Genomic DNA, 70,394 nt, shown 5'->3' on the forward strand with positions numbered 1-70,394 from the left:
CCATCTTTATTATTTAAAAATCAGAACAGATACACATATTTGTTGTGAGCACTAATTAAAATATCCTTAAAGTTTCCTTACCTTGGAGTGGAATTATTCGCATATGTATACACATGATGTTGACTTTAGAAGAAAAGTTACAAGTTAAAACACGTTTGATTAATAAAAGAAAAAGAAATAAATTATACATAAATTTAGCTTTGTTGCTGAAAATCACCTCTCCAAACATAGAGTTCAGGTTGGGGCAAATAAAAAATTGCATAAAACAAAAAGGCTAAGAAATGGTACAAAAAACTCAGAGAACCACTACTTCACGTTTCCCAATAAAGCATCTCTTTTATATTTATAAAAGTTAAGCCTGCATATCTCTGCCCCCAATTGTAGCAGAAACACCTGAAAAAGAATGCCAGTCTGGTCTTGCTCTGACAATGGTTTTCTGACTGACCTTGAGCCTGTCACAACCCGTCTGGCCTCAATTTCATCAACTGTAAAATAGGAATAAAACTATTTGATATCTTTAACTCACATACTATTGTGAGAAATAAATACAATCATAGACAAATGTTTTCAGAATGTGAAAATGCTATAGGAACACACTTTTTCTCCAGTGGCTGGCATAAAAATGTTGGTATGCTATACCACCAAGTCATTAGATATGAGTTAATTTCTGGATTACTGTTTCAGTAAGAATAAGCTCTACACAACTTCAGCAAGTGATGTTGGTATGTCATCCACAAAGTTCTATCACCCTATTCCATAGCATACCCCTGTTGAACTTCCCACATCCCTGTCTTGCCTTAGCTTCCTGTATCCAACCTCAGCGCAATAGCTCAGTTTGACCATTAGATGGTACCAGTTACAAGGCAAACTTAGGTCCCTTCAGAAACTGAGCATTTCTAAAAAGCAAATATTTTTTCAGGTTTGTTTGTAACTTAAACAACAAAAAAATCATTATTATAAAGGCCATATGCTCACTGTGAAAATATATCAGGTGGTGTATGAAATAATAAGTAAATTATCTGCCGGGCGCGGTGGCTCACGCTTGTGATCCCAGCACTTTGGGAGGCCTAGGCGGGCAGGCAGATCACGAGGTCAGGAGTTGGAGACAAGCCTGGCCAACACAGTGAAACCCTGTCTGTACTAAAAATACAAAAATTAGGCCGGGCGCGGTGGCTCACGCCTGTAATCCCCGCACTTTGGGAGGCCGAGGCGGGCGGATCACGAGGTCAGGAGATCGAGATCATCCTGGCTAACACGACGAAACCCCGTCTACTTAAAAAAAAAAAATACAAAAATTAGCCAGGTGTGGTGGTGCATGCCTGAAATCCCAGCTACTCAGGAGGCTGAGGCAGGAGAATCGCTTGAACCTGGGAGGCGGAGGTTGCAGTGAGCTGAGATCACACCACTGCACTCTAAGAGTGAAACCATGTCTCGAAAAAAAAAAAAAGTCAAAAATACTAATAAAAATACTAATCTCGTAGTTAACAGATTGCTGTGACCTAGAGCAAGTAAAGGTGTAATTATCAGCCTATAGGGGTTAGAGTGGCAAGAAGATGCCTGAGGGCGAGCCTACAGCCTAAAAGATAATAGAATACAAAGGCTGAAGACCTACAGGCAGGGATTCTTTGTCATTCATTCTTTCAGCAAACTTATTCTGTTATGTATCCCTCACTATTCAATGCCCAGGAGGGCACAGGGAAAATACGAGGAAGTCCTGCCCTCACTGGCTAACATTCTAAGCACAGGTGCTGCACAAGAGGTGTTATGTTTTTTGGGGGAGCCAGACACAGGCCTAAGCACTTTATGTACCTTGTCTCATTTAATCCTCACATCAGCACCACGAGGTGACAGAATTATCATTTTACAGTTAAATAAATTGACATTTCTTCATGGCCGGGCGCAGTGGCTCACGCCTGTAATCCCAGCACTTTGGGAGGCTGAGGCGGGTGGATCACCTGAAGTCGGAGTTCGAGACCAGCCTGACCAACATGGAGAAACCCCATCTCTACTAAAAATACAAAATTAGCCGGGCATGGTGGCGCATAGCCTGTAATCCCAGCTACTCAGAAGGCTGAGGCAGGAGAATCACTTGAATCCAGGAGGTGGAGGTTGCGGTGAGCCGAGATCGCGCCACTGCACTCCAGCCTGGGCAACAAGAGCAAAACTCCGTCTCAAAAAAAAAAAAAAAAAGGGAGATTTCTTTAAGCTCTTTGCCTAGGGTCACAGGTCTTTCCACAGGACCGTAGACTAGAGTCAGATGTGTTCCTCAATCAATTAGGAAAGGGTGGTGCTGGAATTTGCATCTGAGTATTCCAAGCTTCTATATTCTCATATTCTGGAATGAGGATATTATGAGTCCTGAAACAACTCTAGAAATTCTAGGCTACATAATTATCCCTCCATAACGTGTTCTCTGCCAGAATAATAATGAAAAAAAAGTACTGTGGTGGCCAGACCCCAAGATGATTGGCGAAGTGAAAGTTGCCCAGTTCCAAAATGGCCACCACCGCACTTTCCTGGCGTCGGAGCGACTACGTAGTGACAGAAGGACCATCAGCAGGTGGGTGCTCACAGGGACTGTGCCAGTTGCCAAACTGGCCACCTGGGCCTTTCTTCTCCTGAGCAACAGCCAAGCAACATCATAGGCTTCAGGCCTACCTAGCCCAGGCTGGGTTAAAGCAGATAAACGAAGCGGACAGCGGAGGAAAAGCACATAACCAAGGGCAGTGGGTCTGAAGCGAAAGGCAAGAAAAGCTCCGCCCTTAGGAACGGGGTGTCACTGCGCCGCTCGCAGGCACCGCTCTTTGACCTATTTATAATCCGCGCCTTATTCTCCGCCCCCAAAGGCTGCTGGCAACCAATTCTCGGTGGTGAAGCCGTGACGTCAGCTGTTGCGGGTCAGATTGGGAGAGCTTCCTGGTCCTTACCTAGCAAGATTCTGCCGCTAGGTGGCGAAAAGCGAAGGGGCCAAAGAAATGGAAAGAAGGCGAGGAAAAGCGGGAGAAGATGGGGAAGGAAAATGTATATTCTTGTATCATCCTACAGCTAGGCAAAAATATTAGGATAATGTGGCCTAACCTCCAGTTCTATGTTGCCTGGAAAATCCAGGAATGGGAAGCTCACTCCCGTAGTTCCCACTCATTCCCACCACAGTTGGACAGCTCTGAAGGAGGGAAAATTCTTTCTTTTGAGCTGAAATCTGCCTTCAGAGTCTTGCACCCAACTGTTCTACCCCACGGGGACCTACAGAACAGCCCAAAGCCTCTTACGCAGGACAACCCATAGCATTTTGGTTAAAATCAGCGCAAACCCATTCCCATTTGGTGAGGGGGGAGGGGGAGGGGCAAGCCTCAGTGCCTGACTCACTTGACTCATAAGAAGCTGAATGTTTTTCCTTTTGAAAGATAAAAATATTGGTGAATCTCAGACTAACAATAGGGAATACACAAAAATGGAAAAAATGTTGATAGATAAAATTTAAACCTTTGGTAGAACATAATTAGTTTTTTGTTCTCTACATTTTTCCATATCGTTTCTAATTTTTCTACACTGTATGTGTTACTTAAAGAAATAAACCAGTAGGCCAGGCGCGGTGGCTCACGCCTGTAATCCCAGCACTTTGGGAGGCCGAGGCGGGCGGATCACGAGGTCAGGAGATCGAGACCATCCTGGCTAATACGGTGAAACCCCGTCTCTACTAAAAAAATACAAAAAATTAGCCAGGCATGGTGACGCACCCCTGTAATCCCAGCTACTCAGGAGGCTGAGGCAGGAGAATGGCGTGAACCCGGGAGGCGGAGCTTGCAGTGAGCCGAGATCGTGTCACTGCACTCCAGCCTGGGCGACAGAGCAAGACTCTATCTCAAAAAAAAAAAAAAGAAAAGAAAAGAAATAAACCAGTATGGCCGGGCGCGGTGGCTCACGCCTGCAATCCCAGCACTTTGGGAGGACGAGGCGGGTGGATCACGAGGTCAGGAAATCGAGCCCATCCTGACCAATATGGTGAAACCCCGTCTCTACTAAAATACAAAAAATTAGCCGGGCGTGGTGTCGGGTGCCTGTAGTCCCAGCTACAAAGGTGGGTGAGGCAGGAGAATCCCTTGAACCCGGGAGGTGGAGGTTGCAGTAAGCCAAGATCGTGCCATTGCACTCCAGCCTGGGCAACAAGAGCGAAACTCCGTCTCAAAAAAAAAAAAAAGAAAGAAAAGAAAAAGAAATAAAGCAGTATGAAAGAGCAGCCCCTGGCTGCATTCACCACAGCACCCATGCTCACACATGCTACAAGCGCTCACCTGCTGGGAGCTGCCTCACATTGATTCGGATCAGTGTTCTCATTTCTCCGACCTACCTAGGAAGCATCTGGCTAAATTGATGTAAATTAGACATTTTATAGTCTATCGGTCATTGAGCCTCAGTGGAATATCTAGACCAATTTAAACACACAAATATTATGGGAAATAGGGCCACAAAAGAAGAAAAGAAAACGAATTCCTCTTTATATTTATGCCACTAGAGGGAGTTCCAGAAGAAAATCACTGCATGTAAGGGCTAATGACTGTATTTACTGAGTGGTTACTGTGTACCATTCACAGTTCACAGGGACTCATTCATGTCATTCTCATGATAACCCTGATGAAGTGGATGATATTATTCCCTCACTCACTAAGGAGAAAGCCAGGGTACAGTGAAGTATACAACTTTGTGCAGGGCAATTTATCAATATTTATTGAAATTACCAAAAAACATGCTCTCTGAACAAACTATTCTACCAGTGTAGAAAGCAGAGTAAACTTCATGGGTGAGTGACCAGGGCAGTCACACAAGGGCCCCATGCTTAGAAGGGATACTGTGTTTGGGTTCTAAAGCTCTGTGGTTCCTGTCTTGAAATTCTTAATAATTTTATCTTTCAATTTGTGTCTTATAATGAAGTCCGATGAGAAAGCAGAACATGGGCTAGAGACTTTTGGAGCCTCGGCCCAAGCGAGGTCCTGCTCCCCATGCCTCCCAGCCTCCCCAGGACTGGTTTTCAGCTGCCGGCTCCACCTCCTTCTGTGCAGGCTCGCTCCCAGCAGGGGCCTGGGAACAGTGGAAAGGAGGGGAGCGGTCAGGCATACACACCTCCCTTGCCAAATGGAAGGCATGGCCCTAGGCACTTGTGAAGATCTGCACTTCCCCCTAGGTACTCCTGTGCCTGGAGTGTGACATTAAATTAAAAAAAAAAAAAAAAAAAAAGGCCGGGCGCGGTGGCTCACGCCTGTAAGCCCAGCATTTTGGGAGGCCAAGGCAGGCGGATCACGAGGTCAGGCGATCGAGACCATCCTGGCTAACACGGTGAAACCCCGTCTCCACTAAAAATACAAAAAAATTATCTGGGCATGGTGGCGAGCGCCTGTAGTCCCAGCTACTTGGGAGGCTGAGACAGGAGAATGGCTTGAACCCGGGAGGCGGAGGTTGCAGTGAACCGAGATTGCGCCACTGCACTCCAGCCTGGGCGACAGAGTGAGACTCCGTCTCAAAAAAAGAAAAGAAAAGAAAAGAAAAGAAACCCACATAATAGGTCGACAGTGGAACCACAGAAAAAAGGAAAAGGTTGGGTTTTTTTCTGCTTTTTATTTTCTATTTTATTATTTTTTAATAGATTTATTTAACTAGAGATGGGGTCTCACTATGTTGTAAAGGCTGGACTCGAGACCCTGGGCCCGAGCCATCCTCCAACCTGGTCCTCCCAAAGTGATGGGATTACAGGCGTGAGCCACTGCACCTGGTCTTTTCCTGCTATTAAACAAGGAGCTCCATAGTTTCATTTTGCCCCTCAAAATATGTAGCTGGCCTTAGTAGACTGATATTCATTGCCAAATTATATGTAAGAGCAAAAAGGTTGAAAATGATGGCCTGACATTGATCAATTTGTGCCTTTAGGTAACATATAACTGTAATATAACTGCAATACAACTAGAATATAACTCATAAAGGCAAGAATCTTGTCTGCCTTGCTGAAAGTTTTATAATCAGGGCCTAATATAAAGTATGACACATAGCACTTGCTTTTAAATATGTATTGATTTAAATTAATTGAGTACATTTTTGCTTCATCCTAGTAAAAATAGATATTTAAAAAACTGAAACAGTCTAAATGTCTTGGGATGCTACTTAAATAACTATATTATATTCATCCAATAAAATATTGTAAGCTGTTTAAAAATAACAAGGATGTTCTTTAGGTACTGATAAGGAAAGAGCTTCAAGATAAATTGTTACCATTTATGTAAAACAGGTGGGAGAAGGGAGAGGGCGGGATGTGTGAGCGCTACTTGCAGTACTCACAGGCAGTGACTTTCGTGGAGCGCCCTCTAGTGGTATATATACAAACGGAAGGATTTAGAGAAAATACAGATCGGCTTTAGCTGGCTGAGATTTATTTTCAAAGCATGTTACTTTATAAGAATCAATTTTTATTTAAAAAATTTTTTTGAGATAGGGTCTCACTCTGTCGCACAGGTTGGAGTGCAGCAGCACGATCAGTGCTCACTGCAGCCTCTCTCTCTTGGGCTCAACAGGTGCATGTCACCATGTCCAGCTAACAATCAATTTTCAAAAGTACAAAAAAGCCATATTATGTATTAACGTGGAATTATGAATTAAGTAGACAACAAGAATCAAAACAGGGTGTCTATTATCACTTCTGATAACATAAATAATGTAAAGATACATATTTTACAGATTATCTGTAAAAGCTTGTACAGTACTGTTGCTGGGTATTTATGTAGGAAAGCTACCATTTATTGAATGCTTACTATTTCACATATGGACAGCATAGAGCATGTTAAAAAATTACCACACACATTTACTGTATTCAATGTGTCACTCTGAATATATTACTGTGTACATGGTCTGTCATTGGACATGGTGAGAGATGCAGATTAAGCTGAAATTACTGAGGACAGCAACACTGGAAGAAAATTGAGCTGGGTGTAGTGGCTCAGCCTGTAATTCCAACATTTCAGAAGGCTGAGGCAGGAGGATCACTTGAGTCCAGGAGTTTGAGACCAAGGGAAAGAAAAGAAAAGAAGCTTTCATTTAGCCAGGCATGCTGGCACATACCTGTAGTTTCAGCTACTCAGGAGGTTGAGGCATAAGGTTCACTTAAACTTGAGAGGTCAAGGCTGCAGTGAGCCCTGATCACGCCACTGCTCTCCAGCCTGTGACAGAGAGAGACCCTGTCTCAAAAAAGAGAAAGAAACAAAAAAAGAGGCAACTCAAGAACTCAGGAATACTTGCAGGATCTCATAACATATGCTATACAAAATCAATTAAAATAATATTTAAATGCTGAAAGAAATGAGCAGCTCCCAGGGTGATACAGGGTGGTTTCACTTCTTGGACACATCTACACTGAGCTCTATTCCTGGCAATACCTGATGTTCCCATACCCCAGATTTCTTTATTTTATTTTGAGACGGAGTTTTGCTCTTCTTGCCCAGGCTGGAGTGCAATGGCGGGATCTTGGCTCACCGCAATCTCCGCCTCCTGGGTTCAAGGGATTACCCTGCCTCAGCCTCCCGAGTAGCTGGGATTACAGGCGCATGCCACCATGCCCAGCTAATTTTTGTATTTTTAGTAGAGGCAGGGTTTCTCCATGTTGGTCAGGCTGGTCTTGAACTCCCAACCTCAGGTAATCTGCCCGCTTCGGCCTCCCAAAGTGCTGGGATTACAGGCGTGAGCGGGCCCAGCCCCTATACCCCAGATTTCTGCAAGTGGCAACACCACTGGCTTCATTTTGCTGGTGGCCCCTCTGGCCTTCCCTTGTATATATCACCTTTGCCCAAAGACCATGTCAGCCAAGGGACTGCTCTCACAGCTCCAGGAATCCTCCCCTTTCAGGAAATTTGAGGCAGTTGAGGGCATGAAAGTAAATAAGCTGAGCTCATCAGAGGCCTTGTATTGTGGTGGTTAAAAGAGCCAGTTCTAGGACTAGAAAGCCTGGCTTGAAATCCCAGCTCTGCCACTCCCTAGTGGTGTGACTTTAGCAAGTTCCTTTACCTCTTTTGTACCTCCCTTTTCTCACCTGTAAGATATGGGTGATAATAGTTTAATATTTGTTTTGTTGTTGTGAGGATTAAAGGTGTTAATGTAAGTAAACCACTTAGAACCACAGCACATAGAATATCTCAGTAAGGTGGTTAGTTTTTTTTATTGTTGTTTTCAGAGATGCTGTGATTTCTCCAAAGTGGCTGTGATGGCTCGGCAGGCTCCTGACCCTCTCTGCTCCCACATGCCTCCACCCTCATCCTGATCTCCCATCCAGCTTTTGACAGCTTGCTTGGTGCTGGACAATTGCACACATCTTACCACCCCCAAACCCTGCCCAGAAGCATCTTGTGCATAACTCTCCTACCTGAATATGCAACAGGGAGAAAGAGCGTCCCAGGACATTTTAGGTTTTTGAAGGAGAAAATCCCCACTTGGTAAAAAGCCAGAGATCCACAGCGGCCACTTTTTCCAAGGGATTGACCCCTGCAATCTTGACTTTCAACCACACAGCACCAGAGTAGCCAAACATTGCTTGTGTCCAAACGCTGGCTGCCTTGCAGGGTGAAAGAATAAGCAGTTCCCAAACTCAGCTGACCTCAATGTCCTTCTAGCTCCTTACGCCCATCTCGGACAAAAGCAGAAATGTATGTCTCAGTTGTGTTTCTACCCCTTGCTGCCCAATATAAATTTTTGTGTTGCCCAATATAACTTTTTGTGACGATGGAAATGTTCTGTATTTGTGTTGTCTGATGAGATAACCACTAACTGTAGTGCTATTGAGCATTTGAAACATGGCTAGTGTAATCAATGAACCAAATTTTTAATTTTATTTAATTGTAATTAATTTTAAGTGGCCACATGCAGGGAGCGACTGCTGCATTGGACAGCACGGCTCTAAATTGAGCCTTTTTTCCTTATTCGATGAGGCATACTTGCCTTAAGATTGGGAAGTCTATTTTTGGAACCTGCTACCAATGCTGGTCTCACACTTGCAATTCTCAGCTGAGCCCAGAGGTGAGAGAAAGGTCATTTTCCATTCCAGATCTCACTCTCCCCTGTGACACTGAGGAAACTGGCAAGTGATGTGAAGGCTGGAGAGCGTGTCCTGTATGCTGGCTCTGTCCCTTCTGCCTGTGTTGACTGACATAGTTAGTTGCTGCCCTTGCTGGTCTCCCTTCCTCCAACCTTGCCTCTCTGAGCACACCTGACATTCATCTCATGACTTCCCTAAAAACATTCTTTGGGAACAAGAAACTAACAAATCCCAAGTGACCTATCACATATACAAACATACAGAACAGAGTTTGGATTCGCGGTAGAAGAAAGGGAGGTTAGACATCAAGAAGAAGAGTCTGGTGATGACAGTTGTGAGATAATAGAAACAGGAAAAAGAAATCTAAGTTTTCTTTCTTTTTTTAAGAACCAATAATAATTTCTCTCTTTTGACTAGTCAGTAGGGCTGGGGTGGATTGGAGGAACCTTACATATTCCATGAACAAGCCTCTTCCTAAGGTCCTGTAAGTGACCCTTCCCCACTGATTAGCCCCTAGAAGACCCTTCAAAGGTTGGATCTCCAGGAGGGAGTGGGGGAGGAAAGCCCTGTACCAGGCAGCCTCTGCTCCATTGCTCTGGGGGGGTGGGGAAGGCAAACCCTGGTCATCCCCTCAGTCTGTAGCCCTTTTGTGTGAGTGCCTGGCAAGGGTGACGTGGGGCTGTTTCTGCGGGCACAGCTGCAGCACTTACCGGAGTGGAGGCAGGGCCCAGGCAGCACTGCCCTCCAAGATCTTCCCTCGGGCTTTTCAGCAGTAAGGGGACATGCACCCCAAGGGCCTCCACTTGGCCTGACCTTGCTGCGGGGGCTCTCTGTCCCCAGGAACAGTAGAGATGGCAAGCTTATCGAGACCCTCTCTGCCCAGCTGCCTCTGCTCCTTCCTCCTCCTCCTCCTCCTCCAAGTGTCTTCCAGCTATGCAGGTAAGACATGTTTTTTTTCCTGCCCTGGGGAGACCCTGAAAACAGAAAGGCTAGTTTCCTGGGGCTTAGCTCCTTCAATCATCCTCAAGTTGCTATATTATCTTTCTAAAACATAGACCTGCTGACATGCCTCCCTTCCTCAGAAACCTTCCGTGGGTGGTTCTTACAGCCTTCAAGATGGAGTCCAGACTCTTTTTTTTTTTTGAGACAGAGTTTCCCTCTGTTGCTCAGGCTGGAGTGCAGTGGCATGATCTCGGCTCACTGCAACCTCAGCCTCCCTGGTTCAAGCGATTCTCCTGACTTGGCCTCCCAAGTAGCGGAGACTACAGGTGCCTGCCACCACGCCCAGCTAAATTTTTTCTTTTTTTTCTTTTTTTTTTTTTTTTTGTATTTTAGTACAGACGGGGTTTCACACGTTGGCCAGGATGGTCTCGATCTCTTGACCTGCTGATCCGCCCGCCTCGGCTTCCCAAAGTACTGGGATTACAGGCGTGAGCCACTGCGCTAGGCCTAATTTTTTTATTTTTAGTAGAGATGGGGTTTCACCATGTTGGCCAGGCTGGTCTGGAACCCGTGACCTCAAGTGGTCTGCCCTCCTCAGCCTCCCAAAGTGCTGAGATTACAGGCATGAGCCATTGCGTCTGACCCAGACTCCTTAATGTGACTAACTCAAGGCTTTCCTTGAACTACTTCTTACTTGTCTTTCCAGCTTTGTCTTTTCACCTCTCAAATTGAGATAAAATAATAACAACCTCTTGGAGTTCTCATCAGGATTACATGAAATGAGATATGTAACATGCTTAGCAGTGCCTGTCCATAGTAAATCTCAATAAATGTTTGTGGAATTATAATATCTTGTCATGTTTGAGACTTTGCTCTGCCTAATCAGGCACCAGTAGGTTTTTATAAAGGAACCCGGCTGTCACGTGCAGAGGAGAAATAAACAGAAAGATTCCCATCCTCAGGGAGCCACCTGACTGACAGAGGCACAGTGCATCCACTCTCCAGGTCTAGGGGAGAAAGCAGCCTTATTTCTTAGTAGCTCAGAATCTGACTTGAGAAACACATCCACATAGAAAAAAACAAGGAACTTTTTCAGGTCAGGGTCCGGGAGCCACAGTGAGGTGGAAGATACAGGGGAAGGAAGAGTGAAATAGAGCCATCCCCAGGGTGGAAGATCTCAGAAGAGAATTTGGGAAACAAGGTATGAACAAGGACTGAATAGTGAGAAGTAATGGAGAGACAGTTAAAGTAGATGGAGTGACAAAAGCAAAACCTCTAAGGGTAGAATAGGCAGCAATTTGGCCAAGTCCTAACAGGGAGGCCCATGGGAGGATTCAACCTCAAGATGCTGCGCCACATTCCAAGAGGGAACCTAAAGGCTGGGCTGAAGAGTCAGAGATGGCTACAGCTGGCAAAAAGATGGGCAGATGCTGAGAGGAGATGATTGCTAAAATGTTCTGTCCAGGACATTCACAGTATCTCTATAACCAGAGTCTTTTTTGTCGTTGTTGTTCTCAAGAAGGAAACTTGAGGCCGGGTGTGGTGGCCCCATAATCCCAGCGCTTTGGGGCCAAGGCAGGCGGATCACCTGAGGTCAGGAGTTCGAGACCAGCCTGGCCAACAGTGTGAAACCTCATCTTTACTAAAAATACAAAAATTAGCTGGGTGCGGCGGTAGGTGCCTGTAATCCCAGCTACTCAGGAGGCTGAGGCAGGAGAATCACTTGAACCTGGGAGGCGGAGGATGCAGGGAGGCGGAGGTTGCAGTGAGCCAAGATTGCACCATTGCACTCCAGCCTGGGCGACAGAGAGTAAGACTGTCTCAAAAAATAAATAAATAAATAAATAAATAAAAAGGAAGAAGAAGAAGAAGAATTGCAATCCTCCCTGGCTCTAGAATGTCATTTAAAAGTCGAGTGTCTTCTTCCTTCCCTGTTTTGAAGCAGCCCTTCTCATGACAGGCTTGCTTGCCAAGGTTCCCTCTGACCTTAAATCTCTTCCTTTTGGTGTCTTGGACAGGGCAGTTCAGAGTGATAGGACCAAGACACCCTATCCGGGCTCTGGTCGGGGATGAAGTGGAATTGCCATGTCGCATATCTCCTGGGAAGAACGCTACAGGCATGGAGGTGGGGTGGTACCGCCCCCCCTTCTCTAGGGTGGTTCATCTCTACAGAAATGGCAAGGACCAAGATGGAGACCAGGCACCTGAATATCGGGGCCGGACAGAGCTGCTGAAAGATGCTATTGGTGAGGGAAAGGTGACTCTCAGGATCCGGAATGTAAGGTTCTCAGATGAAGGAGGTTTCACCTGCTTCTTCCGAGATCATTCTTACCAAGAGGAGGCAGCAATGGAATTGAAAGTAGAAGGTGAGTAGTGCCATATAATATTAGGTATTAACTGTTGGGTGGCCAAGAACAATTATTCTCTCAACTGAGATGAGATCCCTCAACCCAAACATCTCAGTCCTGGGAATGATTTCCATAAAAATGTACACATCAATAAACAGAAACTCATGCTTAGGGATGTCTGTTGCATCATTATTCAGAGTAGCAAGGAAATTGGGATCAAAATCAATGCCTTTGAGTAGGTAAGTGAATGAATGAACAATGGTAGCCATACTGTGAATATTATGCAGGCATTAAAAAGATTATTTTAGCACTAGGCCAGATGGTTTAGAGGCCTTCTATAAGGTATTATTGAGTGATAAGAGCAAGCTGCTGTAGGATACAAAAACAAAAACAAAACCCTAGGGCATGGTGGTTTGCCTCGCAGCTACTCAGGAGGCTGAGATGGGAGGCTGGCTTGAGCCCAGGGGGTTGCAGTTACAGTGAGCTATGATTGCAACACTGCACTCCAACCCGGGTGACAGAGCAAAGACCTTCACCCCCACTCCCTACCCATCTCTAAAAAAAACAAAAACAAAAACAAAAAAACCCTTGGGCCCAGCGCCGTGGCTCACGCCTGTAATCCCAGCACTTTGGGAGGCCGAGGTGGGCAGATCACAAGGTCAGGAGATCGAGACCATCCTGGCTAAAACGGTGAAACCCTGTCTCTACTAAAAATACAAAAAAAAAAAAAAAATTAGCCAGGCGTGGTAGCAGGCGCCTGTAGTCCCAGCTACTCGGGAGGCTGAGGCAGGAGAATGGCGTGAACCCGGAAGCGGAGGTTGCAGTGAGCCGAAATCCTGCCACTGCACTCCAGCATGGGGGACACAGCGAGACTCCATCTCAAAAAAAACAAAAAACAAAAAAACCCTGTATTTGTGAGCACACACACACACACACACACACACACACACCTGTGCTTGGTCCTAGTGGATAAGCAAGTAAATCAAATGTCTAAATATAATTATAGAAAGGAGATGTCACCTTTTGGCTGTACCTCCACTATTTCATTCTGTAGAATTGCAGAATTTCTTTTTTTTTCTTTCTTTTCTTTTTTTTTTTTTTTTTGACACAGAGTCTCGCTCTGTCACCCAGGCTGGAGTGCAATGGCGCCCTCTGCCTCCTGGGTTCAGGTGATTCTCCTGCCTCAGCCTCCCGAGTAGCTGGGATTACAGGTGCCCACCACCACACCCAGCTAATTTTTGTATTTTTAGTACAGACAGGGTTTCACCAGGTTGGCAAGGCTGGTCTCAAACTCCTGACCTCAGGTGATCCACTCGCCTCAGCCTCCCAAAGTGCTGGGATTACAGGCATGAGCCATGGTTCCCGGCCTCAGAATTTCATTTTCAACATGTTTTGCATGATGGGTGATTTTGGAGAATATTTTTTGCTCTATCGCTGGATGATTAAGATGTGGACAAGGTGAAGCAGATGGAGGGGGAGCTTTGAAAATTACTTGCTATTTAACTGAGGAACTAAACTGCTTTGAGAGCCTGGGGGTCAGATCCTCTGCCTTTTCCTCCTCCCCACCTGCAGTGCAAACATCAGACAATTGATCACTATTGTATCTTGGAGGTGGGAGTGACCATTGCAGTGCTGGGACCAGAAGATGGCATTGTATGTGGAACAACAAAGCACTATTTCTAGAGACTGCCTGCAGGGATATGGAAATAGCTTTATGTGTCTCAGAATGTTCTTCATACAGCTGTTTTTATTGGGGAAATTCTACTTGCCGAAAAGTTTGATAGTGAGACCCTCTCCAGTTTGCAGATTTTTCTCCTTCCTGCTCAACAACTTCCTAGCTCAGTAACTGCCTCTCCCAACAAACTCCCTCAGTTTCACCACACCAAAAAAGGAAGACAAGCCGGGTGCAGTGGCTCACACCTATAATCCCAAAACTTTGGGAGGCCGAGGCGGGTGGATCACCTGAGGTTGGGAGTTTGAGACCAGCCTGACCAACATGGAGAAACCCTGTCTCTACTAAAAATACAAAATTAGCCTGGCGTGGTGGCGCATTCCTGTAATCCCAGCTGGGAGGCTGAGGCAGGAGAATCGCTTGAACCCCAGAGGCGGAGGTTGCAGTGAGCCAAGATCGTGCCATTGCACTCCAGCCTGGGCAAGAAAAGTGGAACTCCATCTCAAAAAAAAAAAAAAAAAAAAAACAAGGAAGACAAAAAGAAAAGCAGCTAAAGACTTTGCCTCAGGGGAGAAAGTTCTCTTTTGGGTTGCTATCCACATTCCAACCTCCTGTTCCCACCTCTTCGTCTGCATGCCTAAGAAACTGTTTTACAAGTAAATAAGGGACGCTTTGTCTAGGCTTCGGAGCCAGGAAGTTGAGACTAATTTAGGAATGAGATGAAGTAATGGTATTATTGCAAGTCTCAGGTGTAACTACCTCTGCTCTTTCTCTGAAGAGTTTCTAATTTCTCTTTTTTACTTATTTTTTTCTTGTCATTTTTGTGATTTTATTACTAGTTGTCTCTAATCCTTTCTTTAAATTCTTCATTATGAAACATAAAAACAAATGCCAGGCGCGGCAGCTCACGCCTGTAATCCCAGCACTTTGGGAGGCCGAAGCGGGCAGATCACCTGAGGTCAGGAGTTCGAGACCAGCCTGATCAACATGGAGAAACCCCGTCTCTACTAAAAAATACAAAATTAGCTAGGCGTGGTGGCACATGCCAGTAATCCCAGCTACTTGAGAGACTGAGGCAGGAGAATCGCTTGAACCGGGAGGCAGAGGTTGCGGTGAGCCAAGATCGCGCCATTGCACTCCAGCCTGGGCAACAAGAGCAAAACTCCGTCTCAAAAAAAAAAACCACATACAAACCAGAGATAATATTATAATGAGCCTCCAAGTGCCTACCACCTTGCTGCAGCACTTGTCAACCCAGGGGCCACCCACTTCACCGGCTCCCCACTCATTACCACCCTCCCCTACTCAATTACTGAGGTAAATCCTAGGCAGCATGATCATTTCTTTTTTTTCTTTTTATTTATTTTGAGAGAGGATCTGTCTCTGTCACCCAGGAGTGTAGTGGCATATCTCTGCTCACTGCAGCCTCTGCCTCCCGGGCAGAAGCCATCCTCCCACCTCAGCCTACATAATAGCTGGGACCACAGGCACACACCACCACACACTGCTAATGTTTTGTATTTTTTGTAGAGACTGGGTTTTACCATGTTGATCAGGCTGGTCTCAAACTCCTAGGCTCAAGCAATCCTCCCACCTCGGCCTCCCAAAGTGCTAGAATTACAGGCGTGAGCCACTGCACCCAGCGAAGAACACTTTTTAAAAAATAAATAGGCCGGGCGCGGTGGCTCACACCTGTAATCCCAGTACTTTGGGAGCCCAAGGAGGGCGAATCATGAGGTCAAGAGATCGAGACCATCCTAGCTAACATGGTGAAACCCCATTTCTACTAAAAATACAAAAACAAAATTAGCCTGGCATGGTGGCAGGCGCCTGTAGTCCCAGCTACTTGGGAGCTGAGGCAGGAGAATGGAGTGAACCCGGGAGGCGGAGCTTGCAGTGAGCTGAGATCATGCCACTGCACTCCAGCCTGGGGCAACAGAGTGAGACTCTGTCTCAAAAAAAAAAAAAAAAAAAAAAAGCCCCCCCTCCCCACACACAATAATATAAATAAATAAATAACCACAATACTATTATCACATCTTACAAACTCAACAAAAATGTCTTAATATCATCAAATACCCAGTTTGTGTTCAAATTTTCCTGATTGTTTCATAAATATACTCTTACAGTTGGTTTCTTTTAGCGAGATTCAAATGAGACCCACCTGTTGACCTTAGGGTTTCCCAGGGTCTGAATTTTGTTGACGACATTCCCATGTTGCTATGTAATACGGTCCTCCATGCCCTGTGTTTTTCTGTAAACTGATAGATGTGGAGGTGCAATGACATTTGTGTTTGATTTACTTTGGCAAATATAGTTCATCAGTGATACTCTATACTTCTTGTTGCTTTACATCCGGAGGCTGATAATGTCTGCTTTTCTCTCTTTTCTAATTATTTGTGAAAGGAAACATGTTGGGGGTTGGGAGAAAAAAACCCTTAAGTACATACTCACTAAATCACATTGCTACAGGTAACTTCCATTAAGAACTTGAAAGTAAAGGTAGCTGCATTTTCCCCTAGGGAACACAATGATAGACAGGAGCCTTAGTCTACAGCTTGAAGGATTGTAATTATACCTAAGCAACCCTCCTGGACCAGTTTAATGTTATTAGCTGTGATGTATCCCTACCTTTGATGTCATTATCCTTACTTAGCTCCCTTAAAGCAGAGATCAAGATGAAAAGGGCTTCAGTTGCAGCATGGCACATGGAGATTAGAGTGGGGATTTTGGATGCTGAGGAGCAGACCTAGAATGGGAAACAGATGGGAGCTACAGAAATGAAGGTCCCCCTCCCTCATTGCTCAACCTACTCCACATCTCCAGGTCTGCACATCTGTTCAGTTACTGAATCCTGTGTAAGCTACCTTCTTTTTCTTTTTTCTTTTCTTTTCTTTCTTTTTTTTTTTTTTTTGAGACGGAGTTTTGCTCTTGTTACCCAGGCTGGAGTGCAATGGTGCAATCTCGGCTCACTGCACCCTCCAACTCCCAGGTTCATGCAATTCTCCTCCCTCAGCCTTCCGAGTAGCTGGGATTACAGGCGTGCACCACCATGTCTGGCTAATTTTTGTATTATCAGTAGAGACAGGGTTTCACCATGTTGGCCAAGCCGGTCTCGAACTCCTGACCTCAAGTGATCCACCCACCTTGGCCTCCCAAAATGCTGGGATTACAGGTGTGAGCCACCGTGCCCGCTGTAAACTACCTTCTTAAAAGCTCTAGAAGAGGGCTCTTAACCTTTTGTTGTGTGTCATGCACCTTCCGCAAGCTGATGAAGTTGATAGACCCCATCTCAGAATTTTTTTTTTTTTTTTTTGAGACAGTGTCTCACTCTGTCACCCAGGATTGGTTGCAGTGGCACGATCATGGCTCATTGCAGCCTCCACCTCCCAGGCTCAAGTGATCCTCCTGACTCAGCCTCTTGAATAGCTGAGACCACAGGCTTGTGTCACCATGCCCAGCTAATTTTTAATTTTTTTTCATAGAGGCAGGGTCTCACATTATGTTGCCCAGTCTGGCCTTGAGAACTCCTGGGCTCAAGCAATCTTCCTGCCTTGGCCTCCCAAAGTGGTGGGATTACAGGGGAGAGCCACCACACCTAACCAGAAGAATGTTTTAAATACACCAAATAAAACATTAATACCAAAATACAGTTATCAAAATATTAAATTAACAAGAGTTAGGGTGGCCCTATTAATTAGTGTAATTTCAAAATAGTAATGAACATAAATGATAGTTTGAGATTTCTGTGACTTTTCTAATGTGACATGAAAATATTTGTGATTTTTCTTTTTTTTTTTTTTTTTTGAGATGGAGTTTCGCTCTTGTTGCCCAGGCTGGAGTGCAATGGCAAGATCTCGGCTCACCACAACCTCCGCCTCCTGGGTTCAAGCGATTCTCCTGCCTCAGTCTCTCAAGTAGCTGGGATTACTGGCATGTGCCACCACGCCTAGCTAATTTTGTATCTTTTAGTAGAGACGGGGTTTCTCCATGTTGATCAGGCTGGTCTCGAACTCCCAACCTCAGGCGATCTGCCCGCCTCGGCCTCCCAAAGTGCTGGGATTACAGGTGTGAGCCACCGCACCTGGCCAATATTTGTGATTTTTATTGATGACAAAGTCAAAGGTTCTCTTCATATTATTGTGGTGTATCGCCTACAAGCATAATTAAAATAAACACTAAATTTCAGTTTAAAGTTTACTGAAAATAAATATGTATTTTTTATTCACTATTTAAGCTTTGAAGCCCCTGACTTCCTATACCATTACCACTGTCCTAGTTCAGGTTCATGTTGTTTTTTACTTTAATTGTTATCACAGTCTCTTAACATTTCTCCCTATGTTCTCCAGTCCTGTAGGTGCTAAATCTGATGTGGTCACTTCTCAGCTTGGAATCCTTCAGTGCACCCCCACAGACTTGAGGATCAGATCTAAGTCCCTTAGCTGCTCCTTAAAACTCCCCCAGCCTGACCCAATACACAGTCTTGACTTTAAACCACTCGTCATTCTAAATCACTAGCATTTCCTGGAAAAAAAAAAACATTTTTCCTTCAGGGCTAAGCTCAGGGACCAATTCTGTGTCACCTTCTTTGAATCCTGATGATATTCACTTCTTTATTTGACCTGATTTATTGGGCCCCAGGCACCATGCTGAGTGTTGGGGATTCAGCTCTGGACAATGTCAAATGTCAGTCCTGCCTTTCAGATCCTTTCTACTGGGTGAGCCCTGGAGTGCTGGTTCTCCTCGCGGTGCTGCCTGTGCTGCTCCTGCAGATCGCTGTTGGCCTCGTCTTCCTCTGCCTGCAGTACAGACTGAGAGGTACAGGGCAGAGGGTGGGTGGATCAGGATCCTTTCTTTAAATGAGCTGGCTTCTTGGAGCTACACCACTTAACATGTATTTGTGAGTGACTTCTGGGTTCAGAAGTTCTCACTATTGAGTGATAAAGAAAAAAAATAACTCCATGATGAAGGAGTTTTACATCTTACAGAATGCTTTCATATGAATAATCGGACCTAGCATTTCCCTATGAGCTAACTATGGCATATAGTAACCCCATTTTACAGAGGATACAACTGAGGCCAGGAGTAGTTCAGTGACTTACTCAAACCGATATAACTTATAAGTGGTAGAGCTGGGGCCTCTGTATCATACCTAGCAGCTCCATGCAACTTGGGAGAGTGTGAGCTTCAAAGTCAGACAGGTCTAGGCTATTAGGAGTTTTGAATAAAAATACTGAAGTGAAAGTCTCTACCACACAGTAGGCATTCGAAAATTGTTTCCTCCTTCTCCATTCAACACTGAGGACTCAGGTCCAGCTGCTGATGAAGCTCCTCTTTTTTGCCTAGAGCTTTCATTCTGAGCCTGCTCCTCCTACCAAGTGTCTCCCCAATGCCAGAGCAGGAAGAGTCTTCACTCCTCCCCATGCCCCACCTCCCATTTGTTACTAAGAGGAGAGGAGAAAGTAGCAAGGAGGGTATGGGGAATGTTTTGGGGGAATGGGTGTTGGTGGGATCAACAACAAAGTCCTTTCTCTCACCTTGAATTCATCCCAGATGCCTGCTTGTTTACTTCTTCCACACAAAAAAAGGCCTTCAGCCCTCATGGCTGAGCAGAAAGAATCTGAATGTTAGAGTCAGGCAGCCTGGGTTTGAATTCCATCTCAGGTACTGAACTCTATAGCAAAATTCTTAGATTCTCCGAGCTTCAGTTGCCTTGTCTGTCAAATAGAGAAAACATCCTCCCTCCTAAATTGTAGGGAGGATTAAAGTCATGCAAAGTGCCTACTACAAATCCAGTCACAAAGTAGCTAGCTGCTCACTAAATGTTCAGCTCCTCCCTCCTCATTCAGATGGGAAGTGGCTTTAGATAAACAAAGTGGCAACGCAGTGGGCTGGAGCAGCTCTGTGAACTGAGAATCCAAGAAAAGGGGCGAAGAGCAGCTGGGATGTATTGGATGCTTGTGCTGGCTTGGAGCATTGCTCACATTCTTTATTCGCTATTGTATCTAGACTATAGCTAGAGAAAGAGCCGCAACCCTTGGCTTTAAATCCAGTGCTCTTCCTACTCTCCTAAGGTTGTTTCCAGGCTGCAGAGAAATAGCCTGCACAAGGGGCCCAGGCGCTGGGTGTGGGAGGGTCCCCACCGAGAGCCAGAACATGCAGGAACTAAAATGTTGCCTTTTTCTATTTTAGGAAAACTTCGAGCAGAGATAGGTGAGTTCCAGTCATCGTTTCTCCCAATTCTTGCCTTTTGGTTTTTTGGCATAACGGAAATGGTCCCGTTCTTGGACCGTCTCTCCCTCTCAATACCCTGTTTTCCCCTCAGTTTCCCTTTCTCTACAGTGGGTGTGTCGTGCCTAGAACAAGTTTTAAGTAATTAAATAACAAAGACTCAGGATAAAAGATCCTTTTTGAGTGCCCTACTAAATCCATTTCCATTTGTTTCTCTTTCAGAGAATCTCCACCGGACTTTTGGTAAGTTCCGGCATGTCTAGGCCCTCCCAGGTCAACTTGGTATTTCACTCTAGTTCCAGTCACCTGGGGGAACAAGGACCCCTGGCTCCTGGTTGGGTCCCTTCCTCTCTTCTCTTTTCTTTCTTTAAATAAGAAGTCATTTGCATTTAGGATTGGTAAAATCATAATAAAAATACTCATGTACTGTTTTTATGTGCCAGGCACTATTCTAACTACTTTACAAAAATGTTATCTTATTCTGTTTAACTCCTTATGCACATGATCTCTCTTTTCAGGAATGGCAAAACAGAGGTAAATAGATCGTTTACACGTAAACCTGATGTCTGGTTGGGGAGGTGAAACAAACAGAAACAAGACACAACTGTATCACCTGTACTTATATTTCTGCTTTACAAACTCAGGATGTTTCCATGAGTACAGAACATGACTAATCAGAGAAGACCTCATAGAGGAATAGAAAAGCCACCAAGCCCCACTAGGAATTGACCCCTCAAGGACATGGTTTCTAGCCTTTTTGTTCACTGCAGATTGCCCAATGCCTAAAGATAATGGCAACAGAAGAGCACCCAAATATTTGTTAGATAAATGTTGCAGACACTAGAAGGTGTCATTAGGGCACAGATGGTACCTTCTCTGAGCAAACTTCCTTCACAGCTCCTCCTCCCGAGGCTGTAGGTGACTCTACTCTTGTCACCTGGCACACAGAGTTCTATCATACGATTTATGAAATTAGACCGGTGTGTGGACCACACACACACACATCTTTACACACCCAAAGAGGAGGAATAGTATCTTTGTTTTGGAGGACTTGACTATGAAAGGTCTTAACTCCTTTTTGTACCATGAATCTCTCTGGCACTCCAGTGAAGTCTAAAGGACCCCTTTGCAGAATGTTTTTAAATATACACATAAAATAGAACACATAGGATTGCAAAAACAATCATTGTACTAAAATACAGTTATCAACCGATAATCACATTTGTGATATAGTAACATAAATGTTTCTTTTTTTTTTTTTTGAGGCAGAGTTTTGCTCTTGTCGCCCAGGCTGGAGTGCAATGGCCCTATCTAGGCTCACTGAAACCTCTGCCTCCCGGGTTCAAGCGATTCTCAGCCTCCCGAGTAGCTGGGATTACAGGTGCCCGCCACCACACCCAGCTAATTTTTGTATTTTTAGTAGAGACTAGGTTTCACCAGGTTGGCTAGGCTGGCCTCGAACTCCTGACCTCAGGTGATCCACCTGCCTTGGCCTCCCAAAGTGCTGGGATTACAGGCATGAGCCACCGTGCCCAGCCATAAATATTTCTTTAGCCAAAGTAATACATTAAGTAATGTAGCAGCAAGTCTAATAACCTGTAATTTCTTTCTTTCTTTCTTTCTTTCTTTTTTTTTTGAGATGGAGTGCAATGGCACAATCTCGGCTCACTGCAACCTCTGCCTCCTGGGTTCAAGCGATTCTCCTGCCTCAGCCTCCCAAGTTGCTGGAACTACAGGCGCATGCCACCATGCCCTGCTAATTTTTGTATTTTTAGTAGAGACGGGGTTTCACCATGTTGGCCAGGCTGGTCTTGAACCCCTGACCTCAGGTGATCTGCCTGCCTTGGCCTTCCAAAGTGCTGGGATTACAGGCATGAGCCACCAGGCCCAGCCCAATAACCTTTAATTTCAAAATACTAATAAACATAAACAGTATTTCAAGATTTCTGCAATAACTCTAATGGGAATGAAAACATCTCTGGCTTCCATTGGTAATTAAGTCACAGGTACTGCTCATATTGTGGTTAGTTGTAAAATGTTTTGGTTTGTTTTGTTTTTTCCAAGACTTGGGGGAATGGGTGTTGGTGGGATCAACAAGAGTCTTGCTCTGTGGCCCAGGCTGGAGTGCAGGGGCAGGATCTTGGCTCACTGCAACCTCCGCCTCCCAGGTTCAATCGATTCTCCTGCCTCAGCCTCCTGAGTAGCTGGCATTACAGGCATGTGCCACCACGCCCAGCTAATTTTTACATTCTTAGTAGAGATGGGGTTTCACCGTGTTGGCCTGGCTGGTCTTGAACTCTTGGCCTCATGATCCACCCGTCTTGGACTCCCAAAGTGTTGGGATTACAGGCATGAGCCACCACACCTGGCAGTTGTTACATTTTTAATGAAAGAAAATGTTAAATCCAGTTATTGAAAATAAGGAGGCAGTACTTTTCTCATCCAAGTTCATGCACTTTCTGAATTTTGTCCCCAGAGTCCTTTGGTGTTCTAGGACCCCAGGTTAAGGAACCAAAAAAGACAGGTGGGTGGGGCATGAGGGGGAACACATGTTAACCCTGTTTGTTCTGGTGAACAATGCAGATCCCCACTTTCTGAGGGTGCCCTGCTGGAAGATAACCCTGTTTGTAATTGTGCCGGTTCTTGGACCCTTGGTTGCCTTGATCATCTGCTACAACTGGCTACATCGAAGACTAGCAGGTGCAGTGGCTGGGCAGCAGGCAAGACCACCAAATAGTGGGGGACCAAGTCAGCTCTGAATGGGAAGCCAAAAGAGAATAGAACCAGGACTCAAGATTAGGGGAGCCGGAATTTCCTTATTCCTCTGTCCCCATGCCCAACCCCAGGCTCTTCTGAGAAACTGTGAAGAGAACCACTTACTGGATCTGTGGGATCCCCCAGTGGAAAGGGCAGTGTGGGTCACTCCAAATGTCCATAGGGAGGATGTGGGGAAGGTGCTATTCATCTTCCACTAATCACATATTTGTTTCTTTTTGTTTTCAGGGCAATTCCTTGAAGAGCTACGTAAGTTCTCTTCTCTCTGTTATAAGCAGAGAATAAAAAGCCAGGAAAGGGAGACAGAAGCAACAAGAGGAAGAGGCGGGCTATTGAGGGATCACATTCCCAGAGGAAAGGAGGAGCTGGAGAGCCTGGGTGGAGGGAAGACTCCTCCTGGGAGGTAGAGGGCAAAGAAGCCAGCTGTTAGAGACACATTTACAGGTGGCAGAGAAGCTGGAGGCACTCCTATCTGCCACCTGATCCATTCCTCCTTCACTGCCCCTAAGCAGGAATCCAACCCTAGCTGGTCTCATTGCCCATTCCACAGCAACTGCCCAGTGCCTCACCTCTCAGATCAACCATTGAGGCAGGAATGGAGACAAGATGACCCCAAGGGCTTTTCTTCTCCTTAGTTCAATGGTTTTGATACAAACTACTGACATACGTTTTTCAAGTTATTTTCTCCTTCTTCTAGGAAATCCCTTCTGAGTGATGTCACATCTTGGCAGGGGTGGAGGAGAGCCTGGTTGCCCAGGGATTTGTCCTTGGGGACATCTCATCCATCAAGTTGCACACTCACTGGCATCTTTGCTATGGGGACATTCCAATTTGCACTTTCAGGAACACTCTGAATTCCAAGTAGAATTGATTTCCCTTCTTCTGACATCTACTTTTTCTCTTCATTTTCCCATTTTTATTACCCTTCTTTCCATTTCTCTCTCCAGTCTTCCACCTGGAAGCCCTCTCTGGCTAAGGACAGGCAGGTGCCCCTCTCTCCATCAGAGGACATCTGTACTGGAGAGCAACACAGGATGGTCTCTGCCATGAACTGGAGGCCAGGAATCTCCTCACCGAAAATTACAGTATGGTAACTTTGCAAATGGTGGTTGTTTCTTCCAAGACTCCAGCCCTGATTGCGCAAAACTGAAAGGCATGTGAAGGGAAGGAAGAGGAAGAGTGCAAAACATTGAAGAGAGAGCTGAGTGAGCTGAAGAGTGAGGATATGAGTAGCCCCAACCCAAACCTGGAGATGGGGAGAAACCTACAGAATACTAGCCAGAGCTCCACCTTGTCTTGGCAGCCTACTAGGGACCTGGGGAAGCAAAAACGAAAGCTGGGCAACATGCCTGCTTTAGAATGTTTTCCTTCTACTTACACATCTTCCACAGGTCTCAGAATCTTTCCTTCCTCTCATCCTTTTCTCCTATCTTCATATCTATCAGAGTATCCACTGTTTATTCAACAACTACTACTTGATGGTCAGACACAAACAAACAAGCTAGGTGCTAATTAATAACGATACGAGTTTTGGCCGGGTGCGGTGGCTCACGCCTGTAATCCCAGCACTTTGGGAGGCCGAGGCGGGCGAATCACGAGGTCAGGAGTTCGAGACCAGCCTGGCCAACATGGTGAAACCCCATCTCTACTAAAAATACAAACAATTAACTGGGCATAGTGGTGGGCACCTATAATACCAGCTACTCCGGAGGCTGAGGCAGGAGAATCGCTTGAACCCAGGAGGCAGAGGTTGCAGTGAGCTGAGATCACGCCACTGCACTCTAGCTGGAGTGACAGAGTAAGACTCTGTCTCAAAAATAAATAAATAAATAAATAAAAAATAATAATACAAGTTTTCATAAGCACACTTCTAACCCCTTGTCTTTTATGTATTTCCTTCCTTATCCACGCACCTGTCTCCCTCTACTCCAGCCTCATTACCCCAGAGGTCAGTCCTCAGGAAAACCAAACACAAAGAAAGAGCTCAGTCAGAAAGGCCATTTATTTATGTTTCAAGATGCTCACTGCCTCCTTTGTTTTGTCTCCTTTGCAGGCCTTCTCTCTTAGGCCTCTTCTCCTGGGGGTATGGATCCTGGGGGGAGATTGATCACCTCCATGCTTCCATTCCTCCCCAGCCATAGTGGGGACATCATGAGAGAAGCCAAGCCACTGGCCCAGGATCACCCGGCATTTATGGTGGCTGCTCTGGCACAGTTCCTTGCCTTTATAGCCCCTCCAGTGATCCATAAGGCCCTCTTTCTCCCCAAAGGAGAGGTCACAGATAGGGCAAAGGTAGCTCTTCTGCTTCCAGTGGGTCTGCTGGTGTCTGACCAGCCTGGAAAATGAGCTGAAAGACTTATTGCAATGGAAGCAGTAGTTGGGCGGCTCTGTGAGGTGGGCCTTCTGGTGTCTGGAGAGATAGGATTTCTTGCTAAAAGTCAAAGGACAATGGGGGCAACAGAAGACATTGAGTCTTGAGGGCTTCACTGGATGAGAGTTGGATCTGGCGTCCTGACAGAGGGTTCCAGTGATGGGTGCCTGGGTCCTGGTCACAGGTGCTTGGTTCTTAAGTACAGATGGCTGGTTCTGGGCCATAGGACCCTCAGTTCTAAATATGGGTTCCTGGGACCTGGCCACTGGTGCATGGTTCACATCCAAAAGCCCCTGGATGGACCTCTGGCTTCTGGAGATGGGTGTCTGGAATTCAGCCTGGGTGCCTGGAATCCTCAAAGTACACTCCTGGTTTCCATCCACTGGCTCCTGGTTTTGGTGTATCTTCTGGTGGCGTTTGAGCTCAGACTGGTCCCGGAAGCTCTTCCCACACACAGAGCATGAATGGGGCCGGTAACCCAGATGGACGCGGCGGTGACGACTTAGTCCAGAAGCATCACAGTAGGTCTTGTCACAGAGCGTGCAACAGAAGGGCCTCTCCCCAAGATGCATGCGTCTGTGATAGCTGAGGGACTTGGGGCTCCGAAACAACTTCCCACACTGACTGCAGCTGTTAGTCAGCTTGGGATTGTGAACAAACTGGTGGCTATAGAGGTAGGAGCGCCTGCTGAAACATTTGCCACAGGTGTGGCAAAAAAAGGGTGGCCCAGCCTGGGATGCTTGAAGCACCCGGGTCCTGTCCATAGACCCAGCTGGGGCAGATAGGGGGCACTGGCCGGCCCCTCTGCGTGCAAGGAAGACCTTGTCATCACTAGTCCCCTCATCTCTCAGACTGGGATGTTGTTCTCGAAGCTCTTTCTTCTTGCCTTCTACAGTGAATGAGGAAGAATAACACAAAATTCACTGTAAGAACTCCAACAGAGGCTTGGCATGGTGGCTCACACCTGTAATCCCAGCACTTTGGGAGGCCGAGGCCAGCGGATCACCTGAGGTTAGGAGTTCGAAACCAGCCTGACCAACATGGTGAAACCCTGTCTCTACTACAAATACAAAAATTAGCTGGGCGTCATGGCATCTGCCTGTAATCTCAGCTACTAGGGAGACTGAGGCAGGACAATCACTCGAACCCGGGAGGCGGAGGTTGCAGTGAGCCAAGATGGTGCCACTGCACTCCTGCCTGGGCAACTAGAGTGAAACTCTGTCTCAAAAAAAAAAAAAAAGAAAGAAAAAGAAGAAGAAGGAGGAGAAGGAGAAGAAGAAGAAGAAGGAAGAAGAAGAAGGAGAAAAGAAGAAAAGAAGAAGAAGAAGAAGAAGAAGAAGAAGAAGAAGAAGAAGAAGAAGAAGCAGCAGCAGCAGCAGCAGCAGCAGCAGCAGCAGCAGCAGCAGCGGAAGAAGAAGAACTCCAACACAGCACTCCATTCAGCCTAACACACTTCTTGTCTCTGCCCTTGCTCTCCCACCCAGCACATTCATCCTTACCCTTGGGCCTCATAGGCTAGAAATAAGAAGAAAAAAAGAAAAAATTGGCTTTTCAAATTAGAAGCAAATAAAAATTTAACTGGAATCTTTCAACACTGTCAGAAATGTAAATTTTAACTTACAACAACACTTCTTGAAATCTATCTTATCTCATTCTCAATATTGCTCAAACTCCCATAGACAATCCACAGACACCCACATAATAATGCATCATGAACACTGGGCCACTTGAGGGTGAAAAGAGGTGTTATTAATAATCAAGCTGGGATGAGAAGTATAAACCAGGACTGTCCTGGAAAACCAAAAAGTGTAGTCAGCCTGGCTTGATATCTCTCTCAACTATTTACTACCAGGGACAAGCCTCCCTTACTCCAACCCAGCATGAAACCTATCTCCTTTGCTTCTCTTTTCTCTTGGAAAGAACATTTTAATCAGAGCACTATCATGGACATAAGCAACTTTCGTGTCATCTCTCAATCTCTAGAAACTGAAGACATCTACTTCTCCTGAAAGACTTAGATCTTCAGCCAGCCAGGCACGGTGGCTCATGCCTGTAATCCCAGCACTTTGGGAGGCCAAGGTGGATGGATAACCTGAGGTCAAGACATCAAGACCATCCTGGCCAACATGGTGAAACCCTGTCTCTACTAAAAATACAAAAATTATCTGGACACGGTGGCACGTGCCTGTAGTCCCAGCTACTCGAGAGGCTGAGGCAGGAGAATCGCTTGAACCCGGGAAGTGGAGGATGCAGTAAGCCAAGATTGTGCCACTGCACTCCAGCCTGGCAACAGAGCGAGACTGTGTCTCAAAAAAAAAAAAAAAAAAAAAAAAAAAAAGAGAGAGAGAAACTTGGATCTTCAACTTGAAGTCAAGGGACTTGAGCCTATGATATTAAGCTCTCTTTCAACTCCAAGTCTGACCAGGCTGGACAGAGGTACACTAGGAGAGCATCTATAGAGCATTCATCCTCTTCATCAGCTCTCCATCCTTTCAGGGGCTATCCTGGGCCCTTTTCCCCTTCCTCCCTGCTTGGCAATTCTTACCTGAAAGGCCTTCTGTGTTTGGGAGATGGACAAACTCTCTCCACTGTTCCTCTTCTTGCTCAAGCTTGGTGATTAGCTCTGGCTTATGCAGAAAGATTCTGGCTGATGTATGGGAATGAGAAAGAGTTGAGTTGGTCCCAGGTATGGCCCCTTCACATCTGATGGGGACAACAGGCTACCTCCTGTAGCCTTTGTTTAAGAACCATAACCTGGGACATGTAGATGCGGAAAGGAGACATTAAAAGGCCAGCTACTAGCAAAGTACCTGGTTCTCAGGAGTGACTTAGTAAATATTTGTTTGATGAATGGAAAAATTTGCATATTTTGAGAACACTGTCATCATGTTACAAGTGTTATCTTTGCCTTCATGCAGGCTATTATTTCTTCTCTTTACCACTGAGCTTAGTGACTCAGATCTTTCACACCTGGAAAGCATAGAACCAGGGGTCAGTGAAACTAATTGTAAGCTGATCTACCTGTCCAGGGAAACCAGATGTTCCAGGGCCCTTAGGACAGGGGGCTTGCTGAGGGAAGCCCAGCCTCTTACCCACAGATATTAGATTCTTAAAGGTTTCCGACATAACATCCTGGTAAAGGACCCTCTGGCTGGCATCTAGACAGTCCCACTCTTCCTGGGTGAAATTCACTGCCACATCCTCAAAGGTGACTGGCTTCTGGAAGAACAGGAGAGACTCAAGAAGTTTATATAAATATATGTGTGTGTGTGTGTGTACAAGATTAACATCCAGTCTCAAGATTCAGAGAATTAAAACCTAAGAGAAAGATAAAACCATGGAAGGAAGAGAGAAATATTAAAAGACAGACACAAGGCCAGCAACTGTGAAGTATAGAAAGGAAAGGAGGCCGGACGCGGTGGCTCACGCCTGTAATCCCAGCACTTTGGGAGGCTGAGGCAGGCAGATCACGAGGTCAGGAGTTCGAGACCAGCCTGACCAATATGGTGAAACCTGGTCTCTGCTAAAAACACAAAAATTAGCTGGGCATGGTGGTGCATGCCTGTAATCCCAGCTACTCAGGAGGCTGAGGCAGGAGAATTGCTTGAGCCCGGGAGGCAGAGGTAGCAGTGAGCCAAGATCGCGCCACTGCACTCCAGCCTGGGTGACACAGCGAGACTCCGTCTCAAAAAAAAAAAAAAAGGAAAGGAAAGATGAAGAGAAAGGGAGAAAGATAAGATGTGGGGGAGAGGAAAGAGGATATGCAGATATGCAGAATATAAACAGGAAAGCAAAGCGAAGGAAAAAATGCTGCCACTCTGAAAAATTTCAGGAAGTACTCCATGAAGGATGCCAGGATGGTGCGGGAGATGGAGAAAGGTCTTGCAGCTCCTTTTTCTGGATGTCGTTCAGTCTGGAACAATCTGAGATTTCATTTGACCTGCAGGCAGGAGTATGTATGAAAGAGCTTCTGGAGTCCAGGACCTGGACCCCACCTCTCTCTAGCTTAGTCTCCTCACCTTCTTCACCCGTGCCTCCCTCCAGCAATCTCTCTTCATGGCTTCCTGCAGGGTGGCAGCTACCTCGCCCACCCATGGGAGCGTCTTCTGTACAGGTTCGATTGGCTTCAGCTGTTCAAACATCTTCTCTTTTGTGGTGTCTCTTTCTAGCTTTATCCACTCTTGGCCTGGTGCCCAGGCCTGACTGGATTCCTTCCTGGGGCTATCTACCTCCCAGTAACTGGGCAGATGGAGAGGCCCAGCAAAGGCCCCAGGGTTTGATGTGGCTTCCTGTGACAAATGTATCTGCTCCAAGAGGCTGTCTTCCTTTTTTGTTCTGCTGTCCAAATTCTCCTCTTCCACAGTTGAGAACAATTTTGCTTCCCTCAAAGCTGGGCCACAGAGTTCAGGGCCCTGGTCACCCTTGGCTCACCAGCTGCCATTGTTTAGTAACAACACCAGCCTGGGCTAGGTGTCTGCCCTCTGTTCTACCCTGCTTCTAGAAACCTGAGGTCAGAGAAAAACAAAACATATCAGCAAGAGGGAGGGTAAGAAACAGCTTCCTTATTTGGTCAGGGAATGCCAGCAGTTACTAAACCCCTACAGTGTGCCACTGGATGCTCTCAGCAATGAGGTAACAATTACTGGCCCTGTCTTAAGGACCTAATGCAGAGATGCTAAATAATTTTCCAAGGACAAGTGGACATTCTTGATCTACAAAAGTTAATGTTTAAACCTAATGTTAATGTTAGACTCAGTACCATTGGAAATCATGTAGCTGGGGTAACCAGGCTAGGATCTGTCACAGATCACCTCGAGTGAGTCTCTTTATTCTTTCTGACTTGGTTTCATCAGAAATGTGAGAATAAAGGAGACACTCTCTAAGATCTCTTCCATGACCAAAATTATACACACACACACACACACACACACACAATTCTGTGATCTGGATTTTCAATACATGTAGTAGTTCCCCTTTATCATGGTTTTGCTTTCCAATGCTTCAGTTACCCATGGTCAACCATGGTTCAAAAATATTAAACGAAAAATTCCAGAGGACAGGCACAGTGGCTCACACCTGTAATCCCAGCATTTTGGGAGGCTGAGGTAGGCAGATCATCTGAGGTCAGGAGTTCGAGATCAGCCTGGTCAACATGGTGAAACCCTGTCTCTACTAAAAATACAAAAAGAAAATAGCTGGGCATAGTGGCACACATCTGTAATCCCAGCAACTCAGGAGGCTGAGGCAGGAGAATCACTTGAACCCTGGAGGCGGACGTTGCCATGAGCCAAGACTGCACCACTGCACTCCAGCCTGGGACATAGAGCGAGACTCCGTCTCAAAAAAAAATCCAGAGATAAACAATTCCTAAGTTTTAAATTGCTTGACATTCTGAGTAGTGTGATGAAATCTTGTACCTTTTCTCTCTGGCCTGCCCAGGATGTGAATCATCCCTTTGACTAGCATATCCACACTGCAGACAATACCTGCCCACTAGTTCCTTAGTAGCTAGCCATCTCAGTTATCAGGTTGACTACTGTAGTATAGCAGTTGCCTGTGCTCAAGAATGCCTTATTTTACTTAATAATGACCCAAAAGCACAAGAGTAGAGACGCTGGAAATTCAGATATGCAAAGAGAAGCCATAAAATAAAAAGGTAAAAATTCTTGTCTTAAGGAAAGAAAAAATAATCATATGCTGAGGTTGCTAAGATTTACAATATAAATTATTTTGAGAGAGATACCACATTCATACAACTTTTATTACAATATATTGCTGTAATTGTTCTATCTTATTACTAGTTATTGTTGTCAATCTCTTACCATGCCTAATTTGTAAATTAAACTTTATCATTATTATGTATGTATAGAAAAAGAAAACCATAGTGTATACAGGGTTTGGTACTATTCATGGTTTCAAAGTATCCACTGGGGTGGGGCACGGTGGATCACTTCAGGGCAGGAATTTGAGACCAGCCTGGCCAACATGGTGAAACCCCGTCTCTACTGAAAATACAAAAATTAGCTGGGCGTGGTGGCACGCTGTAGTCCCAGCTGCTCAGGATGCTGAGGCAGAATTACTTGAACCCGTGAGGTGAAGGTTGCAGTGAGCCAAGACTGTGCCACTGTACTCCAGCCTGGGTGACAGAGTGAGATTCTGCCTCAAACAACAACAAAAACAAAGTGTTCACTAGAGCTCTTGGAACATATCACCTGTGGATAAGGGGAACCACTGTATACACAGATCTTTGTGAAGAATACTGCTAACAACCCAAGAGCAATCACTTATTCAGGGCTCACAATGAGCCCAGCACTGGAGTTCCCTGCTCATCCTTGGAAATTTCCTGCTCAGATGTAAACATAGCTGAACTCTCACCTTTTCCTGCTGACGGCCACTCACCCACATCTCCCTTACTAGAGATACAAAGAAAAGAATAAAGACCAAAAAACCCTGTTGACTATTTTTTCCTTTCACTTTTTGAGAAGTGTTAATAGAACTGAAAATACCAGCAAGGAAAAACGCCCTTGAGGAATAGAGTTAATTGGATCTCCAAAATGTTGTCATGAAAGGTGCATTCCTGGGATATGAATTTGATTTCCTTCCTTTCTTCCTCTCTCTTTCCTCTCTCTCCCTTTCCTTTCCTGTCTTTCAAAACCATTCGCACTCCTTTTATGAGGCATGCAGATCTTGGATTATTCTTCGACTTTCCAGCCAACTGCACTTCAAAACAGCCTTAATAAGGCTGGGCACGGTGGCTCAGGCTGTAATCCCAACACTTGGGGAGGCCGAGGCGGGCGGATCACCTGAGGTCAGGAGTTTGAGACCAGCCTGACCAACATGGACCTCGTCTCTACTAAAAATACAAAATTATCCCGGCGTGGTGGCGCATGCCTGTAATCGCAGCTACTAGGGAGGCTGAGGCAGGAGAATCGCTTGAACCCGGGAGGCAGAGGTTGCGGTGAGCGGAGATCGCGCCATTGCACACCAGCCAGGGAAACGAGAGTGAAACTCCGTTTCAAAAACAAACAAACAAACAAACAAACAAAACGCCTTAGTAACAGTACCCTCAAGAACCTGGCCTTCCAGTTCTCTGGCAGAGAAGACCTACTGCTGCCGCTAGTCCTCAAGATGGCATTTGCTGGAGGCGGTAGGCAGAGGCCCTAAGTGTGGATTCTAACCCCCGTGGGGACTGAATCTCTGCGGCTGTTGCTTGCCCAGGCACGTTTGCCTCCCATGAACTTCCTTCAACCACAGGGCCCCAAACCTCATGCCGGCGGGAGGAGGAAGGAGACTGGGCATAACTCATCAGACTTTCGACTGTTAAGAGCTGGAGGCCGCCTGCGGGCTTATCTGTACCCGGGCCTGTCCCCACCCTTCCAGAATGTAAATCCTCTGAGGGAATGTGTCGTCGCCATCTTTCAGTCCTTTGAGTGCACCCAGTCTCTCTCCAACCCAAAACCCTTTATCCACAGCAATTCTGAGAATGATGAGAATCCCCCTCACCCCTCACACCGCAAACAGTTGCAATGCTTAGTGGGATTCACCCTTGTCGTCACCAACCCTGCTACTCCAGCCACGTGAGTTTTCCGCCTGTCAGCCAAGCAAAATGGCCTTCCTGCAGTCGCACGGCCCTTTGGTCTCTGCTCAGGGCTTCAGGGACCCTTTCCAGCCATTGCCCTGCACCTACCCACCAGATCGCCGCCCTGGTGGGCGCTCCTGGCCCTGTCCTCCGCGCTTAGTTTGTCATTGCGCGCCCAGATCCGGAACCCCAGCCTCGAAGCTTCCGGTGGCCGGCAACAAAGACGGTTTTGCTCACTGTTGCCTGGCAAAGCAGGCGCTTGTTAGCACCCACTGAATACGCTTATGTGCTCAGAAACGGTCCCATTGGTTGGGGACTACCTTCCCCGATGCCCATCTGCCCAGAATCTTCCTTCTGGGATGCCGACTTTTTCAACACGTGCCAGGAGCCCTTCCTCGGCCCGGAATCCCCAGAGTGCCCACAGTGGACAGGGCACCTGGATACACCCCAGACTAACCCACGTTTCCCCGGAGGACCCCAGAGGTTGGAAGCCCCTCCAAGATTAGGGGCGCTGTGTCCCCTGGCCTGCGGAAGAGTCAGAGGAGTGGGGACAACATCCAACATCAGCCTCTACTACCGCTAGCGCGACTCCCCGCCGCCGCTCTACTCACCTGACGCGCGCAGTGGACCGTGATTTAGGGGCACAGGGTCTCCCGGGGACCAGCGGCTGGAGCGCTCCGGCCGAGCACCCGCAGTCCCGGCGCCGCGGCCCCGCCCCGGCCCCGCCCTCTTCCGCTCCCTCCCAGTCATCAGGCCACCGAGAACGTGCCCCTTGACCCAGCTGAGAGGGTGAGCCCGCCAAGGTCAAGCTTCCCATCCTAAGAATCATAGACAGCCCGGCCATGCACCACCACTTCGAGCCTCCGACCAACTGATAACTGCTGGTCCCAAGTAGCGCTAGGATTTTCGCTTTCCCAGTCTTAATTGACTCTAAAAGAAGAAGAAAAAAAAGCCTGGGCGCGGTTGCTCACACCTGTAATTCCGGCACTTTGGGAGGTCGAGGCTGGTGAAATACCTGAAGTCAGGAGTTCAAGACCACCCTGGCCAACATGGCGAAACCTCGTCTCTACTAAAAGTACAAAAATTAGCCAGGCGTGGCGGCGGGCGCCTGTAACCCCAGCTACTCAGGAGGCTGAGGCAGGAGAATCGCTTGAATCCGGGAGGTGGAGGTTGCAGTGAGCCCAGATCACGCCACTGCACTCCAGCCTGGGCAAAAAGAGTGAAACTCCATCTCAAAAAAAAAAAAAAAAAAAAAAAAAAAAAAAAGAGGAAAGTATTTACGAAAAAAAAAAAAAAAAGACCAAAGTATTATGATCAAAACACGCGGCCGAGAGCGGTGGCTCACACCTGTAATCCCAGCACTTTGGGAGGCTGAGGGGGCGGATCACCTGAGGTCAGAAGTTCGACCTCAGCGTGGCCAATATGGCGAAACCTTGTCCCTATTAAAAATACAAAAGTTAGCCGGTGGTGGTGACGCACACCTGTAATCCCAGCTACTTGGGAGACATTGCCATTACTGGGCAAGTGTTCTTTCAAGAGCATCTTATCTGAATTACTATAGTACTAAAGAATGTCTAGGCTGGGCCCCATGGCTCACACCTGGAATGCTAACACTTTGGGAAGCTGAGGAGGGAGGATTGCTGGAGGCCAGGAGTTCAAGACCAACCTGGGCAACATAGCAAGACCCTTTCTCTAGAAAAAATGAAAACAACTTGGCCAGGTGTGGTGGTACATGCCTTTAGTCCTAGGTGCTTAGGAGGTTGCGGTGGGAGGATTGCTTGAGCCCAGGAGTTTGAGGTTACAGTGAGCTATGATTGCACCACTGCATTCCAGCCTTGGCAATGGAGTGAGGCCCTATTTCTAAACAGAACAACAACAACAAAAAAGAACGCCTGCTGATAAACCTTGTGACAGGACATTCATGAAGGATGAAGAAAAGATTTCTTTTATTTTTTTATTTTTATTTTTTTGAGACAGAGTCTCGCTCTGTTGCCCCGGCTGGAGTGCAGTGGCGCCATCTCAGCTCACTGCAACCTCCAACTCCTGAGTAGCTGGGATTACAGGTGTGTGCCACCATACCTGGTTATTTTTTTATTTTATTTTTTTAGTAGACACAGGGTTTCACCATGTTGGTCAGGCTGGTCTCAAACTCCTGACCTCATGATCTGCCTGCCTCAGCCTCCCAAAGTGCTGGGATTACAGGCGTGAGCCACCTCGCCCGGCTAGAAAAGATTTCTTTCTTTTTTCTTTTTTCTTTTTTTAATTATACTGTAAGTTTTAGGGTACATGTGCACAACATGCCAGTTAGTTACATATGTATACATGTGCCATGTTGGTGTGCTGCACCCATTAACTCATCATTTAACATTAGATATATCTCCTAATGCTATCCCTCCCCACTCCCTAGAAAAGATTTCTTGTAGAGTTTTTAAAAAGTCCTTTGAAACAATTCTTTTCTTTCTTTCTTTCTTTTTTTTTTTTGATACAGAGTTTCGCTCTTGTTGCCCAGGCTAGAGTGCAATGGCATGATCTCGGCTCACCGCAACCTCCGCCTCCTGGGTTCAAGCGATTCTCCTGCCTCAGCCTCCCAAGTAGCTGGGATTACAGGCATGCACCACCATGCCTGGCTAATTTTGTATTTTTAGTAGAGATGGGGTTTCTCCATGTTGGTCAGGCTGTTCTCGAACTCCCGACCTCAGGTGATCCACCCACCTCGGCCTCCCAAAGTGCTGGGATTACAGGCATGAGCTACCACGCCCAATTTAACAATTCTTACTTCAAACATGTAAGCATGACGTTCCTCTCCTTCATGCCTTCCTGGCCATTTTTTGTTTTGTTTTTTTTTTTTTTTTTTTTTTTTTTGAGACAGAGTCTCGCTTCTTCACCTAGGCTAGAGTGCAATGGTGTGATCTTGGCTCACTGCAACCTCCACCTCCCAGGTTCAAGCAATTCTCGTGCCTCAGCCTCCCCAGTAGCTGGGATTACAGCCACATGCCAGCACATCCGACTAATTTTTGTACTTTTAGTAGAGATGGGGGTTTCACTATGTAGGCCAGGCTGGTCTCGAACTCCTGACCTCAGGTGATCCGCTCGCCTCGGCCTCCCAAAGTGCTGGGATTACAAGCGTAAGCCACCGTGCCTGGCCTGGCCCTATTTTATCTGGGTCTGACAAAAGTTATTTCATCCTAGTATCTGCAATTTTTCCGCAGAAAATTACAGAGACGCACAGTGAATGTGAAAGGAGGGAAATTAACAATAGCTATTGGCAGAGCCAAACAAATCATTACACTTTAGCTGGATCATCTGGGAGTTGAGACGTTGAGGGTATAAGGAGGTAGCATGTCAATGCTTGTTAAGAAAGAATGGCAACAACTGTGCTGCCTTACAGATCAGCACCTTCTGCAGTCTGCGAGCCCAACCTTAGATCCATTTGTAGGCAACAGTAAAAGGTCTCATATTTTCATCGCAGTGAGCCCTGACTGCCATCAGGAAGATTTGGTCCTCTAGGTAAGATTTCCCTGAGACAAAGTACTATGGGAAATCAAGTGCATATTCAGCCTCTTAGTACTCTGGGTTGGTGTTACCGTACTGACGAAGGCGATCCATTGATGAAAAACAAACTGACCTAAAGAAATGTAAATAAATGCTTGCAGTCAGCCCTGTTCCTCTGAAAAATTCCCCTAGCCCTTATGTTGAAACCTGATGAGAACTTTAAAAATGTTAACTTGGTAATGGATGGAATCCTCCTCATTCAAGGTTACCCCTGTGCAAGTCAAGCCTGAAGGTGCAAACCCCATGGACTCAGCCAGAGCCTATGGCTGTGGGTGCTAGATCCAAGGCCAAAACTGATGGCATCAGCCATCAGGATGTTTCTGCCCAATATAAAGTATTGGGTGGGCTGAGAACACTGAAAGCTTGCCATGCAGAAAGAAACTGAAAGTAAATGTGTGACTTTAATGGAACAGAACTTGTTCCACGCTCCCGATCCCTTTAGATCCCTTTATCTCACCTCAGCCACTTTAAGACAAAAGGTGATTAGAGGTGTAGAGAAGTTCTAATGGGATACATTCATTTGCAGTAGTCCCCCAAGGTACTGTGATAGGCAGAATTCTAAAGATGCTTTCCCCCTCAAGATTGCTTCCCCTGGTTATTCAGTCAAATACTAATCAAAGTACAGATGCCCTTCAATTTAAAATGGGGTTATGTTTCAATAAAACCATTGTAACTGAAAAATATTTTCAAGTGGAAAATGTATTTAATGCACCTAACCTACTGAATATATTAGCTCAGCCTAGCCTACCTTAAATGTGCTCAGAACACATTTGCCTACAGTTGGGGAAAATCACTTAACACAAATCCCATTGTATGATAAAGTGTTGACTATCTCATGTAACTGGTTGCATACAGTACAGTATAGAGTACAGTGTCAGTTGTTACCATCATAATTGTGTGGCTGATGGGAGCTGCAGCTCACTACTGCTGTCTAGCACCGTCACAGAGTATCATACTCTCTAACCCAGGAAAATATCAAAATTCAAAGTACAGTTTATACTGAATGTGTGTTGCTTTCACATCATCATAAAGTTGAAAATCTGTAAGTTGAGCCATCGTAAATCAGGGACCATCTGCACCACTATGTAGGGATTATGCTGTTGTAATTGAAGTTCCAAGACAATTGACCATAAAACAGGTTATCTGGTTGGGCCTGATCTAACCACATGAACTCCTTAAGGGGCAGAAAAAACAAAGATCAAAGAGAAGTTGGGAAGATTCAAAGCAAAAGAAGTATTCAGTGTACCATGGCTGTGTTTCAAGATGGAGGTGGCCATGAGCAAAAGAATGCAGGTAACTTCCAGAAGCTGAGAGCAACCCTTGGTTGACAGCTAGCAAGGAAACAGGAACCTAATTCCTACAATCACTTCTCCCCTTGTCTTCTTCCCTTTCTTCGTGTGTAAGCGCATTATACTATCTCTGTAAGCACAAAAATTGCCTAAAATTTAAGTGTAGTTTTCTGATCGCTTGTAAAACTGACACAGCTATAATTATCATCCATGTGAAAAACACCATCCCAGTTAGAAACCTGTGAGCCTCTCCCCAAGCAGAACCCATTGATCCTACACAGGTGTCATCAGAGCTGATTCCTTTCTATGCCCCTTTATCTCTAATGTCCCTATTCTGTTCCTGTTTTCACTTCACCAGCAGCTTCTCCAACTCCCTAGGCCAATGCCCTGAGAATTTCCCTTCCTCTCCCCCATCCTAGGGATGGAGAGTAGGGGTTGGTCCCCAGGATAAGCCACATTTATCCCTGGAAGCAGCAGCAGAAGTGACAGTATGTTTGTGGGGTCCACTTGTAACCTGGGAACCACTTGTTTTGGCCTGGAAACCTCGCTCTGTCCCGAGGTCAGAATCCACGGTCACCAGGTGGAGAGGAAACATCTATGTCAGCGTGGATTTGGGAAACACTTCAGATTCCGAACCTAACACGGGACTGGGGCGCCCCCTTGGGTACGTTGTCCTGTCCAGTTGCTGAAAGCCAAAGGTGACAATGGGGAGGTCTCAACCTGAGGAGGAGGCCAAAAGAGTCCGGTCTTCTGTTCTCAGCCCGGTGACCACACACAAGTGCCGATGTTCTGCTCTCTTGGATTCCGATTGAGCAGCCTGGGAGAGGACTGCGCTGCAGTCTAAACTGGACAGATATGGCTGGTGTGGAGGCTGGCTGTCAATGAGGGAGTGAAGGTAAGCCGCCCGAAAAGTAGATAATTTTTACTTCCACTTTCTTTTTCTTTCCTGAGCACTAGTTATAAAAATATCCTTTTAAAATCTAAAATATTGGCCAGGCACGGTGGCTCACACTTGTAATCCCAGCACTTTGGGAGGCCGAGGCAGATGGATTACCTGAGGTGGGGGGTTTGAGACCAGCCTGACCAATATGGAGAAATCCTCTCTCTACTAAAAATACAAAATTAGCCGGGCATGGTGGTGCATTCCTGTAATCCCAGCTACTCAGGAGGCTGAGGCAGGAGAATCTCTTGAGCCTGGGAGGTGGAGGTTGCGGTGAGCCAAGATCGCGCCATTGCACTCCAGCCTGGGCAACAAGAGCAAAACTCCGTCTCAAAAATGAAATCAAATCAAATCAAATCTACAATATTTTTGGATTTACAGAAAAGTTGCAAAGATAGTACATAGTTCTCGTATGTTCCACATTCAGTTTCCCCTATTATTAATGTCTTATTTTATTATACATTTGTGACAGGTTATGAAACAATATTGATACATTGTTACTAACTCCTATTTTATTTGGATTTTATTCTTTTCACTAACATCACTTTTATGTTCCAGGATCCCATCCAGGATACATTACATTTAGTCCCCTTTATATCTCCTTAGCCTCCTCTGGTCTGTGACAATTTCTCAGACCTCATTTTTGATAATTTGGTATTTCTTGAGGAGTACTGGTGAGGCATATTGTAAAATGTCCCTTAATTTGAGTGTGGTTGACAGGGCTATAGATTTGGGGGAAGAAGAGCACAGAGATGAAATGCAATACTCTCAATACAACATACCAAGAGTGTATATTACCCAGTTGATTTATCAAATGATTATGTTAACCTCCATCACTTGGCTAGGGCAGTGTTTCCCAGTCTATAATATATAATTTTTAATAGCAGCCCAAAGAGACTAAAACACTTGCCCTTGCATGAAGAACCCTGTCTGACTTCTGGGAGCCCAAGGAGATGCAGGGGAGGTCCACAGCGAGAAGAAAAGGGGGCTCAGGTCGTCTGTCCTCAGGTCTATGGCCACTTGGGGGTGGCACCTCTCTGGTGTCTCAGACACAAATTGAGCAATCAGAAAAGGCTGGGATGTCTGTGGTCTGAGTTGGGCAGAGGTGGCTGACCCTGGAACCTGACATCAATAGGGGGATGAAGACAATTTCTGAGCAGCCCCAGTAGTCAGAGGACAAGAGAACTCTGGAGCCCCGCACTGTCTCTGAGGTTCCAATCTTTTCTCCCTCTTCCCAGCCCCTTGATAGAAAACCCTGGGAAAACTAAAAAGTATACTGTTTTTTCTTTAACTCCCTATTCCTTTCCTCTTCTGAGGGTTGTTGTTGTTGTTTTTTTTAATAAACTTATTAATTTTAGAATACTTTTAGATTACACAAAAGTTGCAAAGATAATACATAGTTCTCACATATGTCACACTCAGCTCCCCATTGTTAACATTTTTTTTTTTTTTTTTTTTGAGGGAGTCTCACTCTGTCGCCCAGGCTGAAGTGCAGTGGCACGATTTCGGCTCACTGCCACCTCTGCCTCCGGGTTTCAAGCCATTCTCCTGCCTCAGCCTCCTGAGTAGCTAGGATTACAGGTGCGCGCCACCATGCCCAGTTAGTTTTTGTAGTTTTAGTAAAGACAGGGTTCCACCACATTGGCCAGGCTGGTCTCAAACTCCTGACCTCAGGTGATCTACCCGCCTTGGCTTCCCAAAGTGCTGGCATTACAGGTGTGTGCCACTGCCCCCAGCCCCATTGTTAACATCTTATATCACTATTATACATTTTTCACAACCAGTGAGACAATATTAATACAGTATCACTAAACTTTATTTCAATTTCATTAGCTCTTTCTGTTTTGAAACAAAGTCTTGCTCTGTCACCCAGGCCGGAGTGCAATGGCATGATGTCCACTCACTGCAACCTCCACCTCCCGAGTTCAAATGATTTTCATGCCTCAGCCTCCTGAATAGCTGTGACTACAGACACATGCCACCATGCCTGGCTGATTTATGTATTTTTAGTAGAGACAGGATTTCACCATGTTGGTCAGGCTGGTCTCTTACTCCTGACCTAAAGTGATCCACCCGCCTTGGCCTCCCAAAGTGCTAGGATTACAGGTGTGAGCCACCATGCCCAGCCAGGTTTCATTAGTTCTTTTAACTTCCTTTTTCTGTCACAGGATTTCATCGAGGATATCACATTGTATTTAGTCCTAATCATGTCTCCTTAAGGCTCCTCCAGGTTGACTTTGTTTTCAATGACTGTCTAAGTATGTTGAGTATTACTATAACAGAATAACTTGAAACTGGGTAGTTTATAAAGAGAAGATGTTTATTTAGCTCATGATTTTGCAGGCTGGGAAGTTCAACAGGATAGTGCTGGATCTGGCAAACTTCTGGTGAAGGCCAAATGTTAGGTCAAAACATGGTGGAGAAGGGGAAAAGTGAGTGGCATGTGCAAAAACATCACATGGGGAGACAGGGAAGCAAGAGAGAATCTAGGAAACCAAACTTGCTTTTATAACAACCTGCTTTTTGGTAACTAACCTAGCCCCAACAGAGTAATAAATTACTCACTCATGTGGGAGGGCATTAATCTATTCATGAAGGATCTGCTCCCGATGACCCAAACGCCTCCCACTAAGCCCCACCTCCAACACCACCACCACATTGAGAACTTTTTTTTTTTTTGCCTGAGGTTGGGAGTTTGAGACCAGCCTCACCAACATGGATAAACCCTGTCTCTACTAAAAATAGAAAATTAGCCAGGTGTGATGGCACATGCCTGTAATCCCAGTTATTCAGGAGGCTGAGGCAGGAGAATTGCTTGAACCCGGGAGGTGGAAGTTGCAGTGAGCCAAGATCATGCCATTGCACTCCAGACTGGGCAACAAGAGTGAAACTCTGTCTCAAAGAAAGAAAAAAAAAAGAGTAAACAAAATTTAATTTTCCTAATGGAAAAAATTATGGTGCATTCTATAACAATAGAGGACTCACAGAAAACTATGCAGGTAGATATATCAATAGAGCAATGAAAACAAAGGTATGTAAGTAGTAAATAGAAACTTCAGAGTAAATAGGTAAGAATTCCACAAAACTCAATGTACTGAAGGTTCATTTTACTCTCTAAAGGAGGAAGAATAGTTGTCTTGATGGGTGTGTTTAAGGGGCAATGATTGTGATGGAGTCTCAAATATTTCCTGACAGATTTTCTGATGTGTAACAATTTTCCTGAAAATGCAAATGATTCAGATCTTTTCTTTATCTTTCATTGTTTATTAATATCATATAAACACCAGCCTGACCAAAATGGTGAAACCCCATCTCTACTAAAAATACAAAAATTGGCCGGGCGTGGTGGCACGTGCCTGTAATCCCAGCTACTCAGGAGGCTGAGGCAGGAGAATCCCTTGAACCAGGGAGGCAGAAGTTTGCAGTGAGCCGAGATCGCGCCATTACACTCCAGCCTGGGCGACAGAGTGAGACTCTGTCCGCCCTGCGCCCCCCTCCCCCCACAAAAAATAAACAGCAGAACACCTTAACTATGAAGAGAATACAATATCATTCATTTGCTCTCTTTTTTTCTAGTATCATTTATCACACATACACACCCTCACACCTTTTGCTCAATAGGTAAACATCTCTTTCACTTCTGTATCACTTTCTTTCTTTCTTTTTTTTTTTTTTGAGACGGAGTCTCACCCTTTAAGTGCAGTGGCGCTGTCTCTGCTCACTGCAAGCTCCGCCTCCCGGGTTCACGCCATTCTCCTGCCTCAGCCGCCCGAGTAGCTGGGACAACAGGCGCCCACCACCGTGCCTGGCTAATTCTTTGTATTTTTAGTAGAGACTGAGTTTCACCTGTTAGCCAGGATGGTCTCGATCTCCTGACCTAGTGATCCGCCCTCCTCGGCTTCCCAAAGTGCTAGGATTACAGGCGTGAGCCACCGCGCCCGGCCTCTGTACCATTTTCTCCACTTTGAGGCAGAGTCTCTCTCTGTCACCCAGGCTGGAGTGCAGTGGCGGGATCTCGGCTCACTGCAAGCTCCACCTCCCGGGTTCACGCCATTCGTCTGCCTCAGCCTCCAGAGTAGCTGGGACTGCAGGTGCCCGCCACCACGCCCGGCTAATTTTTTTGTATTTTTAATAGAGACGAGGTTTCACCGCGTTAGCCAGGATGGTCTCGATCTCCTGACCTAGTGATCCGCCCGCCTCGGTCTCCCAAAGTGCTGGGATGATAGGCGTGAGCCACCGCGCCCGGGCTTTTTAAGACAGAGTTTCGCTGTTGTTGCCCAGGCTGGAGTGCTATGGCCCGATCTTGGCCCACCACAACCTCTGCCTCCTGGGTTCAAGTCAAGCGATTCTCCTGCCTCCGCCTTCCGAGTAGCTGGGATTACAGGCATGCACCACCACGCCTGCCTAATTTGTATTTTCAGTAGAGAGGGGGTTTCTCCAGGTTGGTCAGGCTGGTCTCAAACTCCCAACCTCAGGTGATCCGCCGGCCTTGGCCTCCCAATTTCCTGGGATTACAGGCGTGAGCCACCGCACCCAGCCTGGTTTAATACTTTTTATTTAGTGGCACGATGCCCAGGAATGAATTAAAGTCATTAAATGAGGACTAGGTTGCTATGCACTTGGCTGTTTCTGGACTTCCTGTGCTGTTCCATTGGTTGGTCTATTCATTCACCAGTGCCACACTGTTCTAGTGACAGGGAATTTGTAAAATATTTAACTATCAGGCATAACTAGACACCCAATTCTCAATTTGTTTTTTCCCCCCAAGGGATTTTCTAATTATTCTTATTTATTTTCTCATGTGAACTTTATAATCTACTTGTCTAGCTTGAGAAAAAAAGTAGTTGTTGGCATTTTGATTAGGAGGTATTACATTTGAAAATTTACTCTGCAAATGTGCTGTATAGTCTTCCTATTTGAGAATGTTCTTCTGTACTACACAGCCATAAAAAGGAATGAATTAACAGCATTTTCAGTGACCTGGATGAGATTGGAGACTGTTATTCTAAATGAAATAACTCAGGAATGGGAAACCAAACATCGTATGTTCTCACTGATATGTAGAAGCTGAGTTATGAAGACACAAAGGCATATGAATGATGCAATGGACTTTGGGGACTTGGGAGGAAGAGTAGGAGGGGGCAAGGGACAGAAGACTACAAGGTGCAGTGTATACTGCTCAGGTGATAAGTGCATCGAAATCTCACAAATCACCACTAAAGAACTTACTCGTGTAACCGAATACCACCTGTACCCCAAGAACTTATGGAAAAGAAAAAAAAAGTTCTTCCTTTTTTTTTTTGAAATGGACTCTCATTCTGTCACCCAGGCTGGAGTGCAGTGGTGTGACCTCAGCTCACCACAACCTCCACCTCCCAGGTTCAAGTCATTCTCCTGCCTCAGCCTCCCAGGTAGTTGGGATTATAGGCTCACATCACCACACCCGGCTAATTTTTGTATTTTTAGTAGAAGTGGGGTTTCACCACTTGGCCAGGCTGGTCTCAAACTCCTGATCTCAGGTGATCCTCCAACCTCAGCCTGCCAAAGTGCTGAGATTACAGACGTGAGACACCGCACCCGGCCCGATTTGTTCATATCTAATTTTTAAATTTCAGAAGTGTTTTAATGTTTTCATTTACAGTTTGCACACTTCTTAGTAATTTTTTTCATTAAAAACCTTTTTGTTTCTATTATATATGAGGTTATTGCCTCACAAAAATTTTAACTTTTTATTGTTTATATGAACAAAGGCAATTGTTTAATGTTTGGGAATTTATATGCTACTATATGCTATTTCTTTTCTTTTCTTTTCCTTTACTTTTTTGTTTTTTTTGAGAGGGAATTTCACTCTTGTCGCCCAGGCTGGAGTGCAATGGCGCGATCTGGGCTCACTGCAACCTCTGCTTCCTGGGTTCAAGCGATTCTCCTGCCTCAGCCTCCCAAGTAGCTGGGATTTATAGGCACGCACCACCATACCCGGCTAATTTTGTATTTTTAATAGAGGCAGGTTTTCACCACGTTGGCCAGGCTGGTCTTGAATTCCTGATCTCAGGTGATCTGCCTGCCTCAGCCTCCCAAAGCGCTGGGATTAGTCGTGAGCCACCTCGCCCGGCCTAGTCCCTTCTTTCAAATTTCATCACCACTCTTTGCTTGTTTTTCTTTTTTTCTTTTCTTTTTTTTTTTTTTTTGAGACAGAATCTCGCTCTGTCAGCCAGGCTGGAGTGCAGTGGCACGATCTCGGCTCACTGCAAGCTCCGCCTCCCAGGTTGAAGCGATTCTCCTGCCTCAGCCTCCTGAGCAGCTGGGACTACAGGTGCGTGCCACCATGCCCAGCTAATTTTTGTATTTTTAATAGAGGTGGAGTTTCTCCATACTGGCCAGGCTGGTCTCTAACTCCTGATCTCGTGATCCGCCCACCTCAGCCTTCCAAAGAGCTAGGATTACAGGCGTGAGTCACCGCGCCCGGCCGCAATTTTTTTTTTTTTTTTTTTTTTGAGAAGGAGTCTGGCTCTTGTTGCCCAGGCTAGAGTGCAATGGCGCCATATTGTAGCAGGACGAGCCGCAGACAAAACTCCTCAGACACCGAGTTAAAGAAGGAATGGGTTTATTCGGCCGAGGGCATCGGCCAGACTCCTGTCTCAGGAGCCGAGCTCCCCCAGTGAGCAATTTCTGTCCCTTTTAAGGGATCACAACTCTAAGGGGGTGCGCTTGAGAGGGTCGTGATCGATTGAGCAAGCAGGGGTTATGTGACTAGGGGCTGCTTTTTTTTTTTTTTTTGAGACGGAGTCTCGCTCCGTCGTCCAGGCTGGCGTGCAGTGGCGCGATCTCGGCTCACTGCAAGCTCCGCCTCCCGGGTTCTGGCCATTCTCCTTCCTGCCTCACCTTCGCGAGTAGCTGGGACTACAGGCGCCTGCAACCACGCCCGGCTAGTTTTTTGTATTTTTAGTAGAGACGGGGTTTCACAGTGTTACCCAGGACAGTATCGATCTCCTGACCTCGTGATCCACCCACCTTAGCCTCCCAAAGTACTGGGATTACAGGCGTGACCCACCGTGCCCGGCCTGAAAAATCCACTGTTAGACTGATGGAATTTCCTATATAGGTTTTTAGGACACTTTTTCTCTTCTCTTGCTCATTTTAAGATTTTTTTTCCTTTACATTGAGTTTAGATTGTCTGATGACTATTTGTCTTGGTGAAGTCCATCTTGCAATGTATTTTCCAGGAGTTCTTTAAGTATCTTCTATCTGGATTTTAAATCTCTAGCCAGGGTTAGGGAAGTTTTCCTCAATTATTTCCTCAAGTAGATTTTCCACACTTTTTACCCTTCATTCTCCCTTAGGAATACCTATGATTCATGGGTTCAGATGTTTTACATAACCCCATACTTCCTGAAGGCTTTGTTCATATTTTAATTATCTTTTCTTTCTTTTTGTCTGACTGGGTTAATTTGAAAGACCTGTCTTCAAGCTCTGAAATTCTTTCTTCTGCTTGGTCTAGTCTATTGTTAAAGCTTTCAGCTGCATTTAGAACTACTTTGATGAATTTTTTATTTCCAGGTGGTTTAATTTTTTTTTTTTTTTCTTTTGAGAAGGAGTCTCGCTCTGTCGCCCAGGCTGGAGTGCAGTGGCGCAATCTCGGCTCACTGCAAGCTCCGCCTCCCGGGTTCAGACCATTCTCCTGCCTCAGCCTCCTGAGTAGCTAGGACTACAGGCGCCTGCAACCAGGCCCGGCTAATTTTTTGTATTTTGAGTAGAGACGAGGTTTCACTGTGTTAGCCAGGATGGTCTAGATCTCCTGGCCTCGTGATCTGCCCGCCTCAGCCTCCCAAAATGCTGGGATTACAGGCGTGAGCCACCACACCCAGCCCAGGTGGTTTACTTTTTTAAAAATATTTATCTCTTGGTAAATTTTTTATTCATATGCTGAATTGATTTTTTACATTTCTTTGTGTTGTTTTCAACTTTCTCTTGGATTTCATTGGGCTTCTTTATAATCATTATTTTGAATTATTTATTTGGTATTTCAAAGATTTTATTTTTGTTAGGATCTATTGCTAGAAAGTTAGTGTAATGTTTTGGGGATGTCATAACACTCTATTTTTTCAGAGTATGTTTTCAAAACATTCTACTGTTTTCAACAGAGAAACAAAGGACTTACTTAAAAAATAGAAAACATAGAGAGTTCCAGAATCATTTATTTGGTTCCTTCTCATCTGTAGAAACTTTCTCTTCTTATTTTTGAATTTATTTCATTTGGGCAGGATTTTTTTTTCCCTTTACAATGTGACTATAATGTATGTTGTTTAAGGTCCTTTGCATTTGGTTGTGAATGCTTTCAGTGGCAAAGACTCTGTAGTTGTCCCCTGGTTATAGATAGCCTTTGTATGGTGGCTTTCTCAAATGCCAGTTGTGGTGGTGATGTACTGGGAGTGTGAACAGGCTCACAGCCTCCTGCAGGGCCAGGATGGCAGAGGTTTAAGAAGTTTATCTCATTTCCTCTTTTGGAAGAGATGAGAAGTTTATTTCCACTCATGTGCCCTTTTGTCAACTGATTTGTATTGAGGTGCGTGGTTCAGCCTCCAGAACAGTAGGTGGGCTTATGCCTAAAAGCCTATGCGGCAGAAGCACGTGAGTATATGCTTCATCATTGTATACCTAGAAAAGTTCTCTGTTGCCTCAGGAAATGTGCTGGTAAGTGGAATGTACAGCAGCCTGGGCTCCCTGCTCAGCACCAGAGAGGGGGACATAGCTGAGTAGAGCTGGATCCCCAAGCCTGCCCCACGATGGTGAGCACAGGCAGCAGCTTTCAGGCAGCAGTGGTGGCATGGGAAACTTCTGGTGAAACGTGCCTAGGTCTCCACAGATGAGGAGAGGGCTGCCCCAGCTTCATGACCTGGCCAGGCAGGAATGCCATCCATTTCCCTGTCATTCCCTAGTCCTGGCATCGGGGAAACTCAAATTGACCAGACACTACTCTCTATCTCCAACTGCAATGTAGTTGAGACTCATTAAAGATGTCTTCTCCTCAGCTCACCATTTAAATGTCTTTGGTGCAGAGCATCCTCCCTCAACCCCAAACACATAGCTTTTCTTTTTCTTTTTTTTTTTTTGAGATGGAGTTTTGCTCTTGTTGCCCAGGCTGGAGTGCAATGGCGCGATCTCAGCTCACCGCAACCTCCACCTCCCAGGTTCAAGCAACTCTCCTGCCTCAGCCTCTCGAGTACCTGGGATTACAGGCATGCGCCACCGCGCCTGGCTAATTGTTTTTGTAGTTTTAGTAGAGACGGGGTTTCTCCATGTTGGTCAGGCTGGTCTCGAACTCCTGACCTCAGATGATCCGCCCACCTCGGCCTCCCAAAGTGCTGGGATTACAGGCGTGAGCCACCGTGCCTGGCCTGCACATAGCTTTTCAGCTTTCCTGCTCTCCACTGCAGGAATGCTAGCACTCCCTGTAGAGAGGGGGAAGGGCCCTGTCTTTCACACAAGCCTGGCCCAAATGGCCACACTGCCAGTGGAAACACAGTCACCCCTGATAGTCCTAGAAAGGCTCTTCTCTGGCACACATGTGCCAATTTCCCATGGGAGTGGCCATGCTGTGTTTGAAGCAGTGGTGGATGGGGGAAGGGCAGGAGAATTTCCCCTTTCCATGCCTGATCCTAAGCACTGGGGCTGCTTGGCTGCTGGGATGGAACTACACTCCTTCAGCGCAGAGTTGAACACGGTGTCCACGACTCTGCTGGAAGTGGTGCAGTCACTCAGCCCACAAACAAGGAGCTCTCGGACACAGAAGAGTACATGGTCTGGCCTCCTTTGTCCCAAATGGTACTTTTTTTGTGTACTGCAGTCTCCCTTTCCTTAGGAGCAGCAATCCCTGATGGCTAGACCACTGGGAACCCTGCAGCTCCACTGGGTCCAGCCAGCCCTGTGTGGCTGCCACAATCCAAGTGGGCACTGGGGGCATGGCTGCAGGAGCTTCTGTGATGTGAATATACAAAGGTTGGGGTTCCCTGGGAAGGACACAGTCCCCTGATGGCTACACTCCTAATATGGCACCCTGCCAACACTGCCCAAGTCTGGAGGAGGGACAAGTGACCCAGCGCAAGTTGGTTGTCTGGTGTGATGCCCTCCAGAAGTTCCCAAATCGCCATGCACATCAGTGTTTGGCTTTGTGAGGGCAGAGGAGCTCTCCGACAGTTCAGATACTGGTGGTCTTCCTTAGGGACGACGGGAGTCAAAACACTCCTATCTTACCTTTCAATGAAATGCCAAGTCTCTCAAGGTTCCTAGCTGATTTCTGCCAGCTTCTTACTTTCTTCTTTTTTTCTGTCTCAGCTTTTCCCCATGAGTTCTGAAACATTCTGACGTGATTCTGACAGCTATTTCCACACTCAGGCTGGGCCCTGGAGGAGTGCCCTCTGCTGGTTCTCTGAGACCTGTGGCTGGGATCATCTCTGATAAGGTTTGGGTGTTTGTCCCCTCCAAATCTCATGTTGAAAGATCCCCAGTGTTGGAGCTGGGGCCTAGTGGGAGGCGTTTGGGTCATGGGAGCGGTTCTGTCATGAGTGGCTTAGTACCCTGCCCATGGTAATGAGTGAGCTTTCACTCTATTCGTTCACACGAGAGCTGATTATTTAAAAGAGCCTAGCAGCTCTCTTGCTCCTTCTCTCTCCATGTGACACACCTGCTCCTCCTTTGCCTTCTGCTACGAGTAAAATCTTCCTGAGACTTCACCAGAATCCTAGTGGAGCTGGCCCCATGATTGTACAGCCTGCAGAACTGTGAGCCAAATAAATCTCTTTTCTTTATAAATTACTTAAACCCAGGTATTCCTTTACAACAACGCAAATGGACTAATACGGTCTCCCTCTGCTGCCTCCAAGGTCACTCCTTGATCTTCACTGCTTTAGGCAGCCTTTTACCCTACTTTGTAGTTGGAGCTTCAGGGGCTTAACATCTTAAAAGTTTTATTATTTTTTTTAATTTATGCTTTTTAAAAAAATTTTTTTGAGATGGAGTTTCGCTCTTGTTGCCCAGGCTGGAGTGCAATGGCGTGATCTCGGCTCACCGCAACCTCTGCCTCCTGGGCTCAAGCGATTCTCCTGCCTCAGCCTCCCAAGTAGGTGGGATTACAGGCGTGCGACACCATGCTCGGCTAATTTTTGTTGTTTTAGTAGAAACAGGGTTTCACCATGTTGGTCAGTCTGGTCTCAGACTCCCGACCTCATGATCCGCCCGCCTTGGCCTCCCAAAATGCTGGGATTACAGGCATGAACCACTGCACCCAGCCAAAAGATTTTTTTAAAATAATTACTATGTATAAAATAACAAATAGGTAATTTGGGTAATTTTATTTTGAACTCTTTGGCTAAATATTTTATGTACATATTGTCTCAGCAATCAGGAATTAAAATTTATAAACACTATTAACAAGCAATACTCTCTGATTTGAAGGAGAATCTAATTTGGAAGTCAGTCACATGATGATTGTGTTTTTGAGTTTTTTTTCCATGCATTTGTTATTTTATGAATTGGTCTGAATGATGAGGCCAGGCAAGTGTATACATCTTTTCACTGGTAGAAAAATCTGTAGCAAAGCCTGTGCCCTTTTTACAACAATGACTTTTTTTTTTTTTTTTTTTTTTTGAGATGAAGTCTCACTCTTGTTGCCCAGGCTGGAGTGCAATGGTGCTATCTGGGCTCACCGCAACCTCCATCTCCTGCCTCAACCTCCCGAGTAGCTGGGATTACAGGCGCCCATCAACACGCCCGGCTAATTTTTGTATTTTTGGTAGAGGCGGGGTTTCACCATGTTGGCCAGGCTGGTCTTGAACCCCTGACCTCAGGTGATCCACCCGCCTCAGCCTCCCAAAGTGCTGGGATTACAGGCATGAGCAACCATACCCAGCCCGGATTTTGACAAATGTATAGAATCATATATCCACTACCCTAGTACCATCTACAACAGTTCCTTCATCCTAAAAATTTCCCTTTGAATGTTCTTTATCCCTTCTCCCTCCACCCTTTGATAACCATTAACCGGTTTTCTGTCCCCATAGATCTGCTTTTTCCAGAATGGTATATGAATTGAGTCAGATAAAATGAAGCCTTTTGTGTCTGACATTTTTTTCACCTAGTAAAACGCATTTAAGATTAATTGATGTATGGATTAATAGCTTATTTACATATATATATATATATATTTTTTTTTTTTTTTTTGAGACAGAGTTTTGCCTTTGTTGCCCAGGCTGGAGTGCAATGGTGTGATATTAGCTCACTGCAACCTCCGCCTCCCAGGTTCAAATGATTCTTCTACCTCAGCTTCCTGAGTAGCTGGGATTACAGGCATGCACCGCCACTCCCGGCTAATTTTGTATTTTTAGTAGAGACGGGGTTTCTTCATGTTGGCCAGGCTGGTCTCGAACTCCTGACCTCAGGTGATCCACATGCCTCGGCCTCCCAGAGTGCTGGGATTACAGGTGTGAGCCACTGCGCCCGGCCATTTTTTTTTTTTTTTTAAATAAACATAGACAGCATCTCGGTATGTTGCCCAGACTGGTCTTGAACCCTGGCCACAAGCGATCCTTCCACCTTGGCCTCCCAAAATGAGCCACTGCACCAGGGCAACAGCTTTTTTTTTTTTTTTAGACAGATCCTTGCTCTGTTGCCCAGACTAGAGTGCAATGATGCAGTCTTGGCTCACTCCAACCTCTGCCTCCCAGGTTCAAGTGATTCTCCTGCCTCAGCCTCCCGAGGAGCTGGGACTACAGTTGCTTGCCACCACGCCTGGCTAATTTTTTCTTTTTGTATTTTTACTAGAGACGGAGTTTTGCCATGTTGCCCAGGCTGGTCTCAAACTCCTGACCTCAGGTGATCCACCTGCCTCAGCCTCCCAAAGTGCTGGGATTACAGGTGTAAGCCACCTCATCTGGCCTGACAACAGCTCATTTCTTATGATCCATATGGTTATACCACAGTTTGCTTAGTCTTGCATGGCTGAAAGATATCTTGGTTGTTTACAGTTTTTAGTGAACATATGTAAAGCTGCTATAAATATTCATGTATAGGTTTTTGTGTGGATATCAACCTTGAATTAACTTGGGTAAATCCCTAAGAGCACGATTGATGGTACGTCTCTCCTTAACTTTATAAGAAACTTCTAAACTGTCTTTCAAAGTGGCTTTACCATTTTCCATTCCCATTAGCAGTGAGTGGGAATTCTTGTTGCTCTGTATATTTTCAGCATTTTTTATTGTAAGTTTGAAAAATTTTAGCTACTCTAATAGTGTAGCAGTACTTTGTTTTGGTGTTTTGTTTTGTTTTGTGTTTTGAGACAGAGTCTCACTCTGTTGCCCAGGCTGGAGTAAAGTGGTGCGATCACAGCTCACTTCAGCCTCCACCTCCCAGGTTCAAGCAATCCTCCCGTCTCACCCTCCCAAGTAGCTGGAATCACTGGCGCATGCCACTACACCTGGTTAATGTTTGTTTGTTTGTTTGTAGAGACATTGTCTCGCCATGTTACCCAGGCTGGTCTTGAGCTCCTGGGCTCAAGTGATCCTTCTGCCTTAGCCTACCGAAGTGTTGGCATTGCAGGCATGAGCCACTGCACCCTATTGGCATTTCCCTAATGACAGATGATCTTAAGCATATTTTCAAGTATTATTTACCACCCATATATCTTCTTTGGTGGTGTCTGTTGAGATCTTTCACCCACTTCTAAAATCAAGATTTTTTTTCCCAATTATTGTGTTTTAATTTTGTTCACATATTATCTTTACGAGTCCTTTGTCACATCTATAACTTCCAGTTTTTTGACAAGTATTTTCTTCCAGTCTGTGCCTTGTCTTCTTTTCATTCACTTACCAGTGTTTTTGTAAAGCAAAAACTATTAATTATGATAAAGTCTAATTGATTTGTTTTCTCTTTCATGGATTGTATTTTTGGTGTTTTATCTAAAAACTCAAACTCAAGGTTAAGATTTTCTCCTTTATATTCTTCCAGAAGTTTTATGGCTGTGCATATTATTTTTAAGTCTATGATACATTTTGAGTTACTTTTTTATAGGTGTGAAGTATTGTCAAGTTTTTTTTGTTTTGTTTTGTTTTTTTGAGATTGAGTCTTACTCTGTGGCCCAGGCTGGAGTGCAATGGCATGATCTCTGCTCACTGCAACCTCTGCCTCCCAGGTTCAAGTGATTCTTCTACCTCAGCCTCCCGAGTAGCTGGGATTACAGGCAAGAGCCACCACACCAGCTAATTTTTGTACCTTTAGTAGAGGCAGGGTTTCACCATGTTGGCCAAGCCAGTCTCAAACTCTTGACCTCAAGTGATCCACATGCCCCAGCCTCCCAAAGTAGATGGATGCCAATTGTTTCAGCATCATTATTGAAAGGAGATTCCCTTCTTCATTGGATGACCTTTGTACTTGTATTCAAAATCAAGTGACTCTATTTTTGTCCTTCCATTTCTGGCCTCTCCGTTCTGTTCTGTTGATCTATGTGTCTGTCCTTTTGCCAATACCACACTCTCTTGATCACTGTCCTTTGCAGAAAGACTGGAAATAGTATCTAATAATTTTGAAAGGTATGTTTTCATCATCATTCAGTTGAAAATATTATCTAACTTCCCTTATGTTTTCTCCTTTGATCCGTAGGTTATTTAGAAGGAAGATTTAAAATTTTCAATACTCTTTTGCCCCTAGACAACTTATTATTGATTTCCAATAAAATCTATTTTGGTCAGAGAACATATTCTGTATGATTTCAGTCCTTTGAAATATGTTGTTTCTTGTTTTATGTCTCAACATATGACCTGTGTTAGTGAATGTACCATATTCACTTTACAAAATATATATTCTGGAGTTGTTGAACACAGTGACTGTAAATGTTAGATCAAGATGGTTGATAGTGTTGTTCATTTGTAGTTTTAAAAAACTAAGAAAAAGCTGGGCGCGGTGGCTCACGCCTGTAATCCCAGCACTTTGGGAGGCCAAGATGTGTGGATCACCTCAGGTCGGGAGTTCGAGACCAGCCTAACCAACATGGAGAAACCACGTCTCTACTAAAAATACAAAATTAGCTGGGCGTGGTGGCGCATGCCTGTAATCCCACCTACTCGGGAGGCTGAGGCAGGATAATCGCTTGAACCCAGGAGGCAGAGGTTGCAGTGAGCGGAGATTGTGCCATTGCACTCCAGCCTGGGCAACAAGAGCGAAACTCCATCTCAAAAAAAAATTAATACAAAAAAACTAAGAAAAAATAGAGCATCTTTAACTTCCCACCTTATATTTGGCATTTCCAGTGTTGATCACTCCTATCTGAAGACTCAAGTTACCCTCTGGTATGGTTTCTTTCAACCTGGGAAACTCCTTCAGTATTTTTCTTGTAGTAGAGTTATGTTTGCAACAAATTATCCTAGTTTTATTTTATCTGGAGACACCTTTTCATTTTTCTTCCCTGAAAATATTTTTACTGGATGTGTAATTCTGAGTTAGGTTGTTTTCTTACAGCACTCAAAAAAATGCCATTTCATTGTCTTCTGACCACCATAGTTTCTGATGACAAATTATGAACACATGGACTGGTCGTTCTCATAATTGTTCTCATGTATGTAACGTGTCATTTTTCTCTGATTATTCTCACGATTTTCTGTGACCATAGGCTGCTCAGGGCTGGACTTGGATATGGCCATAAAGTGGTACTGTAGGAAGTGCAGTATCCTGGAATTAATTCCAGACCTTGGAATTAACAGGGCTGGGCCCCTTAGCACCTGCCCTTAGCTCTCCTTTCCCCAGGTCCCTAGAAACCCCCTCCTGATCTACACACACACACACACACATGCACACACAACTTCTAACAGGGCCCTTCTCGTTTTTCTCTCCCCCCTGGTTCCTTCCACTCTCCCCCTTCTCTTATGATCCATTTCATCTCCCTTCCGCTCTCTGGACCAAGGCCCCAGGCCCGGACTCCAGGGTTGGAGCTCACAGGCTGATTCCTGGGATGAGCAGCCTCCACCTGCAGGAGCAGCAGCAGGAACAAGGGAGGGGACAGGAGGGCAAGGCCCCATTTTGGAGGCTGAGGGACTAGGTCATGTGGTAGCAATGGTTTGGGGGTGGATGAGCCCGATATGATCCCACTGTTTTGGCCTGGAGGTATCTCTTCCCTGAAGCCAAAATCCAGAGTCACTCAGTGATAGGAGGAAACGTCAGTTTCAACATGGATTTTGGGAAGCTGGATGGACTCAGAGCCTGACTTGAGATCGGGAACCCCCTTGAATGCAGAGCCCTGTCCAGGTGCTGGGAGCAGGAGAGCCTGGGAGGTCCTGGCTAGGGAGAAAGAGGAGAGGGGTCTCTGTCCTCGGCCCTGTGGCCACACGGGGGCGCCGCTGCGCCGCTCTCGGATTCTGAGTGCTCTCCCGGACGGGGCTGCGGGCTGAATGGGCAGACGGGGCTGAACCTGAGGTCATCCACGCTGAGATGGAGGTTCCTCCTGAGCACCTCTGGAATCCACAGGACTCAGGTTAGATTTGTTTGTCTTGCAACGTGAGGCAATTGTGGTGTAGCAAGATCTGGCTCTAGAATTCTTATGGCAAAATAGCTGTCATAGAATCCAACTAGAATGAGAGTCCAGGGCCTGGGTTGACTGCCCTGGGCACACCTGACTCTTGATGGGGCTGCCAAAATGTAGCTTGGCATTTACAAAAATTCTTTCCAAAGATTGCATCAAAGTCCAAAAGAATTACGTACAATTTCATTTCTGATGTCTCTGGCTGTGCTTTCGAAAGGGCAGGAAGAGCCATGGAAAGAGGCTGAAAGGCCCCTCTGGGAATTCTCAAATCTCTTTTCATAGCAGTAACTTGGACCTAGAGAGCAAAGCCTGAAAGACACAGGTAGAAGGACCGCGAGGCGCAGCCCTCCCTTCTGATCAGCATGGGCATGGCTGTCTGGGCGCTTTTGCCCCTCTGTGTTCAGCAGGATGGACTCTGCAGTGAGGCGCAGCCCCTGTCTCCCCACTGCCCCACATCAGAAGCATGTTTCCTTATCTTGTTTTCCACACACTCCTTTTCTTTTTCTGTCTTATGACCATGAATAGAATAGACAGGCAAGGTCCTGTAAGACCAGGTAAAAGATGTTACTGATGCACTTTGGAAGGCTGAGGTGGGCGAATCACGAGGTCAGGAGTTCGAGACCAGCCTGGCCAACATGGTGAAACCCCATCTCTACAAAAAAAATAAAAATACAAATACAAAAATTAGCCGGGCGTGGTGGCATGTGCCTATAATCTCAGCTACTCAGGAGGCTGAGGCAGGAGAATCGCTTGAACCCGGGAGGTGGAGGCTACAGTGAGCAGAGATTGTGCCATTGCACTCCAGCCTGGGCAACAGAGTGAGACTCTGTCTCAAAAAAAAAAAAAAAGTTAGTGAAATCATGATTGTGAAGGAACAATGGCAAATGGAGAGAAAGAGCAGAGAGACAGACAGAGATAGATACACACGTACACACACACATAGAGAAAATGAATATCCATCCATCCATCCATCCATCTATCCATCCATCCATCCATCTACCCATCCACCCATCCACTTTTCTATCTCCTTGCAAGGTAGGTTCATCAACACTTTTACATTTATGCCCCAGCAAAAATCTTTTTTTGGCTCACACCTGCCCTCCTTCATCCAGCCAACTGACATATTTGCTGAGGTCTTGCCACGTGCCGCACTGGGTGCTGAGCATTGGAGTCTAAACAGGAACAGACCCCTGGGATGCACTCCCGTGGGGCCCTTCACTGTCCCGTCCCTGGCTGTGAGACATCCTCATCTCCCTGAGGCTCTTGTTTCTGGTCACTGGGAAAAGTCCCTGGCCCACCTCTCTGTTGATACCTGGGAGACTCTATCACTACTTTGAATAAAGCACTGATTTTCAGCATTTATTCTGTATCCACACTTACTAATGCCCTTTCAACGATTTTCTCATTTAGAAGTTGTTACAAACGGGAGGGGTTATAACCTTAGGCACATTGTTTAAGAGAATTGTAAAAATAAGGAAACATGATGGCAATGGGCTTTTCTGCTTTCTCCCAGAACACTTCATATTCATTTTCTCACCTGTGTTTGGTTGGTTGCAAGGTGGCTTCCACACCCCCAAGTTTATTTCAAGTAGCAGAAACACTTGCTTAGAAAACAAGTACTTTGGGAAATGCAGGGTCTCAGCCTCTGTCCTCAGGACTCCACACATCAGAAAGACATGTGCGTCTCCTGCCACAATCCTGGAGGTGCCCGTGGACTGCAGGTTCGCTCCTCACTGACTTTACTCATGTCCTACTGGAAAAGGATGGAGCTGCTAGAAATGTCCCAATGGCTTGGAACACTCAATTTCTCTGTGTGCACTGCAAGCAAACTGACAGTTTGACTTTTCAATTCTATTCAATACCTGAAAATAAACTGAATTTTCAGTATATTTCCTTCCAGAGAGTAAACTGAAAAGGGAACCTTTCTAAATTCAGTTATGATTTCCTGAAACATCGAAGAAGGCAAATGTGGGGGCCCTTAAAGACAAGAGAATTCTCTGACCTCAAATTTCATGTGGCAGCTGTAAGGTGGAGCTGGCAGCATCTTTCCCCACCTCTGGGTACACAGCAGAATGTGCCAGCTTTAGGGACCCCGGAGGACACAGCCGCACAGTGTCCGGGGGCATCCAGCAAACCCTCAGGAAGGACTCGGTCCACGCAGGAGCCTCCTTAAGCAACTTCTCCCTGAAGAAACCCTGAAGTCTTAGAAATCCATAAAGAAAAAAGATATTCATGTCTCTGATAAAGAAAAGAAATGCCAGCAATCCAGCACCGAGAAGGGAAGCTACGAGACCACATTTTCTGCATGTAGAGAAGACACGTCTAATGGAGAGGTGGGAACTTGTGTCAAAAGTGTTGGGCCGCTGTGAGAGGGTGTGGTCGTCACTGCCACCACCCACTGCTCACTCAGTGACCCCTCCCCATTGTAACTAATGGGCCAGTGAAGAGAAACACTTTTCATCTGCTTGTACTGAAATAAGGCTATTACAATAAATCATCTCTGTGGTTGATTTTTCACTTAAGGATGGGATAACTGGGGAAATTGGTGCCTGCAGTGCAGGTTTTAAAGAAGTTCCCAGAAGCCCTCCTGAGGCCATCTCCAGGAGGCTGCCCCAGCGGGTATGAGGCCTTGCGCTTCTGCCATCCTGTGTGTCCCTGTGATGGAATTTTGGCCCAGCTAGGGATGGCAAGAGGCCAGGTCATCGCAGGTGGTCTGCAGGCCTGGTGAGGAAGGACAATGACAGACGGGGAGGCAGAAAGGCACACATATGACCAGACCTCCCCCTGGGTCCTGCTCCCATTCCTCTGTCCATCGCTCTTGCTCTGTCTGCCCTAGGGGAAATTTCCTGAAGGAAACAGGAAAAGGAACCTCTATTCCTGGCTGCATATCTTTTATGTAGGCCTTTCCTGTTATTCAAGCATATCCCCAGCAGATGGCAGAGAAGACATTTCAATTTCGTGCCTCTGCTTTTCCTCCCCCTCCTCCAACCAGAAAGTCAGGACCAAGGGAATGGATGAAGGCATTAAAGGTATAAATGAGAATGGGTGATAATTTCCCTTTCTCTGAGCTGGGGAGTCCCATTGCAAGGGTGGGAATAGAAATGTCCAGTGTAACCATTCAGAGATGACAGATACTGCCCTGAAAACAGTCACAAAATCAAACCATGATGTGCCTCCCTGGGCTCCTTGGCTCTGGGCTGCTGCTTTCTTTTATTGAGAATCTAAGAGGTGCTGAGCATTCAGTTAAAACAGGACTCAAGGGTTCCTGCATTGTCCTCTGCCTTAATTGCATTTGAAAATATATTTTGTCAGTTCAATCCTTCTCCTGCCGGTCTCTGTTTCTCTTTTTAAAGAAGCTGAACATTGGCACCTTCAAAAGAAAATTGCTAACATGTGAAATAATATATTGTCTAGGATTTAGCTGAAAATAACCTGGTGTTGGGCTATGGTTGAGGATGTAGATAAATCAAGAGTGGGTGTTACTGAGTGAAGGGTACAGTGAAGGTCACTTTACTCTTCTGTCTACTTTTGTGTTTGCTTAAAATATTTGTACAAGTTTAAAAAAATAAGAACCAGGGTTACCAGGGGGCATGGCATATGCTGAATAATCATGAGATACCGGTTATAATTTCAAACAAATCTCCAATAAAAATAGATAATTTGAAGTCAAACCACAGGGACAAAATGTTTTTAGATGTCTCCAAATTCCTCACTTCCCTCCTCTAAATTCAGGTGGGTCACTTCATACTTTCTCCCAACTGCAGGTTCCCAATAGGCAGGTCCTAGAGCCCAACCTTGGTGGGGCAGGGAGTAGGGATTTAAAAACTGCATGATGATCAACAGCAGGAAAGAGGATTGGGGCTGAGAAGGGAGGAGAGGCAGGCAGGAGACCCCGGGGGAGTTGCTGCCCCAAGGAACTCCTTCTTCACCCTCTGAGAGAAAGTGTCACAGGACCACAGACCCTTGGTCTTCATAGGTCCCATAACCTCCCCCGAATTGTATGTAAAATGTGTGGGAATGCAGGTGAGTGCATTTCAGCTGGGGCTGGCTTTGACAAGGCTGTGGCCTTCAGTAGATATCAAAGTAGTCATCTAGGTCTCGTGTAGATGATGGAAAACTCGATGGGAGGGAGACACGGTGCCTTGACCCAGAGTCAATGCCAATAAACTTGGCTAGGACATAGTACCCAGTCATTTAATCGAAACCTAATCTAGATGCTGCTGTGAAGATATTTAGTACATGTGGTTAACATTTACAATCAGTTGACTTTATGAAAAGGAAATTACCCTCAATAATGTAGATGGACCTCATCCAATCAGTAGAAGGCTTTAAGAGCAGAAACTACAGTTTCCCAGAAAAGAAGAAATTCTGTCTTAAGACTACCATATCAACTTCTGTCTGCATTTTCAGCCTGCTGGCGTATCCTACAGATTTCACACTTGCCACCGTAATAATTGCATGAGTCAGTTTCATAACACGAATAAAACACACACACACACACACACCTTATTGGTTCTGTTTCTCTGATGAATCCAGAATAATACAGATTTTGGTACTTAGAGTGATTCTAGAGGAAGAGAATCCTTTTAAAACGTTTATAGCCAACAATAAAAAACTTTATTAAAAATGTTGAAAAGCATAAAACAGTAATTATAAATTAGCAAACACCCAACAAGAAAAGCATCTATTTTCTTTTCCTTATACGGTACAAGAAAGAGTAATTGGGATCTCATTCACTTTCAGTCACCATTTGCCCTAGATGTCCTTCACTCAAAACAAGTTTTTAGCTTGTGTTTTTGGAGTGGAAACTCACATGGCTACTAAGAAACAACTCTAAAAATGTAACTTAGACACTCAAAATTCCATGTGCCATGTTAACATGTAATGATGGTTCATATTACAGCATCTCACGATAGGTAAGCATTATTTCCAAAGTAAAATTAAGTCACGTTTGTGGTTGCTAGTGAATGCGGCACAAATGGACCCTGAAGATTCAGGCATTGTTCTGCTCTGGAGTAGGGCTTCTGTGACTCCAGCAAACTGTACAAAGGCTTTTTTTTTTTTTAATGTATCTTCCGTGATACTTCAATTATTTCACCCCATTAATCATTTTCTTGCAAACAAAACTGAAAATATCAGTTCATAATGTGTTTCCATATACCTTGCCCTTATTCAAATGGTTATGAACAAGTGGCCTTCCATTTTCTATTGCCGCTGTAATTATTTGTTCCTGATCTGACAACACCTTCTTCAGCTCAGCTCCTTTCTCTGGCCACCGAGATTAACAGTCCAACAAGCGGTCTTTTGATTCACTAAGTGGCTTAATAGGACAAGGTTGATTTGAGCCAATACTTCTGGCATGTTCATTTCAATTTGTAACTGAAGTTTTTCCTGAATTCATCCCCACAAGGTGAGCTGGAAAACTGCAACCATAACCAAAGCTAGAAAATACTGGAAGTAGCCAATATTTCTCTTCATCACCAAAGACTGGTCTCTAATTTTTACTATTGTTCTATTTTTTCCAGCCAGCCAACAGTAGTAGCTGAAAAGCGAGAGCACACTGATGAAGAACACTGCAGGCACAAAGAAAAGGAAAAGTATGTGGAGCTTTGCTGTGTATCTCTCAGTTCATTCTACTCACTAGAACGTGGCGTTCTCAGGAATTGATGTCCTCCAGGCCCCCAGATGAGGGTAGTGAGCACCCTGAGAGCCAGCTGGACTCCCCTCTTGGTGTGTAACTGCACAGCCACAGCCTCTGGGTAGGGAGTTGTCCTGCACTTCTGGAATCATCTTTTTGGTCATGGTGGCTACTGCTGTACTGTCCTTCTGAGATCGGTGAGATAGGGTGTTCACAGCCTCCCTTGAAAGGAAACAAGAGACTTGTCAGGTTGATGGAGAGAACAAGCTGTTCGACGGTGCGCAAACCATATCCTGGGCTTGTGGTTAGAACATCCTGCAGCAAAGAGGTAGAAGAGCCAAGGGAAGCATCCCCACATCTGAGGAAGCCCAGAAACCCATGAATAGCGTCCTTGGGCTGACCTATGCTCATTACAATAGTAGCAAACACAACTCTGAGCGGGAAGTTAAGATGCTAATGAGACGTAAGGTGTGTGCTGATATGTACAACCACAGTGCATGCACGTACAAGAGACCACAGAACATGCTTAAAACAATACCCCTTCCCACCTATTCATGAATAATCATGTAAGATTCCCGTGAGGGGAGGGTACTGTCTCTCTTTTGAGCAGCTGCTCTGATCAGCTGTCAGAGTGTACTTTCACTTTGCAATAAATTCTCTTGCTGACTTTTACTTTGGACTTGCTCTCAAATTCTTTTGTGTGGCAAAGTCAAGAACCTGAACCGGCCCATTGGCTGCATTTCCTTCCTTTTTTCTTTCTTTCTGTATCTTATTGCTAGGGATATCTTTGCCCCTGTTGACAGCATGCCCCTGAGGATGGCACGCTGTGGCTGGCGTCGTCCTTGGCTTGGCCTCGGGTCACTAAGCATAGCCCATGGTAGGAGGTTCTGAGAATGAGTGGCACTGCCTTGTGCAACGGTCCCCATGGGAGTGGCCCACAGGTGCTTGCATCTGTGGCATTTTCACAACTGTTTAAAAAGACTCAAGAATGTACTGTGGGAGGAGAGCAGGTCTGGAGACTCACCTGTGTCCCCCACCTGCTCATCTGCATGGCCGTGTGCCTGACATGGTCAGAAATGAGAAATGCTGCTGCCCCTTTGCAAAGCACTACTTAGTTTTTCTCTTCTTGAAGGTGGTGGCACGATGCCCAGGTTGAGATGGACGCAGGAGTCAGCATCCTAAAGTAAAAGGAGAGACTTTAACAGAAATACCTGAGCTTTTCAATGAGAATGAACAGGGCCTTTTACCCTCTGGCAACTGTGTATTTCCCATTGACATGTTTCTTGTCCTCAGAATGGTTTTTCCTTTTTGCAGGTGGTTTATCAAAAAAGGAAAGGACAGAAAAGAAAAAGCAGGAGAAGGTGTATGGGGAGCTGGGACCCTGGCCCTGTGCAGGGGAGATACAAGGTGCTTCTGGGGAGGCTGCCACCATCTGGGGCACTGGCACATGGGGCATGGCAGGGCTCGCCTTCCTGATGATGCCGCCTATCCCAGTTGCCCACCGGAAGTTGCAGTGCCCAGATTAGTTTTGTATTGATGGAAATTTTAAAAAAATTATATTACATAATTTTATGCTTTTTGAAAATAGCTAATAAACTTTTATGGCTAAGTTGTTAGTAATGGTAATCTCTCTAATGTGCTTAAAGACGGTCAAATCTGCAGGGTTCCCATCTCCACTGGACACCTGTGCTTCCTGCAGCATCTATTTTCCAGTGGCTTTGCCTGTTGGTTGCCCCTGTGACTGCTGACATCCTGCCTTCTGGTGGAAACCACACTCTTCCTTGCCCATTGAGGGTTGGAAAATTGGATGACTAAACTCGATGAAGATAGCAAATCACATTTGTTCTGCATGGGTGCCATCATCACCTGCACTTGAAAGCAAGGCTGAGGTGCAGAAGGCACAAAATGTGGCCATGTCCCTTGGCTGGCAAGTGGCCTAGGGGCAATGTGAGCCTGAGTGTATGACACTGTGACACAGGACAGGGTGTGTCACAGTGTTGCCCATTGTGACTGCAGGGCCAAAAGGAACCAGGGCTGAGAGGAACCTGGAGACATGCTGGGGTGGGGCCAAACGAGGGCTTGGAGAGAGCCTCCACCCACCCTCACAGGGCCTGGTGGAGACAGACCGAGGAGGGGCACCTGCCCCTCTCGCCTTGCAGAGTGGAATGATAGCTGATGACATCATTGTGAAAGTCACAGTACTACAGAGATGTTTGGACACTCATCAGAGGCAGACCTGCTGTGGGAAAGTCAAGGCCTTGGTGGGGAAACCTAAGATTCTGCAAACTGGAACAGGGTTATCCTATGGGTGCCCTTTAGAACTCTCTGGGCATGCAGAGGAGGCTCATCCTTCTCTAGTAATGGTTCCCACTTCCTACACTGGAAGATGCTGCAGAAGCCTCACCCCTATGATGCAGTGGGAATTCCACTCAGGAGCTTTGCAGGAACAGCCGTTATGTCCCCGTAGGAGCCTGAGGAGCAGTTCTGGGATTGGAATTTAAGGGTGTTTGATCAAAGGGCCAGAATCAAGCTGGATAAATTAAAAAAAACACCTTTGGCTTGGGAGCACTTTCTCTGGGTATGGGTTTATCAAGGACCTCAGGGCATGGGGCAAACCCACTGCTGGGGTGGACCCATGTAGACTGGAAAAAATGATGTCCAACTCTCAGTAAGTTAGACATGAGTTAGTTGTCCTGGAACATGTAGAGGATGGATAATGAGGCTGAGGGAAGTGGGGGTGTGGGATGGAGACATCATGTGAGACCAGAATGCCCACTAGGGCCATGCTCCACAGAGGACCCATAGGGCACACCTTCCACCAGAGCCTCAGGAATGTGCCGGTGAGAGGGACCTGCATTGCTAAGAAGCGTCGGGGTGGCGTCCTCTGCAGGCTGGGTGTGATGGCAGGAAGGAGGTCCTATAGTTGGGCTCATTGATATTCATGAGGAAAGTGTGGCCTTGAAAAGGCAGAGAACTAAATGGTGACAGTGGCCTGCAAAAGCCAGAGGGCATGGTTAACTTGACAATCTCAGAGGAGCAGCTGAGGCAGCTTGATCTGCAGGGAGTTGTGGGGAAGGTTAATAGAGGGTGGTGTCAGAACAGACAGCAGCCAACAAGGGCACTGCTTGACATCTATGATAAGAAAGCAAGAATTGATGAGCAGGAGGCTGAGGGTGTTTAACTCAATACAAAGTCATGATCCCATTCTCAATTCCTAAACGTCAACCAAGTTTCAGATTCAGATCCCAGTTACAGAGAAGGAGTCCCTATCCCAGGAGAAAGGACCCTGGAACCTCATGGCAAGTATATGCTGGAACAATTCCCTCTGTCTTTCTGCAAAGGAGCCTACAGTCATTTACTCGGGGGACTGTACACTAGGAAAGGGAAACAGGCAGAATTTGGGGGAGTGTTGACATTGGGTGTGAGCTGATATTGATGCCTACAGGCCTACAGCACCATTATGTCCCCACCACAGTGGGGCTTACAGAAGCTGGGAATAAATCTGGACACATCACAAAGGGACTACTGGGTCCACAGACCCAGCCCTGTTTATCTCCCCATTCTCCAAGTGTGTAATTGGCATTGATGCCCTGGCAGCTGGAGTAACCCCCACATTGGGTCCCAAGTCTCTGGAATAAGGGCTGTCATTGTCTGAAAGCCAAAGGGAAACCTCTGCAACTGACTTCATCCTGGCCAAATAAAAAATGATATTGAGTCCCAGGGTGAGTCTTATGAAAGGTACTGTAGGTATTGTAGGTGTAGCACCGCCATTAGAGAGCTGAAGGATGAGGGGTGCTGTTGGAGTTGCCTATTATCTTCGTGTAATCCAGCAATCTGTCCCCAAGGAAGCCTGACGGGGCCTAAACAATGAATGAGATTACTTCAGACTTGAAAAAGTAGGAGTCATAATTGCAGCTGCCATGCTGGCTGGATATCACTGGTAGAGCAGATTGATAAGGCCTCAGGCACAGAGTGTGCAGCTGTGGATTTGGTGAGTGCATTCCTTTCCATTCCAATGAGAAAAACTATACATGAAGTGATTCATGTGGGATCCACAACACATTTATTGATAATTGGCCTCAGGGTTATTGTAACTGACCTGCCCTCTATAGTATAGTCTTAAGAGATCTGAAGAACCTGGCATCCTATAGAATGGTAAACCAGCTTATTTCATCAACAACATCATGTTGACTAGGATGGATGAGTAGGAGGTGGGAAATACGCTGAAGGCCTTGGCAAAACACGTGCTCTCCAGAAGATGGAAGATAAACCACACAGAGATTCAGGAGTGGCCACTGTGGTGAAGTTTTATTCATCCAGTGGTTGAGGACATCCAGGTGTTTCTCCTCCACAGTAAAAGACAAAGTGTTGCATCTTGCATCCTCACTACAAGGAAGGAAGCACACTGCCTGGTGAGCCTCTGTGAGTTCTGACAATACCACATCCCACATCTATTGCTTTGACCTACACTCCAGGAGAAATAGGAGGGGACTTGCTTCAATTAGGCCTGCTGAGGAAAGGACACTGGCAGATTCAGGCCATGAGGCAGCGCCATCCCTCAGACCCACCTAGAGGTGTCAGTCGTGGGGAAAGATGCAGGATGCAGCTGAAACAAGCACCAGTGGGGGAGTCACATGGAGGGCCTGGGATTCTGGAGTAAGGCCATGTCATCCACAGCAGAGGCATATGCCCCTGTTAGAAGCAACTTTTGGTATGTTACTGGCCTTGATAAGATAGAATCCTTGCCATGGGACAGCAAACAACCATGTGATTTCAAATGCCCATATGAATTGGCTTCTGTAACTCAGAAAGTCATAGATCGGACAGACCCCAAAGCATCCATCATGAGATAGAAATGGTCCATCTGGATTGAGCCTGAATCCTATGTTGACACCTCCAGAAAACATCCAAACCTGAAGTGGCACTAAACAACCAAGCAGACAAATTGAAGTTAGCCAGCCCTCACCATCAGCAGCCCAGGCCTGGCAGGATGGGTTCATGAATGGAGCAAGCACAGTGGCAGGGATGAGGCTAAATATGGGTCCAGAAGCACTGACTACCACCTACCAAGACAGATCCAGCTGCTGCCACCTCTGAATGTCCAACTCATTAGCATTTGAGGCCAATGATGTGCCTCAGTGGGGCTATATTTCTTTAGGTGACTAAAGCAACACTCGCTGCTAAGTGATTAGTTGAGCCACTTCCATTCTGGAAGGGCCAGAGGTTCATCTTTACAGAGTTAGGCACCATTCCATGAGTGGGTTTTCCTGTCCTGCTCTCAGACCCTCAGTCAGCATCACTCTCCAGGGACTCTTGACATTCCTGATTCACAGGCATGGCATTGCTCTTAGCACACTGTCTTCCTGGCGGAACCCACTTGACAGGGAAGCAGGTGCAGCATTTTCATGGCCATGGGATCCACTGGTTCTATCACCATCTGCACCACCCAGGGTCTGCCAGCCACTAAGAATGCTGGACAGGTCTTCTACAGGCACAACTCAGTGCCAGCCTGGAGGAAGCACTCTGAGGGGTGGGTGCTGTCTTTCAGGACATAGTGCATTTATTAAATCAGAGACGTCTCTACAGTGCCGTGTTCTCAGTAGGAAGAACATGTGGGTCCAGAAACTAAGGAGTGAAAGTGGGTATGGCTCCATGTCTCATTCCTTAGATTCACCTGCTGTGGGATTTTGCACTTCTCATCTCCCAAACCTGTGCTCTGCAGGGTAGAAGGTCCTGGATTCTAAAGAAAGGTACTCTTAAGTCAGGACAAATGAGAGCCTACTGAAGAACACATTACTATTGCCCCCAGAGAGATTTGGACAGTATGTGCCCAGAGACCAGCAAGTGAGGAGTCCCCTCCTCTCCAGGCACAGGTAATAGATCCTAATCTCCAGGAGGAGGTTGGGCTGCTGTCACAATGAGGGCAGGAGGAATGTGTGTGGAACCCAGTGATCCACTTGAGGGGGCTCCTGGTTCCCCTTGTCCCACTGTAAGTGTTAGTGGAATTGTCCAGCAACCAAGCCTGAGAGAATTTGATTTCCAAGGGCCCAGAAACCTCAGGAAGGAAGATTTGAACCATGCTCCCAGATAATCTCCCAAGGCCCTGCTCCTGTGCTCTGACATCCTCAGCAGCATTGGTGCAGACACCCTGCTTCCCATGGGCTGTTCCCAACCAGTGATGGGTGACAAGAGGGACACTAAGGGAGGCCTATGTCTGGAAGACAAGGGCCAACTGTGGCTAGAGGACTCCTCTGTGACCTTGCTCAACTCTCCTTAGATTGCCTATGGTCTAGGATGTGTCCAACAAACCTCCTCTCCTGTCCCTCACTTGGGGGTCACGCTTGCATCTCAGTCTGCTGCCTCTCCCAGGGTTTCCTGGATCTTTTCCCATATTTTCTGGCAGGTGAGTCCTCTAATAAAATACTGCAACTTTAATCTCATGTCATCTGCTTCTTGGAAAACATGGACCAACAAAATCATTTCCATTTACACACCAGTGACCTCTTACTTTTCCAGTTTGTAAAATCCTTTTGTTTATCCAACTTCTTCCACCTGCTCCAGTTTTGCTGGTATTTGTATTGTTTTCTTTGAGTAAATTGATGTTCACTGTTTTAAGTCACTAAGTCTTGGGGTAGTTTGTTACACAGCAACAGATAGCTAATAAACCTCTCTTATGTTTCGATTATTCCATAGTGGTTATCTACATCTGATTTATTTCCTTCTATTTTTATAATATTATCCATACATAATGTTTCCCGTTTCTCTCCACCTATTCTCTTCTTGATTTTTCTTTTCCTTCTCACCATTTTTTCCTTCAATTCTCATGAAATATTCCTAACATATAAAATAACCCTATGTGGCTATGATATAAGGAAGCATTTTCTGAATCTGTATGTTAAAAGTTTAATGCCACAGTGTATGGGATACAAGTAAAGAACAGGAAGTTATTAACAGAGTCTGAGTAAAAAGTGCCTGGTGTAATTCTGCAGCCAAGACAGTGACTTTGAACTCTTACAGGCTGATGCAAAAATAATTGCGGTTTTTGCCATTACAATAATTCTTACCAAGAACTATTCACATTGGACCAAAGCCAATTGTAATGATCCATGTGATGGAGAGAGCCAGAATGCTATGAAAGTGGCCTTGACCAGAAATAGGTCATTTGATCCTTGGCTCATTGACATCTCCATAGATTTTCGGTGTACAGTGTTCGGTCTGATGTGCAAGGTAATTCCATCTTGCAAAGGATTTGATGTTACATTTTACCACACACACACCCGAATTAAACTTTTACAGAATTGGAAATGCACATTACTGATCAAAATAAATTAAACAGGAAAAAATTATATAGGAATAACCAGTGATAGAATAGCAAATAGGAATGGAAAACACAATAGGATTGCTTAAAAAATACTGTAGAAGTACAGAATAGCAGTGCTATTTAGAATCATAGTGATGTCCGAATCATGTCTACCACATCTCATTAAAAACCAGAGCGAAAGATGTCAAGTTTATTATGGAATGCCCACCCAGTAGCCAGTTTTTGGAAAATCTTGTTCCTAAGTTGGAGCTAAGCATTTTGGGCTACTGTATCCAACCAAAGTTACTGACATCATGCTAAGCTAGATGTGTTGGCTGAGGTATGAGATTCACATTTTTTCTATCTTAAAAGCAATCTGATTTGGCAAATATTTTTAAAGATGATATTTGAATGAGAAAATTGGCATTTGGGACATTCTTAAACTAAATTTGAGACATCTTAGGCAAAACAAATACTTATTTTTAAGGCACTATTGTTATGGCACTGAAGTCTTGGAACTATTTGATCTAGTTACTGTAAGTTCTCAACTGTGTTGCAACTCATTAAAGAGAATATTGTTATTAAAGGTATTTGCAAGAAAGACTTAGAGATACTATAGTATCTCCTTTCTCTGTCTCAAACTTTTTTCCCCTCAATACCCAAGGCTCTGTGATGTCTCAAATTTTAATCATTACTTTAAAAAGAGAAGTTTAAAGCATTAAAGAATTATAATCAGATGAAAGAAGCTTTGGATTTATAAAATTCTGAAACAATAATTTTAATTTTGCTTTTAACATATATGCAAATTCTTTGACACTCTCCACTTTCCAGAGGTGCAGCTTCATTCCCTCCCTGTGAGTGTGGCCTGGACTTAATGATTCACTTCTATCTGATGGAGTAATGTTGACATAACAGTTTGTGACTGTTGGTGTAGAACAAAAAACTTACCGTAGCTTCTACCTTTGCTCTCTCTGTCTCTGGGATCATGAACTCTGGGGGAAGCCAGCTGCTGTGTCATAAGCAGACCTGTGGAAAGGTCCATGTGCCTAGGACCGAGGCCTCCCGGGACCAGACAACAAGGAACTGAGGGCTTTTCCAATAGCCATGTGAGTGAGCCATTTTCCATGCAAATCCCCAGCCCAGTTGAGCCCTCAGATGATGCAGCCCTGGCTGACAACTGGACTGCAACCTTGTGAGAGGCCCTGAGCCAGAAACACTCAGGGAAACCTCTCCTGGATTCCTGAGCATTGGAAACTGTGCGAGATGATAAATATTTGTTGCTTCGAGCTGTCACATTTTCAGTAATTTGTAATGTAACAGTAAAAAAACAATACAGCTTCACAGGACAGGATGAATAGTTGCACTTTAATTTTCATTTGCTCTAAATTTATTAGTGTTATTGTTATCATCATTATTATTGAGACAAGGTCTTGCTCTGTCACTCAGGCTGCAGTGCTGTGGCAGGAGGACAGCTCACTGCAGCCTCGACCTCCTAGGCTCATGTGATCTTCCCACCTCAGCTGTTTGAGTAGCTGGGAGTACAGACATGCACCACCATGCCTGGCTAAAATTTTTGTATTTTTGGTAGAGACAAGGGTTTTGCCATGCTGCCTAGGATGATCTCGAACTCATGAAATCAAGCCCTCTGCCTGACTCCGCCTCCAAAAGTGCTGGGATTACAGGCATGAGCCACCACCACACCCAACCTAAATTAATTATAAAATATTAAACATGTCATTTGGTTTTAAGAGGTAAGAGGAATTTCCATGGCTAAATAGGATGTATTTTATTATCATTCACAATTATTGCTTTATTTGAACTTCAATTTCCAACTGTGTCCCAATTAAACTCAAAAGAAAGACCCAAGCCATGCTAGGCTGATTCTATCATCCCCTCCCATGATAGACGTGTAACCTTGGTCATTCACCTGACCCCAGTTATTCAACCAACAGTAATGTAAGTCCTGCCTTGAAGGGATTTTTGCATATATAATTAAGGTCCTAAATCAATTGACTTTAAGACAGGGATTATCCCTGGTCGGGCTGTCCTCATCTGGTGAGCCCCTGAAAGGACTGGGTTCTTCCTGATCAGAGAGATTCACAGTGTGAGAGGGATTCAGTGTGAGGGGGTTC

At 45.6% G+C, this 70,394-nt stretch overlaps 3 protein-coding genes and 1 long non-coding RNA gene across 11 annotated transcripts in view; 2 read left to right on the forward strand and 2 right to left on the reverse strand.

The window, feature by feature from the left end:
* Positions 1 to 9,710: 9,710 nt before the first annotated feature.
* On the forward strand, positions 9,711 to 24,873 carry MOG (myelin oligodendrocyte glycoprotein). Of its 4 annotated transcripts, none has more exons than XM_001146331.3 (8): positions 9,713 to 10,003; positions 12,025 to 12,372; positions 18,731 to 18,844; positions 20,219 to 20,239; positions 20,480 to 20,500; positions 22,841 to 22,957; positions 23,261 to 23,281; positions 23,730 to 24,873. In XM_001146331.3, exons 1-8 carry the CDS (start codon positions 9,916 to 9,918, stop codon positions 23,741 to 23,743), a joined length of 744 nt encoding a protein of 247 aa, XP_001146331.1. In that variant the 5' UTR covers positions 9,713 to 9,915; the 3' UTR covers positions 23,744 to 24,873. The 4 variants fall into 4 exon arrangements, with proteins under 4 accessions (XP_009449055.1, XP_009449054.1, XP_001146331.1 ...); XM_001146166.3 differs by having other exon boundaries at positions 23,980 to 24,873; XM_009450780.5 differs by having other exon boundaries at positions 9,711 to 10,003; positions 12,030 to 12,372; positions 23,261 to 24,873.
* Positions 24,874 to 25,016: 143 nt separating this feature from the next.
* ZFP57 (ZFP57 zinc finger protein) lies at positions 25,017 to 33,693 on the reverse strand. 5 transcript variants are annotated; one of them, XM_009450781.4, is made up of 5 exons: positions 33,594 to 33,693; positions 29,423 to 29,908; positions 28,496 to 28,622; positions 27,949 to 28,050; positions 25,017 to 26,292 (listed from the first exon to the last, which is right to left on the reverse strand). In XM_009450781.4, exons 2-5 carry the CDS (start codon positions 29,543 to 29,545, stop codon positions 25,034 to 25,036), a joined length of 1,611 nt encoding a protein of 536 aa, XP_009449056.4. In that variant the 5' UTR covers positions 29,546 to 29,908; positions 33,594 to 33,693; the 3' UTR covers positions 25,017 to 25,033. The 5 variants fall into 5 exon arrangements, with proteins under 5 accessions (XP_009449056.4, XP_054541657.1, XP_009449059.4 ...); XM_054685682.1 differs by lacking the exon at positions 33,594 to 33,693 and adding an exon at positions 32,907 to 33,474; XM_009450784.4 differs by lacking the exon at positions 29,423 to 29,908 and having other exon boundaries at positions 33,594 to 33,687.
* A 26,228-nt stretch (positions 33,694 to 59,921) lies between these two features.
* LOC107975438 (uncharacterized) lies at positions 59,922 to 62,925 on the reverse strand. The gene is made up of 3 exons (XR_001718972.4): positions 62,647 to 62,925; positions 61,987 to 62,140; positions 59,922 to 61,184 (listed from the first exon to the last, which is right to left on the reverse strand). It is a non-coding gene; the product is annotated as an uncharacterized LOC107975438 (long non-coding RNA).
* A 3,580-nt stretch (positions 62,926 to 66,505) lies between these two features.
* The window catches only part of PATR-F (major histocompatibility complex, class I, F), a gene marked incomplete at its 5' end in the record, with an annotated part of 8,299 nt that continues 4,410 nt past the window's right edge, over positions 66,506 to 70,394 (forward strand). The window contains 1 exon segment of the mRNA NM_001129198.1: positions 66,506 to 66,516. Coding sequence (NP_001122670.1) covers positions 66,506 to 66,516 — 11 coding nt within the window.

The sequence above is a fragment of the Pan troglodytes genome, chromosome 5, assembly GCF_028858775.2.
Source record: "Pan troglodytes isolate AG18354 chromosome 5, NHGRI_mPanTro3-v2.0_pri, whole genome shotgun sequence".
Lineage (NCBI taxonomy): Eukaryota > Metazoa > Chordata > Mammalia > Primates > Hominidae > Pan > Pan troglodytes.

Coding starts and splice junctions, on each gene's coding strand:
- MOG (XM_009450779.3), top strand. CDS start 9,916: ATGGCAAGCTTATCGAGACCCTCTCTGCCCAGCTGCCTCTGCTCCTTC. Junction 12,373..18,730: donor AATGGAATTGAAAGTAGAAG/GTGAGTAGTGCC, acceptor CCTGCCTTTCAG/ATCCTTTCTACTGGGTGAGC. Junction 20,501..22,840: donor GAATCTCCACCGGACTTTTG/GTAAGTTCCGGC, acceptor TGAACAATGCAG/ATCCCCACTTTCTGAGGGTG.
- ZFP57 (XM_009450781.4), bottom strand. CDS start 29,545: ATGTTTGAACAGCTGAAGCCAATCGAACCTGTACAGAAGACGCTCCCA. Junction 28,623..29,422: donor GGGAGGCACGGGTGAAGAAG/GTGAGGAGACTA, acceptor CTGTTCTTCCAG/AAGCCAGTCACCTTTGAGGA. Junction 28,051..28,495: donor TAAGAATCTAATATCTGTGG/GTAAGAGGCTGG, acceptor CCCATACATCAG/CCAGAATCTTTCTGCATAAG.